The sequence below is a fragment of the Brachyhypopomus gauderio genome, chromosome 20, assembly GCF_052324685.1.
Source record: "Brachyhypopomus gauderio isolate BG-103 chromosome 20, BGAUD_0.2, whole genome shotgun sequence".
Lineage (NCBI taxonomy): Eukaryota > Metazoa > Chordata > Actinopteri > Gymnotiformes > Hypopomidae > Brachyhypopomus > Brachyhypopomus gauderio.
In genome coordinates this window covers 3,950,658-4,022,746 of record NC_135230.1, presented here as the reverse complement: position 1 = coordinate 4,022,746, position 72,089 = coordinate 3,950,658, and the positions used below count along the sequence as shown (strand labels likewise).

Here is a 72,089-nt window from a genome sequence, read left to right as displayed (position 1 = left end):
ACACTCTGAGCAGTAATACAGCTTCACTCCTGTGTGAATGCGCTGGTGTTGGTGGAGATTACCTTGTTCAGTAAAACACTTCCCACACTCTGAACACTGATAGGGCTTCTCTCCTGTGTGAATGCGCTGGTGTCGGAGGAAACTGCCTTTTTGAATGAAACTCTTCCCACACTCTGAGCAGAGATATGGCTTTTCTCCTGTGTGAATGTGCTGATGTTGTTTGAAATGACTCTTTCCATGAAAACACTTCCCACACTCTGAGCACTGATACGGCTTCTCTCCTGTGTGAATGCGCTGGTGAATTCGGAAATAACACTGTTGACTGAAACTCTTCCCACACTCTGAGCAGTGAAATCTCTCCTTTTCAATTTTAATTTCTCCTGATTTCCGCATTCTGACAAAATCCTCATGGTGGCAATTCCTGATGTGCTTGTGGAGGTAAACTTGAGTTGTGTAGGAAAATGGACACACAGGGCAGGAGAAGAGCTGCGAATGGACGCCATTCATTTCTAGAGAGAAAAAGACATCAGTGTGAAAGGTATTATAATTATGACAAATTTTAGGAGTGGAATGATCAATATTTATACTATTTTATGTCAAATAAAATTTAAGCGCAATAATGAAACAAAAACTCAAAACTGCCTGTAAATGTCTTAACCTCAGCAAATTTTCAGTCATGTTTATCCTGATAACACAATGACCTACACAGTTTCTGTAGTTCAAAGGCCCCAAACTCACATTGTGAGCTTGATTTCTGAATTTAAAATGTTACATCAAATGTGCTAAAGTAGGGCAAACTCTGACCTGATATCATACATTTAAGATTAAATGAGTAAAATAAAATCACAACCTTCTGTAGAACACTGTTTGTTCCAGAGGAAGTCAAATGAGAAGTTGATATCTTCAGCGTTCTTGTCTCCGTACCACACCAGGAGCTCCTGTCCTGATTCAATGGGTCGACAGCAACGGTAGAAAATCTCCCCATAATACTGGAAGGCTGCCAGATTCTGCTCATCATCATTACGAGCACAATTCACATATCTGAGAGAAAACACAAACACCATGATGAGAGGGAAGCATAAGATTGCAGGAGGATTTATAACCAACTCAGTTATTTATAACAGACAATCAACAGCCAATGAACTGCAGACTTCAGTACTGCATCCAGTACCTCATCCAATTAGAGTGCGTCTCTCTCTTCACACCTATGTACTCATCACACTGGTTGCTCTTGTATATCTGCAAAAACAAAATTAAATTCATGTTGCTCACAAAACATTTGTAAAAGCAAAATAAATCATTGGCAACTGATGCACTCACATTAAAGGATCTCAAAACACACACTTTATTCAGCGTTGTACTACATAAGATCAGACTTTATTCAGAGTGAATTTTATACTAGCTGGTTCATGGTTCCATGTGTGACATGGTAATGGATATTTTTCAAATAAACGTTTTTGAGTGTGTACTGACCGCAATAGTCTGACCCTTATTAAACACTCCCAATCCAGCATCAGGAATACTGGACTTCTGAACCTCCAGACCAGAGGGAAGTGTCTCTCTGGCTGGATCTGTGACCCCCACAGGAACAGTTGTACCTGGGAAGATGACAGGTAAACCCGTTAACCTCACATGTATCATTGAAAAAAGATCTCTGCTCCTGAGAGTCTGGAATAGCAGGAGACAAGAAAGAAAAGAACTGATAACCAAAAGAGACCTCATTTACAACTATAACAGGTAGACTGCTAAAGCTTTAACATTATGGCACTACAATACACAATAACAGTACAGTTAAACTGAAAATGTGATGTTCCAACATTAATTGGAAAATCATACATGTCAAGAGGACAAAGGTCTATTGAATTTGGACAGGACATCATACAGGAGAATGAGATGGAAATGTCTGCTCTTTTGCACCACTCCTTTAGTGAGGAAGAGTTACACCCTCAAACACTTTTTGATATTTGATGCATCAGATTTAAAATGCACAAACTGAAGCAGATATTTTATTTTCATAGTCCAATCAGAGAGCAGCGAACGACCAATTGGGACTTAATATGATTGGACAAATGGTGTGAACATTTCATTTCATAGATCAAATAAGAAAGAAAATGGACATGTGATGATTATTCCTCGAGTCTTGCAATGTGTTTACCGTGCTTGTTCATATCACGATGAATGTACAACTTATCGCTCAGAACTAGTGGAAGATTGATCAGTCCACTGAACTTCACTATGTATAACTGGATGCGCGTGTGTGTGTGTGTGAGAGAGAGAGAGAAGACGGTTCCATAAGATACCTCTTGCAATATACACTCATCAGTGAGAGTACAACAGAGCCCAAGATTGGATTTACACTATACACACAAAGATTCAATACTCACACCCGCCACATTTATATGCTAACCTGACGTATGGGATCTGGGCTTCTTCTGGACAGTTCCATTCTGGTGGTCCATAGGGGTGCTGAGGTGCACAGAGACTGATGTCCCTCCCTCATCTGCAGTGGTACAGGCCTCTGTCTTCACATCCTTATAGACGTAATTATCAAGGAACAAAACTCATGAAACAAACTCAGAGGGAGTTGAATTATGCTGTTTGCACGCTGTAAAACCCAATAAGCTCTGAAAACTTGTAAAATAAATCAATAAAACAAATACATTTCATGACCACCTTCTTAATCTACACATAATGTTCATTTTATTGTTTGTTTACCATGTAAGAGCTCTTTGTAGTTCTATGATTAAACACTGTAGCCATTTGTTTCTCTACATACTTCATCCTCATTTCACCTCATTTCTTCAATAGTCAGGACACCCTAAGGACCACCACAGACAGGTAATATTTGGGTGGCGGATCATTCTCATCACTTCAGCGACATTAACATGGTGGTGATGTATTAGTGTACGTGCTGCTGGTGTGAGTGGATCAGATAGCAGTGCAGCTGTGTCACAGATGGACTGAGAGAAGTTCACCACCCAAAAACATGCAGTCCAGAGTGACCAACACATACTGTACAGCAACAGACGAGCCATCATCTCTGACTATAACTACAAGGTGACCAACATGTCCACCAGCTGCTCTGTGCTGGTCCTGTTGAGATACTGAATGGCTGAAAGGAGGACAGTGTGTAATTGTGCAACTACAAAGTGCCCCTACGTGGTAAACAAAACTGACATAATGCACAGTGAATGTTGAAAACGTGTGTTAATAGTTTTCAATTAATTAAGTGACTGAAAATTACAATCATACATACATGGAAGAGGATTAACTCTTGAATAATGACTATGCTGCAAATAATATTGAATAGACAATTTTGCCCTGGCATCTAAAGACACAGAACATAACTTGCATTTCCACTCCATTTAATGATCTAGTGATACGTAATACATAATTGGCATCATTCTGACCTAAAAAGCCCAAACTATTGTTCATTACAATAGAGTTGATAAAGAAGGCTATACTTCCAGACAGCAATGATTTGTCGCTACAAATGTGTACAAAAACTGACAAAGACTGTTCCTTTACCTCAGTTAACTGTTGTGGAAACTGTTGGCAGAAGTCAACATGAACCTGCAGAAGATAAAAAATAAATTTGTTCTGTCCTCGTCAGGCGCCCATTCACTTGACTAGACAGACAGCTAACGATGGAAAGAATTTCTGAGGCAGAAGCGAGTTTTGAACGTTTACTTCAATCTTCAGATACATAGAATTCTTCCTTCACTCTCGTAAAACTAAACAAACAGAAATGTACATAGAAGTGTGTTCGCTGCATCTTCTTACATACATTTTCAGTAGCATACGAATTACATACAGAAACGAACATACTAGTTAGCTCTACATGACTTGCCGAAAATCGTCAGGCATTCTATCTATACACAAACAATATAGACTCATAAAGGCATGAATTGGTCATTTTACATAAAACTATAAACAATATCCACTTACAAGCAAAGCCTTCTCAAGGGCAAGAACGGCTTATAAGGATGAGCACCTCTTCACTTTGTGATGGTTTAAATTAACTGAAAAAACGAACTTCTTCTCGAGCTAGAAATGACATCACAGAAAGTTCCATCAGTCGAAGGTAGGCTTAATAATGGATTTTTTACTAGAAGACACCAGGGTGGCGTCAGAACCCCAAACATTTCAATGTCATGACACTCCCCGTCTGGTATTGTGGGATACCACTACAATTGCACACTATATATTACATGAACACACAATTAAGGTCTCTAAACACGGTCCTGTGACTCTAGATCGTTGTGAGACATGAGAAGCACTGTTTCAGATACAGGTCTTTGGTAGGTCTTAGTTGCTCCATTCTTGAATATCTTGACCTCGACTTTTCTGACCTTAACATCTTTGTCTGGAAAGGTGTCGTTGATGAGTCCCATTGGCCATTCGTTACGATTTACTTGCTGGTCTTTCAGCAGCACTAAATCTGCAACTTGGAGGTTCGGACGGTCGGTCTGCCACTTTCCCCGGCTTTGAAGCGTCCCTAGATACTCCCGTCTCCATCTGTTCCAAAACACATCCGCAAGGTGCTGCACCTGCCTCCATTGCTGCCTGTGCAGATCTTTTCCGTCTGCACCACCTGGAAAAGGAGGAGGAACGCAGACCTTTTGGGTGAGGAGCATCGCTGGTGTAAGCAGGAAAGGTGAGTCTGGGTCTGTCGTGATAGGGGAAAGTGGTCTGGCATTGATAATCGTTATCTCTGCCATAAGAGTGGAAAGCACCTCATGTGTCAATTGAACATGGCTGGACTGAAGAAGCATTGCATCTAGGATGCGTCTAGATATCCCTATCATTCTCTCCCAGCTGCCTCCCATGTGAGAGGAATGAGGCGGGTTAAAGACCCACGTGCAACCTTCTTCTCCGAGGTACCTTCTGATGTTGGACATGTTCGGGTCTGTCTGCAGAAACCCCAGCTCCCGACAAGCGCCAACAAAATTGGTACCACAGTCTGATCGTATCTGTTTGGCAGGTCCGCGCAAGCTGGTGAACCTCCGGAAGGCATTAATAAAACTGGAGGAGTCCATCGACTCAATCAGCTCAATGTGGATGGCGCGTGTACTAAGACACGTGAAAAGGACAGCCCACCGCTTGCTGTTTGCATACCCCCCCCCCTGGTGCGCCGTGTGACAACTGACCAAGGACCGAACACATCTAGACCCACAAAGGTGAAGGGAGGTTCCATGCTCAAGCGATCGGGTGGTAGGTCTGCCATCAGCTGAGTGTTTGTTCTGCCTCTAAGTTTTCTGCAGATGATGCAGTTGTGCAGGACATGCTTAATCAATATTCTTGCTCCAATGATCCAATATCCAGCAGAACGCACTGCTCCCTCTGTGAAGACTCTGCCCTGGTGCATCACTTGCTGGTGATAGTGCCCTACAAATAGTTTTGCAACGTGACCCCCTGGAAGAACAAGAGGTTGTTTCTCCTTATATTCTAGATCGCCATGTCTGAGCCGTCCTCCTATTCTCAGCATTCCTTCTTCATCACAGTAGGGACTAAGTTTGTACTGAGGACTGTGTGTGGGGATGTCTTTTCCGCCGGCTATGCAGGTAAGTTCTTCCTTGAAGGCTTCCTCTTGCACACTTTTGATGATTGCCTTTTCTGCCTTTGCTAGCTCTTCAACGCTGCGTGGCTGCTTGCAGTAATGCCATGAACGGCATGTCTCATCTTGGGCTTTGTTCTTGATGGATCTGATGTTGTGGACTAGCAAGCTCATGGCCCTGATTAGCTTCTTCCATGAAGAAAACCGTTCAAACCTCTGACATCCAAGCTGAGGTCGATTGGTGAGCAGGTGAGTAACTCTTGCTCGTACCTCCACATCCACATCAGGGTCAATGAGTTCATAGGCTTCCGTGTCTGCGTCTCTGTTGGCATGTGACAAGAAGGCAGGCCCCTTTAGCCAAGCGCTGTCACTCAACATGGCTGCAGACACAGACCGGGTGTCTATGTCGGCTGGGTTACAGTTGGTGGGGACATAGTGCCACTGCTTGGGTGCTGACGATCTTCTGATACGTTGCACCGTTGCCAACATATACATAGAACCTCCTAGTCTGGTTACTAATGTATCCAAGGACTACACGACTGTCTGTGTAGAATTCAACCGCATTCAGTTCAATGTCCAATTCACTGGTGATAACTTCTGCAATTTCCACAGCTAGAACAGCAGCACCCAGTTCTAATCTGGGGACGGTGTGCGCAGACTGTGGAGCTAGTTTTGCTTTGCCCAGTACAAACCCGACGTGAGGATTCTCTTCTACATCAATAACTTTGAGGTAGGCAACAGCTGCAATAGCGTTCACTGAAGCATCAGAGAAAACATGTAGCTCTTTCCTTGTAGCCATTGAAACTGAGGTAGCAGCATAAGGTCTTCGAATCTGTAACTGCTGAAGATCACTGAGAGAATCTCTCCATGCACTCCATCCAGCCTCCCTGTCTGCAGGAAGAGGAGAGTCTTGCTTGAGAGTTCTCTGAGCAGCTTCTTTCCCTGAATTGTGACTGGTGCAGCAAACCCCAGTGGATCGAATAGACCGTTGATGGTGGCTAGGACACCTCTCCGTGTGTAGGGTTTGGCTGTGTTGGTCATTTGGAAGGTGAAAGTGTCTTCGGTTAAGTTCCACCTTAGGCCTAGGCTTCGTTGAATAGGTCTATCAAGACTATCGACACAGTCTATCAAGACTCTCTCAAATGGCTCACCCACTGCAGGAATGGGACACAACGGAGCCGGGGGAGTAACCTGGTTTGGTTTACCAACCATCTGGCATGCATCACATGTACGGCAATAATTCGCCACATCACTAGAAACCGACGGCCAAAAGAAATGCTGCAAAACACGCTGTGTGGTTTTTCGAATGCCTAAGTGGCCTGCCAAAGGATGATCATGGGCCAAAGATAAAATGTGTGAACGATACTGACGTGGAACCACCATCTGTGTAACCGACTCATGCCCTTCTTTAGGGGAAACCCAACTTCGTAATAATACCCCATCCCGAATGAAGTACGCGTTCTGGTACTCCGGCGAAAAGCTCCCGTTGTCAACACGCTCAAAACATTTTATTAGCGTTTGGTCTGTGTTCTGTGCTTTAATTAAATCTGCCCGCGACAAAAGGTCAGACATCGAAGTCTCAGTATCCGAATACGTAGGCTGGGCATGTGATGCCGTCACACCAGCAGGTGTAGTAACTGGGTGCTCCACAGGAGAGGCAGAATCAAGGGCATCAACAGGTTTATTTAACTCAGATAACTTGGACATAAAAGTGTCCCGTAAGGGAACCTCACCAAGTTTGGCAGCCTGTGCCCGAGTCAGTACACAAGCGGGAAAATACTCAGGTGTGTCCAAAGCAACGTCAGTAATAGGCTGTTCGACAACCTCCGGAACCAACACTACACCACCCGCTATGTCATTGCCTAATATAAACGAAACTCCGCTTACCGGTAGTTCCGAGCAAACCGCGACCTTAACTGTCCCCGTAAATGTTGCTGCCTCTAAAAACATTGTATGAAGGGGAAACCGCAAAACTCCAAGCTCAACTCCCTTAATGAGGACATCGGTGCCACAGTACGACTCCTCAGAAAATGGCAGTACAGACTTCAAAATTAACGAAACTGAAGCACCCGTATCTCTCAACCCCTTTACAGGTCGTTTCTGCTCACTCATCTCCAACAAAGACACACATCCCTCAAAAATAAACGGTTGAAACACGGGGTCCACGTCAGGAACCGAGGAAACAACCGAAGGAACTCTACTCACAGCGTTCACTTTCTTGATCGCGCCTGGATTTCGCAACGCCTTACGCTTCAACACTGGACAAGCGGCGATTACATGTCCTGGTGCATGACAGTAAAAACACTGCCTAGTGTCTCTAGCCGCTTCCGACGGTGACGAAGACGTAACTGTAACACTCTTAACACCTCGATTTGGAGGCGTACACCTGCTGCGAGATGAAGGAGAAAACACAGTTTTATGTGTTAGGACAAACTCATCAGCGGACGTGGCCGCCACTGCCACACTACAGGCTTTCTGTTCATTTAAGTAAATCACCACATTCTCAGGAAGACAATTTTTAAACTCCTCGATCAGGATTAACTCCTTTAATTGCTCAAACGTTGTGACGTTACTGGCGGTACACCATTTTTCGAACAATAAAGACTTCTCCCTCGCAAAGTCAGTGTATGTCTGGTTGGGGTTCTTTACTAAGCCTCTGAAATTCTGTCGGTATGCCTCAGGCACCAACTCATAGGCCCTCAGCACAGCTGCTTTTACCATGTCATAATCTATGCTTTGTGTTAGTGACAGAGAGGAACATGCCTCCTGAGCCTTCCCTGTCAGTTTACACTGAAGCATAAGAGACCACAGTTCCTTGGGCCACTGAAGTGTTGTTGCAATTCGCTCAAAGATGGAAAAATAAGCATCAACCTCCTGCTCCCTAAATGCAGGAACCAAACTGATCTGTCGACTAACATCAAAAGACGCAGGGGCGGAGACAGAACGAGGTAAGGGTACCGGTATATCTCTTCGCGCTCTCGGGGAGCACATATGAGGCTCTGGGGAACTTCCCGGAATAGGACTGCCTGCAGCCGACGGAGCAGTCTTACGTGGTAACGGAACAGGTCGCCCAGCATCCATAGCCAGCCGTTTCAATGCAATTTCCTTATCCGCCTCAATCTGCAAAGCACGAACACGTAATAACTCAACCTCGCGCTCCTGTCGCTTTATCTCCAACTCTAGTTCTTTTAACTTTATCGCAAGCATAGGATCAGTCACAGAAACACCCAACACAGAATCCACATGTACACTACCTACCCGTTCACCGGCGTCATCCGCTACGGACTCACCCGGCAGCGGAAGTAAACTCGGAACGCCACCGCGATCAGGCAAAATGCCGTCGCGCACAAGACTATGCTCCAAAGCCTGCTTAATGTCCCTCTTTGAAGCATCCCGCGGTACGGTCACATTAAAAAACTCAGCTATGAGAAGGAGATCCGCCTTCCGGCACTTATCAAATTGCTCCAGGGTAGGAAACAATGAAAACTCCGTCAAGTCAAAATGCGCCATAACTAGCACACCAAACACACTACCCCACCGCCACAAGAAAGAACACCAACCAGACGAACCAAACACAAAAGAAAACCGGGGAAAAACACCAAAACGGAGGACGAGCCCCCAATTGTTACCGCCCGGTCTAGGTCAGACGGTAGCAGCGAATGAATGATGGAGTGATCGAGGAGTGAAACAATAAAGGGGAACCGACAACACGTTAACCGATTCAATAATGTGTATTTGGACAACATGAAAATGCAAGATGGAACAAGCATTGGCTTAGCACCACTGACTTCAGGTAGGCCACGCTGAAAACGGGAAAAGAAAGCTAAACAACAAAACAAACAGCGGCCTACCCTACCTGGTGCTAAGCGACATCTTTTAAACTACACAACAACAACAACCAAGAAAATAAAAGAGAACACTTACATAACAAACACAACTAAGCAAAAACAGAGACACAGTCCACCACACACACACAAGAACAAGGGGCAGTCTAACAGGTCTCGATTACGGTTAGCAGATGTGTATATATACATATATCCAAAGTCATCCCCAAAACAGGGAGATCAAACGAGGAGAGCCTGCCACTCTCTCCTGCCGTCTTCACTTCCAGGAAGCCTTTTATAGGAAGCTGTGGATTGACCTGTCAGGCACCACCCAGAGCCATGTGACCCCATCATCCCGGGTGCACCTGAAAGAAATTACAACACAACACACATTCCACAGCACACCACGCTCCCTCGGGAGAACAGCACAATCATACAGTAATATCTCATCACGCTCCCGCAAGAGATTAGTACAATGTGTACAGTAATAACTCATCTCGCTCCCGCAAGAGAATAGTACATATCAGGACCTAACAGATAGTACATATCAGGACCTAACAATAGGTGTTGCATCATCATCTAGGTTGAGTTCTCTGAGCTCTTTTGCACGATCATCGGCAGGAAATGCTTCCATGACTTCCTTGCTGTTGGATGCTACTTTGTGGAGACGGATGTTGGATATGGCAAGCATTTTCTGTGTCCGTTTCAATAGATCAATCGCCTCACCGGCTGTGGGTCATGAAAGAAGCCCATCATCTACATAGAACTCTCTCTCCGTGAAGCAGCGCGTATCTGAGCCAAATTCCTCTTCGCCGTGAGATGCAGCGCGTCGAAGCCCATATATGGCAACTGAAAGAGAAGGGCTGTTGCCAAATATATGAACTTTCATGCGATACTCACAGAGGTCATTGGCAGGATCATTGTGCTTGTGCCAGAAGAACCGCAGGAAATCTCGGTGGTCCTCCCTGACAACAAAACTGTGAAACATCTGTTCTATGTCCACGGTCACAGCAACAGCCGGGTCCAGACAGCAGGACGTCATTGAGTGAAACGCCATGGCTCTTCGCACTTGAATCAAAAACCACCCTGATTTGGCCAGGTTTCTGCGGGTGGTAAACTCCAAAGAGAGGTAAATACCAGCACTCTTTCCCAGCTGGGAGAGGAGGAGCCTGCTCAGCATGGTCACGGTCGAAGGTGTTCTGCATGAAGGCGACAAAGTGTTTCTTCATTTCAGGTTTTTTCTCCAGAGTGCGTTGGACAGAAGCTAGCCTTGTGAGTGCCTGGTCACGACTATGAGGTAGGCGTTCGCGAGGTGTTCTGAATGGAAGTGGAGCAACCCAGCTGTTTGTATTGTCCATGAACATCTCTTTATCCATAAGCTCTAGGAACAGTCTGTCTTCCACAGAGAGCCCTATCTTGTCATCATCTTTGGTTGTCTCAAAAATTGTGCTTCCTAGTGAACACCCTAAAGATCTGTGAATGTCTGGAGTGGCTGTCTGCTCGAACAGGGACCCAAACTTCTCCTTGACGCGAAGCCTGTTAGGACAGGGTCTAAAGAAGGAAGGTCGTTTGTTCTCAAGAATGTTGGTGCGGTAAGTTTGAATAGCTGCAGGCCTGTGAGTGCCACATGTCATGACAAAATTAATTAATTATTAATTGTTTCAGTGATTCCAGTTGGTAACGTCCCATAAAATGAATGCCATCTCTACTTATTAAAAACAACACTCAAAAATATAGACGCAAGCAGTGATTGTGAGTTCATGCAGGAATAGGCCCTACAGGCCTAAGCAGCCCAAGAAGTTGTTTTGAGCAAATGATTGACCTTTGATATGAATGCATGAACTGTTCTTTTTAATGTCAAGCTTACTTATGAGGCACTAAAAGCCCAAAAGACCAAAAGAAATTGTATTGGCAAAATGATTCAGATCATTGAACTAGATCACATGCTGAGATAAACTTTGTGTGTATGTTTGGGTTTGTGTAGTGCTTTATGTAAGCAATACTTTTCAGTCATTTCCAGTCTTTGGTAAGTAGATTGAGCCCAAGTACCATTATACTGATATTACATGAATAAAATAAGAGGTCTTAGAGAATTAAATGGTTAATTTCTGGTCAGGCAGTCTATGTTTTGATATAAGATGCAATTACAAAGTTATTTAGCTCATTGTTCTGAATCAAACAAGATCCATTACTTGTCAATTCTTCATAACAGGATTGAAGTGCGTGTTTTGATGATTTTAGAGGTTTTTGTGTACTGTAGCGCCCCTGCCAGGTCGATTTGGACCAAACTTGGCATACCTCACAAAATCCTCAATCTCTAAAAGAGTTTCAGATTAAGATTTGATCACTTACATGGTTTATACGTTATAGTAATACAGGTCATATATGGCATGACAAACTATATATATCACAATACATATGACAAACTATATAACAGACTACTAAAACTTCTGCATGGAGGTTACTGTTGCTACAAAAACTGTATATTGCTCTTCGAACAACAAGCCGTGGATTATTAGCGATGTCAAGAAGCTCCTCAACCAAAAGAAGAGGGTGTTCAGAGACAGAGCTAGTACATAGTTCAGGCATATACAGGGGGAACTCAAGGTTAGACATGCTGAGTCCAAGAAGTCCTACAGGAACAAAGTAGAGCAGAAGCTATAGGAAAACTACATGAAATAGGTCTGGGAATTAAAGGAGCTACATAAGAGCACACTTTATTCAGTGTGAATATTGTACTGTATAAGAACTAGAGGTGGGCATATATTAATTTTTTTATCTAGATTAATCTCACTGAAATCTTGAAATTAATCTAGATTAATCTATATTAAAATGGCTCATATGCGTGCTACCCAAGTAATGACAAAGTCAGTTTTTGAGATAGGGTTTCTTAATACAGAGGGTGCATTAGACCAGGGGCTCATCTCCTGTTTCCAAAATGCATCAATGACTGCTTGAGGAAGCTGTTCTACTTTGATACTTGAAGAAAAAAAAACATGCTCAATAAAATGTAGGCTACTCGTGTTCAACGGTTTATTCAGTTAAACATGAATTTGTAAGCCTACATACTGTACATTAAATAACATGTTTATTCAGCTAAACATGATATTTGAAATGTAAGCCAACATTTAGTACATTTAACCTCACGGACGTCATTTTCAAAAGTCAGTTTTGGTCCTCTGTAGTTTTAACGGTTAAAAAGAAATATTTAAATAGCGACGAATCTAGCGCTAGGACCATGCAGAAAACGACCGCTCCAAGCTCCGCTCCGGTAACACTTTGCTTCATGGAAAATTCATTTTTAGGAACGTAAACTTGGCGACTTCGTGGCTGCATCCATGTAAAAACATGTACGATTTGTAATTCACAGGTTTAAAAACTCGTTCTCGCCCATACTGTGCAATTTAGTTAGGAATACAGCCGAGCTAAACTATCAAGTTGAAAGTCATCCTAGTTTGTTTACCCATTTTGACCCAGTTCCCAACCCAAATTTAAGAATAGATTAACGGCGATAATTTTTATATCGCCCGAGAAGAGTATCAAATTAACGACCGCCGTTAACGGCCCACCACTAATAAGAACACACTTTATTCAGTGTGAATATTGTACTGTATAAGAACATACACTTTATTCAGTGTGAATATTGTACTGTATAAGAACACACTTTATTCAGTGTGAATATTATACTACTACAGTATGACAAAGTCAACTGCCTGTCTCTTGTCATGACAACAGTACTAAAATGTGTTGGTTACAACATAACAAGCTTGCAGCATTTACATGAAACTCAGCAGATATTAAGCATTTAAAAAGGAGCTCTGATGACATAGCTGTTTCTATGTTATATGCTAACTGACATTTCAAATACATCGCTGATTAATTAATTATTACTAATAATAATTAGTATTAATTATTAACTACATAATTAATACATAATATTATGAAAGAGACTCACCATGCTGGAGAATCCACTGTTCATGGCCTCATCTTTGTCCATCAGTTCTCTCTGGTAGGGCCCAAAGTGTGTACCGACCGCAATAGTCTGACCCTTGTTAAACACTCCCAATCTGGCATCAGGAATACTGGACTTCCGAACCTCCAGACCAGAGGGAAGTGTCTCTCTGGCTGGATCTGTGACCCCCACAGGAACAGGTGTACCTGGGAAGATGACAGGTGAACCGTGAACCTCACATGTATCGTTGAAATAAGATCGCTGCTTCTGAGAGTCTGGAATAGCAGGAGACAAGAAAGGAAAGAACTGATACCCAGAGAGACCTCATTTAAAGATATAACAGGTAGACTGCTAAAGCTTTAACATTAGGGCACTACAATACACAATAACAGTACAGTTAAACTGAAAATGTGATGTGCTAACAATAATTGGAAAATCGTACATGACTGTCAAGAGAAGAAAAGTCTGTTGAATTTGGACAAAAAAATTGCATGTCAAACAGTTTTCAGTACAGGACATCATACAGGAGAATGAGATGTAAATGTCTGCTTTGGTGCACCACTCCTTTAGTGAGGAAGAGTTACACCCTCAAACACTTTTTGATATTTGATGCACCAAATTTAAAATGCACAAACTGAAGCAGATATTTTATTTTCATAGTCAAACTGAACTTATGATACTATCCATCCATCCATTATCTGAACCGCTTAATCACGCTAGTCGGGGTCACGGGGGGGCTGGAGCCAATCCCAGCATCTCCGGGCGAAGGCAGGGTACACCATGGGCAGGTCGCCAGTCCACCGCATGGCCAACACACACACACGCACTCACACCTATGGGCAATTAAGAGTGATTAATCAACCTAACACGCATGTCTTTGGACTGTGGGAGGAAACCGGAGTACCCGGAGCAAACCCACGCAGGCACAGGGAGAACATGCAAACTCCACACAGAGCAGCCCAGACCGAGAATCGAACCCAGACCGCCTTGCTGTGAGGCGACAGTGCTAACCACCACATAGGGCTGAACGATTAATTGCATTTGCGATAATTTCGCGATTTTTTTTTTTTTTTTTTTTTTGTCTAATCGCACAGGCTGCGATTTAAACTGGTCACGTGACTTGGGAGCGAGCCGAGCCGAGGACGAACGGAGCAAACCCGAGCAGGAGGCAGGGAGGTGGAGAAGTGAAGTTAACACAGCGCACTTTAACTTGTTGCACAACGGCTTCAGGCTCGACAGAAGCTGACACAACTGAAAGTCTAATACCAAAGAGGGGCAGCACATAAGTTGTGTGAAATTACTTTGGCTTTTAAAAAGATGCTGCTCAACGTCAGGTACCCTGCAAAACATGCCTTGCTACTGTCGCTACTACGCGAGGAAACACTACAAACCTTCAGCATTAAAAAAACACCACAAAGCCTCGTATGATATTTGTAAGGCTAAAATGCCAACGACCAGTGCTGCATCTTCAAATACGCCAAAGTGTTTCTCTGCGCTTATACAGCTTTAGTATGCGGTGAGCAGCGAAATACCGTAAAATCACGCATATAGGCGCAATAAGATTTAAAGCGCGGATGAATTGCGAAAGCGCGGATAGCTTGACCGCGGTCCAGCAGACAGGGTTCACTGACCGAACCGTTTGAAAGTGTAACTCCTTATGGATGTAATTCGAAGCGGCACGCTGAAATAACTCGGGCAGTAACGGAGTTCATAGTGAAAGACATGATGCCCGTTAATATAGTGAACAAGCCCGGCTTCATGGCTTTGTTAAACACACTGGATATGCGCTACCAAATGCCCTCACGCACATATTTTAGCCAAGTTGCTATACCTGCAGGGCTGCCAACTCTCACGCATTGAGCGTCTTAGACTAAAAAATTAGTAGTTCGCTCTGGCGCCAACCACAGGCGATCGATCGATCACGATATAATAATAATACTTAAATTTAGTCCATTTTACACCCAGTGGCGGACTTAGCAATTTGGAGGCTCAAGGCGAATTTAGCTAGGGGGCCCATCAACATTAATATGCGAGAAATAAGTTCAGGTTCACACTACAAGATTTTAGGCTGGTTTTTCAGTCGCCGACTGTTTTTGTAGATCGCCGACAGAAACTGTGGTCAGACGCAAATCGGGGATCATTCGGCACTCGCTCAGTCGTGTAGTGTGAACTGCTGAAAGACGCTCGCCGAGCCGTCGCCGAATGGTTGCCAACTCATCGCAGACGACCGGCAGATATCTAGCATGTTTCATATCTAGCCCAGTCGGCGACTGTGAGTCAACAGCAGCGTCTAGCTTCATACAACTTTACTACAAGACTGTGTTTAAGTTATTGTGACAGCACTGGAGAAATAATGCGATTGACTATATCTATGTTCACTGCAACGGAGAGATGAAATAATTCTGGCAATTTGGGACTATGGAGTGGTTAAACGGTAAAAAAAAAATAATAATAATAACGAAAACGTGGAGCACATGTACGTTGTTTTTATTTTCTTCGTGGTGTTGCTGGTTCTCGCGAGTGTTTCATTTTCGTGTTCTCGTGTTTTTGGACGGCAGCCAGATGAGTCGGCGATTCCCCAGTTGTTTAATTCGTGAGCCCACGTCACCGATCAGTCATGTAGTGTGAAAGCCACAACAACTGAAAGACTTGCGATTACAGCACAACCAGTCGTGTAGTGCGAACGGCACAAAAACCTGATGACTGAAAAGTCGTGTAGTGTGAACCTGGCTTTAGCTAGACAAGGGGGCCCTACAGTGGGAGGGGCCCAAGGCAATTGCCTAGCAACGCCTCTATGCAAAGACCGCCTCTGTTTACACCCCCCCGCAACCCTGTATCTGAGCTGTATAAAAAATGCCGAAACAGAGTTTCCTGAAGTGGAACAATGGGAAAAAATCGCGATTTTAAATCGCAATCGCAATTTATAGATAAAAAATTGCAATTAGATTATTTTCCAAAATCGTTCAGCCCTACCACCACACCACCGTGCCGCCCCACTTATGATACTACTGTACAAGAAATGAAGAAAAACAAAAGAATGCAAGATGGCCACGTACCCTTCAGTGATGATAATGATTCTAAAAAGGCCTATGAAAAGTAGACCAATCAGAGGGCAGCGAACGGCAAATCAGGACTTAATATAATTGGACAAATGGAGTGAACATTTCATTTCATAGATCAAATAAGAAAGAAAATGGACATGTGATGTTTTCTTATTCCTCGAGTTTTGCAATGTGTTTATCGTGCTTGTTCATATCACCATGAATGTACAACTTATCGCTCAGAACTAGTGGAAGATTGATCAGTCCACTGAACTTCAGCAGGTATAACTGGATGTGTTTGTGTGTGTGTGTGTGTGTGTGTGTGTGTGTGTGTGTGTGTGTGTGTGTGTGTGTGAGAGAGAGAGAGAGAAGACTGTTCCATAAGATACCTCTTGCAATATAAACTCATCAGTGAGAGTACAACAGAGCCCAAGATTGGATTAACACTATACACACAAAGATTCAATACTCACACCCGCCACATTTATATGCTAACCTGACGTATGGGATCTGGGCTTCTTCTGGACAGTTCCATTCTGGTGGTCCATAGGGGTGCTGAGGTGCACAGAGATTGATGTCCCTTCCTCATCTGCAGTGGTACAGGCCTCTGTCTTCACATCCTTACAGACGTAATGATCAAGGAACAAAACTCATGAAACAAACTCAGAGGGAGTTGAATTATGCTGTTTGCACGCTGTAAAACCCAATAAACTCTGCAAACTTGTAAAATAAATAAATAAAATACATTAAATAACATTTCATGACCACCTTCTTAATCTACACTTACTGTTCATTTAATTGTTTGTTTACCATGTAAGAGCTCTTTGTAGTTCTATGATTAAACACTGTAGCCATTTGTTTCTCTACATACTTCATCCTCATTTCACCTAATTTCTTCAATAGTCAGGACACCCTAAGGACCACCACAGACAGGTATTATTTGGGTGGCGGATCATTCTCATCACTTCAGCGACATTACCATGGTGGTGATGTATTAGTGTACGTGGTGCAGGTGTGAGTGGATCAAAATTGCAGCTGTGTTACAGATGGACAGAGAGAAGTTCACCACCCAAAAACATGCAGTCCAGAGTGACCAACACATACTGTACAGCAACAGATGAGCCATCATCTCTGACTATAACTACAAGGTGACCAACATGTCCACCAGCTGCTCTGTGCTGGTCCTGTTGAGGTACTGAATGGCTGAAAGGAGGACAGTGTGTAATTGTGCAACTACAAAGTGCCCCTACATGGTAAACAAAGCTAACATAATGCACAGTGAATGTTGAAAACATGTGTTAATATTTTTCAATTAATTAAGTGACTGAAAATTACAATCATACATACATGGAAGAGGATTAACTCTTGAATAATCACTATGCTGCAAATAATATTGAATAAACAATTTTGCCCTGGCATCTAAAGACACAGAACATAACTTGCATTTCCACTCCATTTAATGATCTAGTGATACGTAATACGTAATTGGCATCATTCTGACCTAAAAAGCCCAAACTATTGTTCATTACAATAGAGTTGATAAAGAAGGCTATACTTCCAGACAGCAGTGATTTGTTGCTACAAATGTGTACAAATACTGACAAAGACTGTTCCTTTACCTCAGTTAACTGTTGTGGAAACTGTTGGCAGAAGTCAACATGAACCTGCAGAAGATTAAAAAAATAAATAAAGTAATAATTGTTTCAGTGATTCCAGTTGGTAACGTCCCATAAAATGAATGCCATCTCTACTTATTAAAAACAACACTCAAAAATTTAGACACAAGCGGTGATTGCGAGTTCACGCAGGAATAGGCCTTACAGGCCTAAGCAGACCAAGATAACCAATAAGTTGTTTTGAGCAAATGGTTGACCTTTGATATGAATGCATGAACTGTTCTTTTTTTTATGTCAAGCCTACTTATGAGGCACTAAAGGCCCAAAAGAAATTGTATTGGCAAAATGATTCAGATCATTGAACTAGATCACTTGCTGAGATTGGGTATGTGTAGTATTTTATGTAAGCAATACTTTCCAGTCAGTTCCAGTCTTTGGTCAGTAGACATAAATAAAATAAGACATCTTAGAGAATTAAATGGTTAATTGCTGGTCAGGTAGTGTACCTTTTGTCATAAGATGCAATTACAAAGTTATTTAGCTCACTGTTCTGAATCATACAAGATCCATTACTTGTTTGAATTGTGCATAACAGGACTGCAGCATGAGTATAGTGTATAGTGTAGCGCCCCTCGTCATACCTCACAAGAACCTCAATCTCTAAAAGCATTTCAGATTAGGAGTTGATCACTTAGGCTACATGGTTTATGAGTTATAGTAATATGGGTCATATATGGCCACAATGATGTAATGGAAAAATGAACCAACCTGAAAACTTAAAAATTCACATGCCATGTTTACTATCTAATATCCAAACGCCTTCTATAAAGAGTAATATCTGGACTCCAAGGCGTACAAACAGGCATATAGGATAGCAGAATGGAGGTTGGGTGATATTTTATACTGATAAACCCATCAACACACACTGACTCCTTTATCTACTAACTCACCTCTTCACAAGAGCTCATTTTCACAAGTAAGCCACCTTCTTTATCCAAGGTTATTTGGAACTGAAAATTATTATAGATAAATCAAATATACAAATAATTTCAAAATACTTCATGCAGAACCAACACATACATTCTATTTCAAGCTCATATTTCATTAACATAGTACTTCATACAATGAACAAACATAGCGGCATGCAAACATCTGGACTCCACTGGTCACAATTCCTGTTATTTTCCATGGTTAAGTGATCATAAGAGGAGCGGATCTCTAAAACGCATCAAATTAAGATGAAACACTTTGCACAGCATTTCAACAAGTTTACTGTATTATTGTTCTGTATAATTTCAAAATGAAATATTTTCAAGTTAGGACAGGCCAAGAGATTTAACAGAAATAATTTTACCAAGAGGTTAAATAGCTTGTTAACACTATGAAATGTTTTGAATTTCATATGAAATGCTGTGAAATGATTTGAATTTCATAGCTTTATAATCACTTTGACTCCACACACCCTTTCCCAAAAATGAGTAGTCCTTTAGACAGCTGCACAGAGCTTTTAACTTTAAAATAACTGATGGCCACAATGTCACTGAAATTTACTGAAATGTCAGTAAATATGGAACAACAAAGGAAATGTTGAGGTCTGGATGACCAATAAATGTTCAAAGAGATCTGCTCATAGGATCTATAGAAAGACCAATCATGTACTTTTTACTGAAAATATCCATCAATAAAGTGGCTGTAGTAGACTCTGGAGTAGCTGTGCATTGTTCTACCCTACAGTGTACACATCTCAAATAAATGTTTACAAGCTGTGGTGACAAATGTGAGGTTCAGTGCTGACCATGCAGGATGCCTGAACACAGTAATAAAATATTAAACGTCATCTTTAACTTTATGCATTTTGGATATCTGGTCATCTTACTCACATAAATAATCACAGGAATAGACGTATTAACTATGGAAGCCCAAACATTTTCATGTTGCTGTATGAAATACATTACTGTATATATAAACGATGTATGATAACCATGTTAAATGATTTCATGGTTTCATAATCATAACGTATAACTGTATAACCAATACATGTTGTCAATCAGCAGTTCAGTTAGAGTAACTAGTGACATTTATTCAGTATCTCGCTAGTTCGTTCACCATTAACGTATACCGTACAAATAAGGCAGAATCCTAAAGGAAACGTTTAACATCTAAGGTAAAAGAAAAGATAGTTTAGTTATGTAGTCAACTGTTAGTGAATGAACTCGACAGTCCAGTATCTGCTGAATCAAATTAGAAACTCAACTTCCATTATTGTTCTGAGGAAACTGCAGCTACTGACACAACAGCTGTGACTCGGCTAACCGCGCTAGGAGAGCCAGCTCGCTAACTTCAGATTAATGTTCTTGGTGCTTTAAGCAGAACCCATCTCCAACAAAACACGACTAGTTCCTGATACTCCGCTCATGTCTGTTTGAACATCCTTTCAGGACAGTGTTGTGTAAAGACGGCTAGCCAGGTAGATGAGCTGAATTATCTAACTAGCTACCTACCAGGTCCGCTAAATCTTGGTCAGGAAAACTGAGGTGACTGGTGCTGGCGGCGAGATTTAAGGTGCGTTTATATTCGCAGTTCGGTTCCCTCCGGACCAAAGCAGCACATTAAACACCGTGGCGTTTTAGTCCGGGTTGGTTTAGCGTTCACACTCGCGTATGAACCCAACAGTGAACCAAATGTTCAACTCTGACTGATCAGCGTTGATGCTGCTTCCCAACACCAACACAGATAAAACAGCTCTAGATCCGTTGGGCTAAATGCGCATGCGGGAGATTCGGGATGTTGCTCCAGATCTCGCGAGAGGAACAAATAAACCCGGGGGGTATTCCACGAAGCGGGTTTAACAAACTCTAAACTCAAACCGGAACTCAAAGTTGACTAATCTCGCCGTATCATAGTCAGAGTTTTCGGTTCCACAAAAGCTGATCACAGTTAGTTTAGTTGATTCTGAGTAGATTAAACCCAGCTGAAGCGCGTTCACGTTACCTGTTAAAATGCATTCTCACTGGTGTGTCGAAAAACTGATTCACCATGGACGCTAATGATGAAAAAGAGATCAATTTATTTTACACCGCTTGAGCAAGAAATATTAATGTCTGCATATGCAGAAAATGAATATGTATGTAAATGACCAGGATCATCACAGAGTTTAAATCCACCGGATTAATTTAATTTGGGTTTTGTGTGTTGATGTATTTATATTCTGTGGATGTTTGTGTGTGTGTTTTGTATTTGTTTAATTAAATTTGTCCTGCTGAGGATGCCGTGGAATGCACAAGGCGGAGCACCTATAAAGGTAGTGTCACAGGTGGGCGTAGCTGTTTGTAACAAGCCTAGATGCTAGTGATGGGCAAATGAAGGCTCTAGAACACATATGCCCGCGGGCCAGATCCGGCCCGCGAATTGATTATCTATGGCCCCCTGGATGATATTTAATTACTATTAGAACCGGCCCGCAGGCCACAGCCGCCCGCTGGTGTTTTGCACGCACAAATACTACATTCCCCACAATGCAACGGTAGCCCGCGAAGTCACTGCAGCGCACACAAGCGGCAAAGTATGGAGGACCGAGGGGGTGTTCCAAGAAGCGGGTTAAGCGAGAAAACCCGGGTAAAGCCTGGTTCACACTACACGACTTTTCAGTCGTCAGGTTTTTGTGCCGTCCGCACTACACGACTGGTCGTGCTGTAATTGCGAGTCTTTCAGTTGTGGCGTTCACACTACATGACTACAATTCCACTACATGGAATTATGTTAGAATGCTGTTTGTTGACTACAGCTCAGCATTTAACACAATTATCCCCTCCAAACTCACAGCGAAGTTGGAGGATCTAGGACTTCACCCATCTCTATGCCACTGGATCTCCAACTTCCTCACAGACAGACCACAAACAGTACGGGTGGGAAAACATGTCTCACCCTCACTCACCCTCAACACTGGAGCCCCCCAGGGCTGTGTTCTGAGCCCCCTGCTGTACACATTGTACACACATGACTGTGTGGCCACTACCAGCTCCAACACCATCATCAAATTTGCTGACGACACCGTCGTGATGGGTTTGATCACCGGGGACGATGAAACAACCTACCTGGAGGAAATTAAACACCTGGAGGACTGGTGCCAGGGAAATAACCTCCTCCTCAACGTCAGCAAAACAAAGGAGCTGATAGTGGACTACAGGAAGAAGCAGGTGAGGACCTACCATCCTGTGGCCATCAACGGGACCATGGTGGAAAGAGTGGACAGTTTTAAGTACCTTGGAGTTCATATCTCGCAGGACTTGTCATGGACATGTCATGCCAACATCGTGGCAAAGAAGGCTCGTCAACGTCTCTTCCATCTGAGACGCTTAAGGGACTTCAGACTGCCCTCCAAGGTACTGAAAAACTTCTACACCTGCACCATAGAAAGCATCCTAACTGGGAACATCACAGCCTGGCTTGGTAACAGCACCCAGCAGGACAGACGAACTCTACAGAGGGTGGTACGTTCAGCTGAACGCATCATCCGAGCGGAGCTGCCTGACCTGCAGAACATTTACAACAACCGATGCTGGACCAAGGCCAGGAAGATTGTGATGGACCCAAGCCACCCCAACAATGGACTCTTCTCTCTGTTGCCGTCAGGAAGACGCTATCGCGCTCTGAGGACAAACACAGAGAGAATGAGGAGGAGCTTTTTCCCGCAGGCCATCCGTGCCCTGAACTCCAGACATTGACATTAATACAAACCTGCACTAATGAACAATTTAATTGAATGCACACACTTGCACATTCCTTAATTTGCGCATTTTTAAAAATTGCACATATATTTATATTTACACTGGAACGTTGCATATTTTTGCACTATTACATTTTGCACTATTACACACTATTACACTATTTATATTTTTCAATTTTAAAGTATTCTATCCTGTTGACAATGCCGCCCCCCCATTATTATTATTATTATTTTTTTTTTTACTTTCTTCTTCTCCCTAAAATGTGAACGGACAGTCTGCAAAGCATTTCACTGCTGAGCTGTACACAGTACGACCATGCATGTGACCAATAAACTTGATTTGATTTGATGACTAATCGGCGACGCGGGCTCACGAATTACACGACTGGAGAATCGCCGACTCATCTGGCTGCCGTCCAAAAACACGAGAACACGAAAACGAAACTCTCCCGGAACCAGCAACACCACGAAGAAGATAAAAACAATGTACATGTACTCCACATTTTCGTTATTGTTATTTTTTTTTTACCGTTTATACACTCCAGTTGCCAGAATTATTTCATCTCTCCGTTGCAGTGAACATATAATCAATCGCACTATTTCTCCAGTGCTGTCACAATAACTTAAACACAGTGTTGTAGTAAAGTTGTAAGAAAGGTGAGGATTTTGTGTGTTTGCTGGGTTACTGTTTTGAAAGCATTCTTGAAAGTTTTACATTCTTCAGAGATATCTTCAGCGGTGCCGCGGTTCTCTCTCCGCGTTCCCATTGGCTGTAGCTAGACGCTGCTGCCGACTCGCAGTCGCCGACTGCTAGATATTAAACATGCTAGATATCTGCCAGTCGTCTGCGACCAGTCGGCGACGGCTCGGCGAGCGTCTTTCAGCAGTTCACACTACACGACTGACTGTGCGTTCACACCGAGAGCGACACGGCGACCGGAAGTCATTCATTTTCAATGAGAGTGAGCGACACCCAGCGACGCGACGCGATCAAGTTCAGCTCGGCTCAACTTTATGCAAATGAGCAGTGACGCGCGGCGGCGACTACCAATCAGAAAGTATGTTTGCACCCTCCTCCGAAACCGCACCTCTGACTTTGGTTCCTACTGATTATTTGTTCCGATTGCAAAATGGAGGAGAGATTAATAGTGGCTGTCTCTGGATGTCCCGCACTTTACGATGTGTCCCTGTTTATTTACAGTACAAAATGTTTATTTTTGGAGGGAATACTGTTCATTTGTTAAAAAACATCTGCAATAAATTAGCGTATACCCGATTATTGGTTATGATATGTAGTGTGAACCAGGCTTAGGTTAACTCAGAGTTCACGGAAACTCGAGGTTTTCCGTTCCAGAAACCGAGCTTGGAGAGAACCGGAGTCAGTTACTATAGCAACTTATGCTCTGAAGCTAACCTGCTCGCTGGCAGGTTAACTTGGACCTGACCCAGAGTTACAAACACGTCATCATGACGTGTCCTTTCCTCGAAGATGGTGTGGATATTGAAACTCAGTTTATTCGCTGAGTTCTTCGTCGGGAACGCCTTATAAAACCCCGAATAGACATAGGCCTACTATCATTTTCGGATTATTTTTTTAATGAACGTTATCGTTTTCAGCACAATCCATTACTTACATCAATAACTTTATTATTATAATAACATTTCAAATATTACACATCGCGGATCAGCCCTAAATTCTCTTCCAGATTGTTATACATCGGTCTTCATTTTTTGCTAGTGGAAGTTTTCTTTATAGTGTAGGAGATGCGGAATCTGTCAGCAAAGCTACTGTATGTCGGTCTGTCCGAAAACTATGTCCGGCATTAAAATGACTAGTGCCCGGTTTTGTGGTGTTTCCTGGGCTTAAGCCAGTTATGGACATCAAAGAGGAATTCCACAGCATCATTGGTTTGTCTTTAATTCACACGGACAATAAAGAAATTAAGCAAAGGAGAGGCAATATATAATGAACTTCATTCCATTTACATTTTAAGGATTTCCTAGAGTGATTGGCTGTATTGATGGAACCTACATATGCTACCTATTCCAGCACCATTAGAACATGAAAATTCATCCATAGCATTAATGTACAGGTACTAACCTTTATAATCCTTAATGAATACTTATCTTTAATGGTAACAAAAATAACGTAGCTATTGTAACTGACCGTTCTTCCCATCAAGATCATATGTGATGCTTCCCACCTCGTCACAAATTTTGAAGCCAGATGGCCAGGATCCGTGATTCCACACTGTACAACAAATCTGAACAGAGTAGGCCTGCGGTAGTTTTGCTAGTTGTTCACATGCAGTGTAATAGTTAAATCATTGCAAACCCTGTGATTATAGGACATGACGGCCTCCTTCATGGAGACAGAGGGTATCCCTGCCTGTCCTATAGGCCTACCTTATGACTCCCTATTCAGATCCTGCACCTGGACCACAGTCCCGCTACAATCAGGCCCACAGCAAAACCAGGGCAAGAATTTAAATGACCCTAGGAATCCTCGAGGCCAGGTTCCAGTGCCTGAAGGGGCTCAGAGTAACCCCTGATAGGGCGTGCCACATAATAATGGCATATGTGGTATTACACAACATTGCAACCATCCAGGAAGAGCGACAGCCTACCATCTCTGACATGCCCACAGACGAGGAACCTTACATGCATGTGGGTGACAACAGAGATGGTGGAGTTGTCAGAGACTCCATCTGCAATCACTGCTTTCCACATTAAATCATGCACCACCACCCACCCCACCATCCACCCTGTAACCTTTTAATATACATTACAGTCAAATTCACTGTTATGTTTCATTATTTCATTTTTCCTGTAAATAAATATATTTTAGAATATATTTTAAGAATAAGATAGTTATGTACAGCCATACCACTTTGTACAATATTCTTATACTTCATTTTTATCTGATGCCATGTGTGTTTCACACCACTCAGATTAGACCTGGAATTAGTAAGTGTTCAATAAAAAAATATTTAAAAACTCAATACAGTATTATAAAGGTGGAGAAAATAATAATATAATCGCACCCTTCTGCTAAATATAAAAATATCATTTTCACTCGCGCATTAACTCTGTTGGCAATTTTTTGACATGCTGACTGCCTTTCTCTAGCAGATACCGCAGTATTACATTTACGTTTAATAATATCTAAATATTCTGCATACGCAGTCATTAATACTTCAAGCTACAGTGGTGTGAAATACGATGTTCGGCTGATTTTCGCGTTTAAGTCCATGATAAATCCTATTTATCTGCGTTCCATTAAGAATGCCTTTCATAGTTACGCGTGAACGCGCTTCTGTCTGGGTCAACCTACTCAGAGTTGAGCGACCCTGATTACTTTAACTCCGATCCGCCGTTTTGGAACCAGAAACTCTGAGTATGTCAGATCGGGGTAAGACAACTCCGAGTTCAGGGTTAAGTTTAGAGTTTGTTAACCCCGCTTCTTGGAATACCCCCGAGTCTGCCAAATCGAAAAGTAAATAAATAAATAAGTCAGGAAATGAATAAATGAATTCGAATTAGCAAAGAATAATGAATATCAATATAAAAATGTATAAATACACCTCGAAATTAAAATATCAATGAATAAATCCTTACATAATATTTATTTATTTTGTCATTTATATTAATTTCTGTATTTATTTATTTCTGTATTTCCTTGTCCATTTTTATTTCTGTATTTATTTATTTCTGTATTTCCTTGTCCGTTTTTATTTCTGTAGGCTATTCATTTATTTCTGTATTTCCTTGTCCGTTTTTATTTCTGTATTTATTTATTTCTGTATTTCTTTGTCCTTGTATGCTAATTAGGGGGCGTGTCTTTCGCGATCAGGCTTTAGTAATAAGCCTTTTTCACACAAGGAGGAGGGGTCAAGTTCCGGGCGAGGTGATGTGTAAACCTATTTCCGGTTAGCAGCACCGCTACGAGAATGGATGCGTTTTATTACTCTGCATCTTTGGCTGACCTTCCGCGCTTTAGGCAGGACGATGTTGCCAGAACCGTCGAGGAGCTATCGAGGACCAAACGAGCGAAACTCGATAAAGGATACAAGTTTTTTTTCGAGCAGTTTATTTTTGATTATGAAGGTAAATGGATCCAGTTCTGTAGTTTAGTTTAGCCAAGTTAACTAGCTAGCATGCCTAGCTAGCGTCTTAGCTCCGTGCTCACTCAACATTCTATCATTTATGCCTTCATCAAACTGTTTATCTTATTTTTAAATAAAGCATGTGTTTTATTGTACTATTATAAGTGCCTGCATTATTGTCTTGTGATTTTGTGTGTTCAGTGTCCAATGTTGTAGATAAGGAGATCCGTGTAAGGGCTCGGTGCTGCCGGTCCTTAAAAAAAGCGAGGAACCACACAAGCTAGAGGTCAAAGCTCACGGTTTTTTATTTGTTTCAAGCATTTTCAAGCACTTTAATCTAAATTCCAGCACTTTTCAAACCTGAAACAAAGCAACATTAAAATTGGTCAGGTAATTGTTTCTTCCCCTGTTGAGGGGTGTTTCTTTATACTACCACATATCGTTTCGGACAAGCGGTTTGTGCAGACGCGCACGCTACGGTCACTCGCGAAAGTATAAACCTAGCTTAACACAACGAATCTGACCTGAAGGCACGCATATTTGTACAAAACATTCCAAGAGGTTGGTGATTATTCCCATTTCTAGTATTATAGCATACAAAATTGTGTCCGATTATGGTATCCTAGCATAGTGTGTGTGTGCTCTAGACCCAAAGCCCAGACAGACTTGTACATAGGATGTGCACGGAAAGCCTCTAGGCGGGATTTCACTCTGCTGTACACAAACTGCCTCGCTGGCCGAGTCCAGCTGAAACGACGCGGTATAGCACCTTTCTTCAGCCACGTTTTGCCCTTTGCCGTAACGTAGATGTCTTGCGGCTCAAAATGTGCGCTACACACGTGCGTGCTGTTCCTAATAACCTGGAAATTCGGCCCCTCACTCCTTCTAATGGCCATCAACCACTTCTTTCTGAGTTCCTCGTCAGCTGGGAACGAGTGGAAACTCAAATAAGGCTGTTTTTGTTTGGAATTAGAGCACAGCGGTACGCTGCAAAAACACTTGCTAGTCACTTGCGCCATGGCAGAAGTACGAACGCTCCAAACGGAAATGATTTTACACAGAACTGTCTAGACCGGAAACGTCGACCCCGGAAGCGAGAGAAAGGCCTATCAAGACCAGAAGAAGGAGAGTTGATTCAAGTCAAAATGGCGGGACGAAGGTCGATCTCTGATCTGCTCAGAGAAGCAGCTACTCGCCTGGATGAAATGGAGCAGTGTAGGCTAATGATATTTTAATTGCTTTGCGCCCTATATCGCCGTTTTCCGCTTGTTTCTGTGCTGGAGCAGCAAGCGCGCGGTTCAGTTTCAGCTCAAGCAGCAATGACAGACGCCTTCAAGCACTGGACATTTAAGGAGCATTTGTTTTGTTTTCGTGTTGTCAATAAATGTGAACCATGTGCCACCATCGGCAACTATTTGTGATTATGTGTAAATTTGTGTAAATTTCGGAGTTTGGAGGTTTATTTCCGATCAGAAGAGTTGCCACCTAGGTCTGACAAAAAACAAGAACACCGTCACACGCGAACGTAAATTGTTGACGGGGGGTGGCGAACGTAAAATGGACACAGCGAGAAAAAAAGACGGATTTAAAGTGTGCAGAAACAGTCTAAATAGTCGTTTGAACTAACTTAGTGAAAACTGGGACATTAAATGATTTTTTTGCCTGGACCGAAAATTAAAAAGAAGGAAAACCGAGACAGCGACGTGAAAACCAGGACAGTCTCGGGAAAACCGGGACAGGTGGCAACCCTAGAAGGCAACCAGTATTGAGGTTGTAAGCGAGCTAACAACAAGGTATGCTGACCGTCACACTGTGGTTTCCACAGTTAGCTACCTGCTAGGCTAGCGACTACCATTCACTTGAATGTTTTGTCCTTTAGCATGCTAGCTTGATTTACAGGCTAACCAAATTAGCTGTTTAAAGTCCTTAACAGGTATTCGTTGAAATCATACATGACTATTATAGACAATGACAGACGGTATCAAATGAATATTTATGACTGTTTGGTGTTGGAAAAACGTTTGTCGATGTCTATGACACGACCTAACCTACCCAATTGGTATCATTGGACCTATCTTAGACCTATAGTTCGACAAGCAATACATTTAAATTAAATTTGTATGAAGTAATGAAATGCAGTTTGGTATCTAATCAAGTGCAACACGTGCAGATTGTATAGAATGCAGTATTTAGAGATACAATGCAGTTAGTTACAGCTAGTGTAAGTAAAGATGGTTAATACAGGGCTCTCAAGTCTCACGCATTGAGCGTGTGACACACGCATTTGACCGTCTTCACACGCCACACTTCCGATTTCACACGGCGAGAAAAAAAAAAACTAGTTTATTTACCTCCGATCCATATCTATGTCGCCCTCCACTGGGGATCGATCGCGATATACAAACCCCCACCCCGCTCAACAATTAACGTCCAACCCCCCGTCAACTACTCTCACACTCTGACATGAAACCAAAACTTGAGAGCCCAGTTAATATATATGTGCAGAGTAGATAAATTACCTAGGGAAATGCATGTGTGTGTAATGTATGGCAATGCACAGGGCAAAGAAAAATATATGATATAAATAAATGTGATAAATACAGATGGAATCATACAGAGATAACATACAGATTATCCTATACCACTGTAGATAGGGCTATACAGATGTGGATTGAAGAGGAACACTGTACAGATGTTGTGTGGATGGTAAGATATGGATAGAGGGGAAGGAAAGTATGGTCTTTGGGAAGAGTTCAATAAGGTGACCGCTGTGGGAAAGAAGTGGTTTCTGAACCTGCTTGTGTTAGTCTGCAAACTGAAAATGGTAGAGCCTGGGGGAGGAGCAGAAAAGAGTACGGCCTGATGACAATAGTCTGAGAATCTTACATGCCTGGTGCAGGTGTAACTGGCCTTCCCTATATCGGCTCTTGCTCTCTGCGTTGTGTTCTTGTAGTAGTAACAAAGTGACGCAAGTCAGTTGCTCTTGACGTACCGAGGTTTATTGTAAACTGTAGTGAAATAATAATAAAAAAAGAAACATCACAGTCAGGCTCCTCATTCACAAAGAACATGCACCTCTCTCTGCCGTATCCAATGCAGACTACTTTTTGACAAAAGTAATGAAGCAAAGTTACACAAACCTCACATCAAATTCATATCAATCAATCAATTAATCATACACAAACAAAATAACAAATTATACATATATAAACATCAAACATTTTTCCCACCTCAATCATTACATTACTTAAAATCAGTAACCCATAAACGAAAGGAAACATTTACCAACGTGGTATTAGAAATAAAGCGTATACACATATCTGTAGTGAAATAATAATAAAAAAAGAAACATCACAGTCAGGCTCCTCATTCACAAAGAACATGCACCTGACATGAAAAGAAGGCAAGTTTAACCATAAGTCCGCGAAAATGAAATGGCGGAACTAGCCTCTTAGCGCTATAACTAGTCTGTGTTCAAGCCCTCAAAACATACACATACAGGTAAAAATGACACAAAAACTACACAGAACTTCCAACATAACAATTACTTTAACGTACCTAACTACTGTGAGCAATTAAATCGATGTTGTGAACCCGAAAATGCAAACTATAAATCACACCACACGGAGTACGTACCTCTCTCTGCCGTATCCAATGCAGACTGACGAGAGGCGTAAAAATAACGGTCACCAACGTCACCAGAATTCGTGACACTGCCCATCGCAACACTCCCAATATTTGGTGAAATTAATATGCTGCATAGTAAAATAAATTCCATAAACAAAAAAAAAAATCGCTAAAATTTTCCTTCTATTTTATACCCGTTACATTCACCCCTCCTTAATTTCACCAAAACAGCCCTACACATGGGTGTCACGTCGGCAAATAGGATGCTCTACAACACTATGCAAGTGCATCCCATGGAACCAGCCAATATTGAGATCTAATCACATAGTTCAGACAGAAGCTATCCGTAAGAAACGGATCAGAGGGAAAAGAAGGTTGATCAAGCCTCCAACCCCTCAGGAACATGAAGGCGCAGCCTACACCTTAACGACCTGGTCCCCCTATACTTAAAGATGACAACACCACAACAAAGTATACACACACATACACACACACACACACAGCATATACAGCGGGACTCATCCAAAGATTACTAAATTACTGACAAAGCTTTTCGAGGTGATGCCATACCCCATGTAATGGGTCTCTGAACCATGTTCTCCAGAAGCCTGTTGACCGACTTAACTACTCTGCCTGCCCTGGTGACCACCCTGTTTCGAACCATAACCCTGTCAGAGTCACGTTTGGGCGAGGTCGGCTGCGAGTCATCACATCGACGACCAGGGGTATGAGATGCATCAGGAACAATGTCAGGATCAGCCTGTGTCTCCTCAGAGCCAACTGAAGCAGGGGTTCGAACAACTGTCAATTCGGGTAACATGAGAGCAGCGTGTGCATCATCCATACCGTCCCCTTTTCCACAGCAGGTGTCACTGTTGTCTGTGGAAAGTGACGTGACCTCCCCTGCTACAGTGTCTCCGACGGCACGGTCTGTGTCGGACAAGACCCACAATGATGTCCGTGACTGGGAAGACTCCTCCCCCAGACAGCTAAGTCCATCAGGTTTGCCACAAGCATCCAAGTCACCAGCAGATGAGCTGTTCAACGGTTGATCCTCCAGTGCACCTTGGACAGGAAGGAAGCTTACATCTAGCAACAGGTTCCTGTGCACGACCTTCAAATGACCCAATGTATCACAGATTCTGTAGATATGAGTCTTGGGGCATCTCTCAACAACAGTATACACCATGGGTTCCCACCTATCAGCCAATTTCTTCTTGCCTCGTTCTCCTTTGTTGGCAAGTAGAACCCGGGCACCGACCTCTAGAGAGAGACGCCTTTTACTTTCCTATCATACTGATGGGCCTGATGTTTTTGCTCACTGGCAGCGTGCTTCTGAGCAATACTAGCAGCTTCAGATAGATATGACAGCAGAGTTTTGGAGTAACTGCCGAAGTCTGCCACAATGGAATCATGCAGGACAGATTTGAACATCACATCTACTGGAAGTCTCGGTATGCGCCCAAACATCAGATGGAAAGGTGCGAAACCCGTAGTCTCATGAACAGTTGCATTATACGCAAACGTTAAGGTCTGGATCTGCTGCGGCCATTCTTGCTTTGCTCTAAGGGGAAGGGCACGTAACATATTGCCGAGGGTGCGATTGAACCGCTCTGTACCACCGTTGCCCATGGGGTGGTAGGCGGTAGTATGGGACTTGGCAACCCCAGACAATAGCAGCAGTTCAGCAACCAATTCACTTTCAAAGCCGGGACCTTGGTCTGAGTGAATACGCTCAGGGAAACCATAAACGCAGAAAACACAATCCCACAGCTTCCTGGCAATCTGCTTAGCAGTCTGATTCCTGCATGGGAAAGCATACGCCATCTTAGTGAAATGGTCGGTTGCCACAAGTACATCAACGGAGTTCTTGTTCTTATCTTCTGCTGACCAAAAGTCGATGCAAACGAGCTCCATAGCGGCTGATGTCTTTATGCTCTCTAAAGCGGCCCGTGCAGCTGGCTCTGGCGTCTTGGCTAGAATGCATTTCCCACAGCAACGAACATACTCCTTCACATCCCTTTCCATGTAGGGCCAGAAAAAACGTTGCCTCGCTAGATGGAGAGTCCTGGCCTGACCCTGATGTCCAGCCAAGTCGTGCACTCCTTCCAAGGCAACATCCCTTAGGCTCACCGGCAACACCAACTGAAGCCTCTTTATCTTGCTCACACGGTCTCTCGTCACCCGGTACAGGATACCATTCTGAACTTTAAGTCTATCCCAATGCTTCAGCATGGCCAACGACCTGACGTCCATACCGTGTCTCTCCCGTCTGGAAGGGCGCCGTCTACGAACCACCAAAGGCAAGACTTTGCAAATGGCAGGATCCTTAAGCTGGTGGTCCTCTAGCTCACGCAAGGTAAGTGAAGGCAGAGTACCCAAACCCACAGGTTGCAGCTGTTGAACATGATGGCATAGGAGGGTAGCTCTGTTCTCAGCATCCTCCACCCAGTCATTGTGACAAAGCAGAGCAGCCTTGACCTCTGAAGGGCTAAAGGAAGCTCCTGGTTCCCGAGCATGCTCCTGCTCCTGGATCACCTGAACGAGTTGAGTTCCTCGCCTAAAAACGTCCTGCACCCCGTCAACTCCTGAGCTCTCAGCTTCCTGTACCAAGTCGCTGTAGGGCTCCTGGATGAGACGCTTGCTGACACAAGTAGCGAAAGGATCACGGCTGAGCGCATCTGCCACAATGTTTTTTGGGCCTGGAATGTATTTCAAATCGAAGGAGTAGGACGACAGCTTGGCCACCCACCTTTGCTCGTAAGCATCAAGTTTGGGCTTGGTCAATATATGGGTAAGAGGATTGTTATCCGTCCACACCGTGAAATCGTTCCCTTTCAGCCAGTGACTAAATTTCTCAGTGATGCTCCACTTCAGAGCTAAGAACTCAAGACGATGAGCAGGGTATCTCTGCTGCGATCTACTGAGAGCTTTGCTAGCAAAAGCGATAGGACGAGCCTTGTCTTCTCCTGCAGGCAGCTGAGATAGCACCGCCCCCAACCCATCTAGAGATGCGTCCACAGACAGGATGAAGGGCACTGAAAAATCAGGATGGGCCAACACAGCACAGTTGAGAAGCTCCGTCTTGAGCCTGAGAAAAGCCTCCTCACATGCCGGACTCCAGTCCTCCACAGTCAATTTCCTGAACGTGCCAGCGCTCCTCCCGACCCGAGCAGTCCTCCCCTTCCTCCTCTGACCTGCCGTTAGAGCAAATAGAGGTTTGGCAATGGCCGAGCATGCTGGAATGAAGCTCTGATAGAAAAAGACCATGCCCAAGAAGGATTTGATTTTCCTCACAGATGGGGTGCAACCATCCTCCTCCATAAGAGCCTCTCTCGACATGTTGGAGATCACGTCTACCTTAGCAGGGTCAACTGCAATGCCATGTCGGTCAATTACATGACCCAGAAACTTGACCGATTCCTGCAATAAGTGACACTTCTTAGGGCTCAGTTTGAGATTGTTGTCCCTCAGCTTCTGGAAGACCATCTGGAGTCTGTTTAGAGCATCCTTTTCTGTCGGAGCAAAGACAAGAAGGTCATCCAAATAACAGAGCAGACTGGTGAAATTGAGACTGCCAAAGATGCTCAGCATCATGCGCATGAATGACGCTGGGCTGTTGCAGAGTCCCTGTGGCATTCTGTTGTATTCATACAGGCCAGCAGGTGTTGTGAAGGCCGTGTACTTTTTGTCTTCTTCGCACATTGGTATGTTGTAAAACCCGGAAGTCAGGTCCATTGTGCTGAAAAATGCATTGCCTCCGAGGGCTGCAAGACAATCCGCTTGATGGGGTAGCGGATGGGCATCTTTCAGGGTGCGTGCATTCAGCCACCTAAAGTCCGTACAGACCCTGAGTCCACCGTCCTTCTTCCAAACCATCACAAGAGGGGATGCATACTCACTGGAAGATTTGCGGATTATCCCCTTCTCCTCCATATCTGTGAGCACCTGCCGGAGATGTTGGTAATGAGCAGGAGGCACTCTCCTGTATGGCATGCGAAAAGGACGGTCATCTGTCAGACGGATGCGGTGCACAAACCCTCTGGCTTCACCACAGTCAAGTGCATGTCTCGAAAAAATGTCCTCGTATTCCTCAATAAGTTCAACAAGCTCCCTCTTAGACTGGAAGCTGGTGTGGCGAAAGTCAATATCAAGATCACTTAATCCCAAGCTGGAAAGTCTGTCCTTCAGGTCAGCGTCAGTGGCCACTGATCTACTGGTACTGGCCGACGTCCTGTCCCCCAACTCACAGGAGCTCTGCTGCAGGTCGAGGTCTTCCACTGCGAGACAGGGTGACACATCAGCGATCCTGGAGTTTCGTCTCAGAATGACCGGCATCAATGATAGGTTAGTAACTTTCATAGGCACCCACCGGTCTCCCCACATCGGTGTTATGATACGCCCTACAAGAATATCCCTTGGTGTGGACTTTGAGGTGGAGGGTTCCACAATAACTGTACTGCCAGGAGACACTGGTACGTTGCTAGGTAGTTTGCCCCATACAAGGTGCTCACACTTGGGAAGTAATGTGACTGCACGAGGTAGCCTCACGGTTCCAATCCTGTCAGGGATGTCGTCACCCCTCCATCTAATGGTGCATGACATCATATCCAAGAAATGCTCATGGTCGTGCCTTGAATGTCTGTACCCTGCAGACATAAGCTTCCAGTAGTCATCGTTACCTTTCATGACGCGCATAAGGTGCTTAAGTACATTAGAGCCAATGATGAGATCATCTCGTTGGCCAGGGACCACTATGACAGGGACTAAACATTTCACTCCATAAACCGTCAGTGTCAAGTCATATATGCCTGTGGGGCGAGTCCGTTTTCCTCCACAGCCAACCAGCACAATCTGCTCAGCTGGCTGGAGATCACCCGTAATAACACCAGCCTCTCTGAGCGAGTGCACAGCCCCCTCATTTAGAGTGCAAGCCATGGAACCTGAATCAAGCATGCCCCTCAACTCAAGGGTGTCATTCACTCCAACTTGAGTGTAAAACAATTCACTAAATGCTGGCACCTCCGCCGATCCATGAACCACGACTTGGTATCCTTCTGGTGTGACTGAACAAGTGTTGACATAATGAAGCTCAAGGTCTGATCCATCCCTGTTGAGGGTGTCATCTCCACCTCCCACACTGCCCCTCATCAAGTGTGGGTGTTCTAGTTTCCCAAAGGCAGATTCTGGTTGATGGCCACCTGATCCATTCCCCTCTGCCCACGTCTGTTGCATTCTCGCTTCCAATGACCAGGAGCAAAGCATGACAGGCAAAGATTCTCCTTCCTGCAGTGCATGAGAGTTGAGTGTCACCACATACCAGACAGGACCCCCTCCGAGAAGGCCCTGGAACAACCTGTCTTGACTGAGCTGGCACAGGGGATGCAAACTGCACATCCTGATGAACCACCATACGATCCAAAAGACCAATCAGAGTACGCATGCTGTTCACATCCATGGCTGGAGCAGGGGTTGAGGCGGATGGGCAGTCACTGTGCTGAGCAGATGAAACGGAAGCTGGCTGCACAGGTTTGGAGGTGAGAACTGGCACTGGAAAGGAGGGCAGTGGGAAATGGGAAGGTTGCTGGTCATAAGCAGCTGCTGAGGCTGGGATGAATTGGGCTGCCGTGGGTGAGAGACGCGGGACATTAACTGAATCCGATGTCATGCTAAATGTGACTGCAGGCGGAGCCAGTGGAATGACGTCAGAAACTGCACAGTGCCGTGAGATGGGAGCAGCATGTATCGTGTGAGAGGGAATGTGTTCCTGAGACATGACAGACTGGGCATGGCTGACTGTGGCCCTGTATGGTGCAAGAACCTGTTTGAGAACGCATCTTGAGCTCACGCTGGAAACTGTCGATGCGGTCTTGTACTTCAGTGGTCGTCCACTCCTCAGCTGCCTTGAAACTGAGTCTGTTCGAGAGGATGGGGTCCGGGCAATATTTAATGAACATCATTGACACTTCACGTCCTGGATCCCCAACACACCGTCCCTGCCTCCGTAAACACTCATCTGCAATGTCAATGGCATTATTGAGTCTAATCCAATATTCCATCACTCCCTCATGATGCAATGGCTTGGTATTATAGAAATCAGCCATCGGCATAGAGGAGTAAGTCAGCTCACTAAAGTGCTGTTTCAGAAGATCAAAGATCATGTCAGGAGTCTTGCTCAGTGATGGGTTGTGGCGCATTGTGACTTTCACTACATCTCTTGCTCTCCCCGTTAGCCTAACCAATATCTCCTGGGATTGCTGGTGTGTAGGAATGTTTCTTTTCACAAAATATATCTCCACCATTTCTACCCACTCACGAACCGAGCATTTATCACCACTGTCACCTCTGAAAATTGGGGGCTCTTTAACATCTGACTGCATTACAAGTTTCACACCAGACAGGTTCAACTCATTGGGTCCCTGTTCTGAGCTAGAAATCCCTAGGGGTGCAGAGTTGTTATGCCCTCTGTCACTCTGCAGCTGAGTAGCAATGGACCTCCCTATCTGGTCAGCCAGTTCTGAGATGAGAGTACTCAACTCAACATGAGACGTTGTCTGTGGGCTCTGCAACTCATTTGCAGGAGCCTGAATACGGGTCGAACAAAACCCAGGCGTGTTCAACCTTCCCACTTTAGGTGTGTGGAGTCCATCCCTGAGAAACCACCCTCTCCCAAGACCCACAGTGAAAGAACCCTCTGGGCTAGCATCTGATTCCATATTGACTAATAAAAATGACAAATTAACAAGAAAGGAGAATAAGCGGTGGAGAAAACAAAATCACAAATCATTCAAAAGAGTTGTGTAAGAAACTCTTCTTCCAAATAAGGAAGGTCCACTAAAATGTCTCTTACACTAAATGACCAACTTGCAACACAGGTGAAAAGGCTGGTAACCCCATGTGATCGAGATGGCGTCGATGCTTGATGGATCACGAAGGTCACGGCACCAATGTAACTGGCCTTCCCTATATTGGCTCTTGCTCTCTGCGTTGTGTTCTTGTAGTAGTAACAAAGTGACGCAAGTCAGTTGCTCTTGGCGTACCGAGGTTTATTGTAAACTGTAGTGAAATAATAATAAAAAAAGAAACATCACAGTCAGGCTCCTCATTCACAAAGAACATGCACCTCTCTCTGCCGTATCCAATGCAGACTACTTTTTGACAAAAGTAATGAAGCAAAGTTACACAAACCTCACATCAAATTCATATCAATCAATCAATTAATCATACACAAACAAAATAACAAATTATACATATATAAACATCAAACATTTTTCCCACCTCAATCATTACATTACTTAAAATCAGTAACCCATAAACGAAAGGAAACATTTACCAACGTGGTATTAGAAATAAAGCGTATACACATATCTGTAGTGAAATAATAATAAAAAAAGAAACATCACAGTCAGGCTCCTCATTCACAAAGAACATGCACCTGACATGAAAAGAAGGCAAGTTTAACCATAAGTCCGCGAAAATGAAATGGCGGAACTAGCCTCTTAGCGCTATAACTAGTCTGTGTTCAAGCCCTCAAAACGTACACATACAGGTAGAAATGACACAAAAACTACACAGAACTTCCAACATAACAATTACTTTAACGTACCTAACTACTGTGAGCAATTAAATCGATGTTGTGAACCCGAAAATGCAAACTATAAATCACACCACACGGAGTACGTACCTCTCTCTGCCGTATCCAATGCAGACTGACGAGAGGCGTAAAAATAACGGTCACCAACGTCACCCAACGGTCACCAGAATTCGTGACACTGCCCATCGCAACACTCCCAATATTTGGTGAAATTAATATGCTGCATAGTAAAATAAATTCCATAAACAAAAAAAAAAATCGCTAAAATTTTCCTTCTATTTTATACCCGTTACACAGGCATCTCTTCTTGTGGACCTCCTGTGATTGCCTGTCAGCAATTCCCTCTCAGCTTAGTACTCTTTTAAGTTTCACACTGTCAGTTCTCAAAAATTAAATGTTGATCATGGGTCAATACTCATTTAAACCGTAAAGTAATCAAAAAGTAATCCAAAAGTAATTAGTTACATTACTTTTCAAAAGTAATCAGAAAAGTTACACTACAATTACATTTTAAACAAGGTAACTTGTAACTGTAACTACTTTTTCAAAGTAACTTACCCAACACTGGAGTCAGACCCTTCACCTGGTGATGTAGAGATATAGATTTTTCAGTCTACTGCCTGACATTTCATGTCTGTCTGTACAGCAATCTCATCTGGTATTTCACCGTCAAGGAGTACAGTACATGCTGATGGTAAGCATACTTTATCTCTCAGAAAATTTTAAAATGTTAATGCACAGCGTCATTTATTTTTTATCTCAAGTGATTCCGAAAATTGTATATATATATTTTCTCGTTTTTTGGAAGTATATATTTGACCTGACACTGTTTTTCTGTTAAGCTTGGATTACAGAACCAGATCCAGCTAGGGTTGCAGCGGTAACCGGTTTCACGGTATACCACGGTATTAAAATGCACGGTTACCATACCGTGTGCGTTTGCTTATTACCGGTAAAAAGCAAGCCAGCGGAGAAACTGACCCGCGCATGCGCAACTCCGCTCCGGTTCAGCTACTCAGCACACAGCGGTGAGAATGGCAGAAAGTGCATCAGACTTAAATTTTTTAACAAAAAAAAAAGCTAAACTAAAATCAGCGGCGAAAATGACGTAATCGCGGTGGCTCCGCCCGTGCGCGAGGGTCTCACGCGCTGTCGATTCGCGAGGTCGTGCACCTCTCGAATTTTGTAACTTTGCGCGTGGCGCGCCTCAGCGCAATGAACAAAGTCATGTTTGCAGGGTTCATACATCTTTATAAGGTGGAATTAAAGCACTTGTACGTCACTTTCCCAGCACCTTAAACTTAATTAAGTTAAATATTTATACATTTACTCGAAATAATTCGCTTTTTCATCACATTATTTAATGGTTGTTTACGCCCAATCTCAACGTCTTCACGTTCTCTCATGTTTAGTCCTGGAATTACAAGAGGCTCGTATTTGTTAACGTAATACAAAAGAACTGTGCCGAGTCGCGCGCTACGGTCACTAGTGAAAGAATAAACCTAGCTTTTTATGGTCCTTGCTTTCACTGGATGTGAAAGACGCCATTAATTTACATGCGTTCATTTTCAAATTCTAACGTGCCTGTTTTTCATATGTTAAAACCAGACTCGGTGTGAAAGCCTTAAAATAGAAATCTCCATTGTGAGGGTCATGTCAGAAATAAATCCTCTCTTTCTGCAGTATCTGGTTATATTCCAACTTGGCAGTACAACGGACGTTTACAACAGTTGTTGATCAGACACTGACCCAGGCTCAGTTTATCAGATATTAAATTATTTAAACTTAAATAATTGTACTGAAATCCAAATCCAAAATAGGTTTCTCAAATTTTGCAGTATTTATATAAACATGTGTACAGCTTTTTTTTTTTTAAAGGAGACATTTTGTATACAATTGTTCCAGGTTTCTACAATAAATAGTTAATTGAACAAAAAAAACTTGTAATTTCTTTAAGGGTCAGTGTATCTTTTAATAATATACAAACTAACTGTGATACCGTGATAACCGTGATACCGCGGTATTGTCTGAGACGGTTATCATACCATGAAAATCTCATACCGTTGCAACCCTAGATCCAGCCAAGGCAGTTCAGCTGTTCACCCAGTCAACACTTGAGGCTCATAAAGACACAGACAACCTGAACTTCACCCTGAGCTTGAGGGATTCCTTGGTGGAAAGGAACAGGGCTATTATTACTTTCTACAAAAGGTAGATCATTGGTAAATCATAATTTAGCCTTATTTATAATATTACATGGACTGATTTATTTTGTCACACTGGGTCTTTAGTTATCCTCAAGTTGTTGGCTTGGTTATTTTTTCTTTAGCATTGCAATTGTCCATGATGGCAATCTACATTTATAAGAAAAAGGACGAGATTAATAATAGACAATAGTGAACATTAAAAAACAATAGTAATAATAATAGACATTACAAGGTTCATATTTGTAAAATCTCAGAGACTCAAATTATATAGTTATTGTCAAATATTCACAAATACCAATACAAAGCAATGTTGAAGGAGTAGCATCAAATCAGTTTGTATCATCTTCAGAGGAACTAATCACATGCCTTGTTTGCTGACCTTTACAATGTAATGCTTACTCAAAGGAGGCAATTCATTAGATGCATACTAGGTACATTCTCTGTATTCTCAAAATTTACACTTTGATTTGCATGATTCTTGAAGTTCTCAGCAATGGTAAGCTAAGTTAGGGACTAAGTTAGCTCTGGATTGCCTAACTGTCAGTGTTTCAATTTGAAAGGTGATGCAGCAATTGGTGAGGGAGTCAACAGGTATGTGCTGTCTACAGTAATGGAAAATCTTCAGAATGGTTTTCTTCTTGAGGAAGAGACAGGTATATCTATTGATTTTTGGTAGACTTGAAGCCTTGCAAAACACATTTTGTCCCTTTAAAATGAACACTCATCAATGAATAAAAAAATAATAAAAAATTTATTTGCGTTTCTTCTTAGGAGTAAAGACTTTGCTCTTTGAAGGCGAGCAAGACCATCTTGTTCCTTCCACATCTCGGGCACTTTTGGAAAGTGATTTTTTCGTGATAGCTGGGCGCATAATTGGACACTCTTTTTTAAATGATGGCCCATGTCTTGCTGGCTTGAGCCCTGCCATAGTGCATGTACTCTTTGGAGGGGAGCACGAGACAGCAACGATTAGCGTATCTGACTGCGTGGACCAGGATGTTCGGGATGTCATCCGCCTGGTTTGGGAATTTTTTTTTTTTTATATTAGTTTATTTACCAAAGCCATTTTTAAATATGTATACTTTCTTCAAAAGATATATTATTTGTAAAGTCTGTTTTGAGTTTTCATTGAACTTTCTGATGTCTTTAATTAGTTGGAAGGAACCCAAGAACTTTCTGAGGACCAGAAATCTATGGTTCTCTCCGTGAGCCTGCCCTGGGACTTGCCTGGCTTAGGGAGAAAATTCTTCTCTATGCCGTAAGATTTTCTTTAATTCTCATATCTCACTCTGCCTCTAGATTTGATAGAAAATTAAATTTGGGTATATATTAGTTTGCATAAAATAAAATATGCAACAATGAATGTTAACATATTTAATGATGTTCTTGATACAGTGAAAGGACATTAAATGAAAAATAAAATATTGTCTATAACTATAACTATTGTCTATAGATGTGTGTTTATGCTGTAAATATGTGACATGATGCAGCTCCTAACACTCCTGCTGGAAAAGAAATCTAAACATTAATAACTTCCCTTACCAAAAAGAAGTTTATTCAAGTGTACTATGAGTATACTTATTTTGTACTAAAACTGAGGAAGTATACTTGAAGTTTACTTTTTATAAACTATATTTTAGATACTTAAGAAAAGTATACTGAAGTATACTTGGCTTATACTGAAAAGTATAAACAGAAGTCTAAAACTAAGTACATTCATAGTTAGTCTTAGAATAGTATACTGAAGTATACTTGGCTTATCCTGAAAAGTATAAACAGAAGTCTAAAACTAAGTACATTCATAGTTAGTCTTAGAATAGTATACTGAAGTATACTTGGCTTATACTGAAAAGTATAAACAGAAGTCTAAAACTAAGTACATTCATAGTCTTAGAATAGTATAGTGAAGTATACTTGGCTTATACTGAAAAGTATAAACAGAAGTCTAAAACTAAGTACATTCATAGTTAGTCTTAGAATAGTATAGTGAAGTATACTTGGCTTATACTGACAAGTATACAGAATAGTTTAAGTATATGTGGCCTTTACTTGTACTTAAACCTTTGATCAATATATACTTAAGAAAAGTATAATTAAGTATTCTTGCCTTATACAGAAGTATACTTGACTTGTAGTTTGGGGTGGAATAGCTTAGAGTAAATAGTACATGGGCGGAAGTGAATCAGATCTTTATGTACACAGAGTTATTAAACAGTACAGAAACAGATAAACAATTGGCTAATTCTATTGACAGTAGTTTTCCAAGGTTTGAGAGGATTTTAACAAGCTTGATTCATATTATAATACATAACATTATACACATGCACACACATATATAAAACATATTTTTGTAAGCTCATCACAAAACATTAAGCCAAACAGCAGTAAGTATCTTAAAGTAATACAGTGGCTACAACACTCAATTTTTGATTAAACTCATGACTGCTCTTTTAGTCCCGTTCATGGCGATTTGGCAAAGGTGTAACGTACAATTTGTCAACTGTTTCAACAACAACACATTTCATTGCTATCATGTCTGGCCATATAGCACTGACATTTCCAGTCTTCCTCACCTCATGTGTAAAAGTACACTGTACATTTATTTGTGAATCTTTACACAATGGCCTGCTAGATGTAGCAAGTACCTCAACTAATACACAGCAATGTTTGGTACATGCACAATTTGCAGGGCTTTGATGTGCACAGTGTTGTTTAAAAACAACTAAGTCATTAATTAAACACAATGTACCATCTTTCAAGTATACAACACTGTTATACCTTTTCTTTAGCCTCTCATATTTTTGACTGTGATACAAAACTCCATCAACCAAAAAACGGCTGAAAGACCAGAAGCAATTACTTAGATTTCCACATAACTTGGTGATGGCAAGCCTATACGAAGCTGTGATGTTTTCTTGCAATGGGGGATGTCCAAAACCCTTGACACTTTCATTTAATATTTCACATTTTTCAGTTTTTCGCTTATTAAAGTGAAGTTCTTCCACAAATGACCGAACCTTTGCATTTGTGATAGTATGCTTGGTCTTTTCTGGCAATTCTCTCCACAGCAGAAATTTTCTAGCTATTTGTGAAGGGATATACTGTGTTCCATGACAATACTTAAGTAGAGTGCCCATATTGGATTCAAACACGAATGTTGACGTAGCCCATAATGGCCCCCAGTTTTTTACACTTTGAGTAACATGTGTGAGTAAGTGTATGTTGAAAGTCATGTGATGTTTCCCGTACAATCTTTGAAATTCAATGACAAATTTTTTAAGAGCCAGTTCTGACATCAAGATGCTTCTAGTTTTGATCTTATCCTGAAGCAATGTATATATACCAAACACCAAAAGGAACAAATGATTCCAAAATCTGGCAGGGAGTATACCTTTCAAGACAGGCAGAGCATAGAAAAGAAGAAATGCTCGCCATTCTGAAGCTTTCCAGAACTTCCGTTCACTCATTGACCTTGGTGTCCTGGTTATCTCAACAGGAGGTTTTATTTTTATAAGTCGCAAATTAACCTCTTCGATCTGTTTGCCAATGTACCAGGCAGCTTCACTGTTTGCTGTATCAAACCACAGTGTGGACAGTTGCCGAGTGACTCCAAGACACACATTGTGTTGATATTCAGGAATAAAACCATTTATCATTTGGAAGTGGCAAAGCTTCATTAACGGAGATGGCCCTTTGACGCCAAACACTGGCTCATTATCTGAAGCTGACATCGCATGACTAAAATGATCTCTCTCATTTCGAAGCGGGGGTTCAGGTCGATCATATGGATAGGATTTACCACCTTTATGATAACAAAAATCACATCCATAAAAACCATTGAACTGCTTTGTGTTACGAAGCAATGGACGAGCCATCGAATCAGAGCTACAAACCAGCACAAACACTCTAGAAACATGAGAGTTCCCCTGTATGTCTTGCCACTCGATACCTGCAGTCTCTAATAAAGAGGCTTCTTTAACAAAGGGTGTTAGTAATGTTAACATGGACGGTTTACTTGGTCCAAACCATAACGCTGACATCAAAATGTGCTTTTTTCTCACTTCTGGTTTCAGTTCAATTACCTGACACTGAATAGGCCAAATGCTGCATTTAGAACTTTTGAACACTGGTGCGCCATCAAAATTCCAAATTAGTGACAAGTCATCTTTTCCAAGAACTCCACTGTCATGTAACTTTTGATACTCTTTGCCAGACTGTATGTCAGAGAGAACCCCAGAGGTTCTAGTTTTTTCATTAAGACTGACCATGTGTTCTTGCAGAAGTTGCTGAATTTGTGCATACAGGGGCAACACAAGAAAATAGAAGCCATTCTTTAGATTTGCACTGGCGTCAAATACCGTGTTGCAAGAGTCACACTGAAAGGGACACTCTGCTCTAATGCCAAGGTATTTTGAACAGCTTTCACAGTAAAAGTGAACTTCAAAATTGGATGAACTTCCAAATTCTTTGTGGAAAAGGTAATGTGAAGATGGGATAAGACCTGGAAACATTATGTTAAACATTTCCAATAAGTGAGTAAACGCTTCACCGGTTAAATTATGCCGCAACAAATAGGACATCAGCATCAATATACTTTCTCCTTTAGAAAGAGGTGCCCCAGGATACAAGGGCTTGTCACCAGCATCAGCTCTATCTTCGTTGCCCTAAAGAGAAAGAAAGGGAGACAAAAGATGTAAAAATGTGAGCAGCTACAGAACAAAGCAGGAATATTAGTCCAGCATGTTTTCTTCTATTTTATCAAATGTAATTTTCTAGAAATGCTTACCTTAGGCTATCACAAAATTAATGATAATTTCATCATATTATAAAAAGCTACAAACCCAATAGAAAGAGTAGCGACCTGTATGTGTACCTGTATGCTCAACTTTAGTAGAGTCTTCGTTTATATAATTACTCAGGCATACTATGAGTCCTAAAATATCCTTCGTAGTTTATTTGTGAAAAGTGGATCATGCAAATATAAATAATAAGTCACGTTTACTTTTTATTGTGTAATTACAATTATTTTGCTATCACCTCTGCTGAATGGTGGCATAAGGCTGCTATTTTGGCATAATCCATATTGCTGTCTTTTATTGTCCATTATGTTCATATGCTAAAAGTGTTACTTTGAGACTGTGCAATGAAAGTGAATAAACAGAAACACTGCAGTGATAAAACAATTAATTGATATTTCACAATTATGTAGACTCAAATTGCGACCAAACCCAAAACACTACCAAAATTCAATTCTGTTCGATTCTGATCTACACAAGCAATTATCTACAAGCCCACACAGTGCAGGAGTGATGCCACATTGCTGTATAGATATGGAACAATTTAACTCATGACTCTGTAACACCTTAAGCAAGTTTTATTTTGTCTCTATTTTGAAATAGTCTGATATTCAGAATGCCTTGCACTACTACCTGCCTCAACTCCACCTCACACAACTTAAAAATAAAGCATCATGTCAGGACAAAAACTCCAAAAAACAGCTGCTACAGTCAGTCATAGCTATTTTATATTGTCTACATTACACTCATTTTACAAAATGATCTTCTTTACGTGAGTTATTAAACTTAATTACTAGCACTTTGTCATTCAACCATTTACTACATACCACTGAAAATTCTGAGGTGCTTCCTCCACCAATATTGTCCTCCATCAAATCTTCACTGTCCCCATCATTTCCAGCTTCACTCCTGGTAGCATGAAGCATGCTTCCTTCAGAATCTGACAGGTCTTCCCCATACTACAGGTTAAAGAATATCAATATAAATGTCTAAAAGGTATAAAACTGTGTGATGTATAATTATTTATGTACCTCTTGAATGTCAGCACCAAACAGGCTACTTGTGGAGGAGTTTTCATTGTCCACTTCACCATCATCATCTTCACTGCTGGATGCATTGCTCATGTCATCTTCAATGTTGTTCTAAAGATTAACAAGGGAAAAAGAATAAACAACTGAATTAATGGCAAAATATCATTGAATTTATGAAGGCCCTCTGCTGCCTTCATAAATGGAGTTTGTCATTTGGCCATAATAAAGTGGAATCTTTCTGTAAGGGGGATAAATGCTCTCACCAACTATCACAGCAATCCACTAACTACAAGTAATATCTTGTGTGGAGTTAGCCCAGCATATTTTAAGATTTGTTGTTGGAGCAATGAGTTGGATGAAAAGAAATAACAATGCCAGTAGACAAAACTTGTGTATGTACCTCTTGAATGTCAGTACCCATAAGGCTAGTTGTGGAGGAGTTTTCATTGTCCACTTCACTGCTGGATACAGTACTCATATCATCTTCTGGGTTTACTCCGTCATACTCAATGTCTAAAGGCTAACAAGGGAAAAACATTAAAAGTAAACATAAAAAAACACCAGACCTTTATTGTACCACAAATAATCGATACTAGAACTGGGCCGTGTTTGTTAATCACTAATGGGTGACAGATACTGTTTATGAGAAGGACAAACAGAAGTAAGGTAAAAGTTTATTTGACAACTCAAAGACATATAAAGTGGAAGTCATGAAAACAAATCATGTAGTACAGTATGAATAACATTATTACTGCTGTAAAAAGAGATGCTCTCCATGGGCAATATGGACAAAATTAACTATCACAGTATGTCTGACTGAACACCTTAGTATCGATATTATAATAACACTGTAGGGAATAATAGTGTTAATACCTCTTGAATGTTAATACCTCTCTTCTCAAAGTGCTCATTTCCAATTTTTTCATCTTCACTGTTGGAAGTGTTACTACTGTCACCTCCAGTATTTCTTGGACCATTTTTATTGTAGTTCTACTTGTAGACAAGGAAAGATAGAATGTTTAAAAGTTAGGGGAAAAAAGATAGTAATTTCTTTCTCCAAGGTTAATATTATTGATTAAATCATAAACTTATGCATGTCATAAATAACACATTTTAATTCATTACGTCTGTCTAAAGGCATGTGTGTAGTATTTTAATGTCTTATAATAAACGTTACTTACTTTTGCATTCCATCTGAACTTGGTTCGCCTTGGGATTCTTTCTGTGTCGTTCTCCAAGTATCGTTTGTAAGGTCCTGAACGTTTCGCCATTTTGTCGCTTGTTGCACAGAAGCTAGAGAACACGCAGAGATATGTGTTCGGAGAATCTCCTGCTTCCCGCAATTCTTTTCGTCGCAGTCACGCATATCTCGCGAGAGCAGGCCATTTGATCTGTTCGCGCGCTGATTAGACCGTTGAGCATCTTCTGCCGTTAGCATATACGAACAATATAAAACAGACGACCGCAGTATAACAGTATTGTGTCACAATGGCATTTGCCATATATTACTTTAAGGACAAGACCGTGGAAGTTGGGAAAACTGATTGGATGAGTACTGAAGACCAGCAATGTACATCTTCAGAAATGATCACACAGTGCCCCAGACTCGATGATGAAGATGGATGGATAAATGTAAAGTGGAACAAAGGCAGAAAAAAGAAAGATGGTTCAGCCTTTTTTCCTGCAAAGGTGTTAATGCTCAGTGGTAAGTAACTTTCTAAGTTCTGTATTTGAATTGGGCTACGTCGACAGAGACTTTTACAGAGACTTTTGGCGCCGTAAGGTTTGAAAACTCCGGTGTTCCGGTCAACAGTGAGAAACAGATTTTAAAAACGCTCGTCCTCAAAGTTAAACATTATCAGACGTTACATATCCAACATTGTACGTTGCTTTTGGCCAGTTGACGTTTTATTATTTGTAAGGACAGCAAATTCATATTTACTAACCAGTTTTCTATGTGGAGGTCGCTAATGTAGTGTAGTCACATAGTGCTGGGTGTGGTATGCTAGCTTAAGAGTTTCACCCTGAGCAAAGCTCTCTTTAAAAACCTTCACAGTAAAAATAAGAATAAAACTGGAAAGTTATGTTCTAAGTGCTACTGAAGTAGAGATTTCTGACTCAGTGTATGAGAAAAGACAAAGTAGATAAAGTGTAGTAAAATAAACACTTAAATGTGTGCTTTCAACGTTTTCTTTCACATAGTCTGAAAGAGTCCATGTTATTGAAGCAAAAATAATCCTAAATCTCAAAATTGACCAGTGCACGAAACAAACGTTGCTACAATATTGTCAAAAGGTGGTGCTTTTTTATATTGTCCGAACAAGGTTGTCACAATGTCTTATGGTATTATGACTACTTACTGGCAACTTAGAGTTCCATGCAGATATGGTACGTATGAAGAATTCTATAAGGTTATGATAGCGTAGTGACAGCATTACCACTACGTTGTTACAACATTGTGACAACTTTCTGAGAAATGACATTTCAACATTGTGGGCACTAAAGCAATAGATTGTTACAATGTTGTCACATCATAACTGTGTTTGCAGGGAAGTGTAGTGTGTTAGGTTGCCACCAATGAGTATGTTAGGGAGAGTGCAGAGATCACACATAGCTTGATGACCCATTTGGCATTTTATTTTGCTCAGTGTACACAAAACTTTTTCACACAGACAACTACAGTGACCTTTGCCATAAGAGAGAGGAATTCATAAAGGGTGTGGACATCTGGAACCAGTCACTCAAGAGGAAGACCAAGCCAAACAGCAGGTGGATGAGGGATGTGGAAGAGGCAGACGAAATACCAGTAAAACAGGTAATTACATTCATACAGTTAAGGAACAGTAGAATTAAATGCCATCTAGGGGTGGGCGATATAATATCGTTCACAAAAATACCAGTACATTTCTTTATTCGATAGGATTTCGCTATATCGCGACATTATGACGCAAGGACGCAGGTTGTGCGTGCAGCGCGCAAAATAAACATGGCCAACAGCGGAGAGAGCAGCAGTGCTCACACTGTGAATGATTTAGTTCCTAAACGAGGAGCTACATCAGTAGTGAACTGATGAACTGTAGTGAACATGAACTGAAAACCTAAAACACTACGAACCTGAAAATGGAACAGAGACTTTAACCATACACAAACACGAAGCTAATCAAAACCACGAATCACAGATAAGGCGTGAATACCGTGCACATCCAACTAGGAAATAAAGAAACGACAATGATCCCCGAAGGTATAGTCTGGACATAGGCAATATACACACACACACTTGTAAAACTAAGACGAGCTAACACGGAACAGCTGAAACAGAGTGGCGTGACAAGAACAAGGAAAACATAAAAACAATGAGACTAGAAGGGGGCGGAGCCAGACATGACAACTACAAGCTAGAAATCACTATACGTTCTTATATGTGCTATGCCTACCCCGCTCTGCTGCAATTCATCACGGGTAACGTCGTGCGGAAGCCAGTATGTTATTAACTAGCCAGTATGTTAACTATTCTCATGCGGACACTACGTTGCCCACAATGCATTGCGCACACAACGTCAAAACCATTTCTGTCTGGTGATGCATGATTTAACCCATCCGTGCAGTGAAACACACACATACACACCAGTGAACGAACACTAGGGGGGCTGTGAGTACACACGTGCCCAAAGCGGTGGGCAGCCTTAGCCCTGGCACCCAGGGAGCAGTAGGGGTTAAGTGCCTTGCTCAAGGGCACTTCAGTCATGGCCTAGCTGGGAATCAAACCCACAAACCCAGGGAGCAGGGTTCCTTACCACTACACCATGACTGCCCTTTAGGGGAGTTTAGGTCATTTATTTAAATTTAAATCAATTTAACCAAGATACCACAATGAACAGTGACCTGTCACATCACCCACAAATCAACTGTTCACTATACAATACTCACTCCTACCGACCACACGAGGGTGAAGCAGCTCATACACCAGTTTTCCTGTTCCACCTTAAATAGTGCAGCAGAAGCCAAAATTTTGGCTAACTGCCACAATATTTAAGGTGGAAAGGAACAACAGGAATAAAAAGCTGACTTCACCCTCATGCGATAAAAGTGAGTATTGAACAGTGAACTGTTGATCTGTGGGTGAACACTGGTGATAGATTTAAAACCGTAACGTTAATGACGAAAGGGGCGGAGTTGAGTTTGTGTTGCTGGTTAATCCACAGGACAGTAAAAGAAAACCAAACCACAGACGTTGTGGAGCTCCTCGGATTCGAGGTCCACCAACCGCCAACACACAAGTTGTAGCTCAACACTTCTGTATGTTGTGGTTTGTTTTCTTGGAGGTCCTTATATCTGCTGCTCAATAGCAGCTCATTTTTCAGTTCAGTTCAAATCTCTCTTCATCACACCAACATCACGTCTAACATCTACTGTGATGTTCTGATTGTATCTTTCTCTCCTGATATCCTCTAAACTAGTGCAGCACAGACTCCTCACCTCCATCTCCTCCACTGTGTTCTTCACTTACTGCCTCTGTCTGGATTTAAATGTTGTTGGATAGACATAAGGGAAAAGATGGCATTAAGGCTGGGCGATATGGAGCAAAAATAATATCTCGATATTTTTTAGCTGAATGGCGATATACGATATATATCTCGATATTTTTTCTTCCCAAAAGGTAATAACAAAGAGGCAGTAATAAGTCAAATCTACGTCCCAAATGAGTTGCGCGAAGAAGAGAGGCAGGACAGGGCGGAAGTTGTTAAAAGAGAAACTCGAGTAAATTCACTATTCACAGTGTTGTGCGTGAACGAGTTCAAAAGAACGCGTTCATTGAATCATTCTTTTTTTCGTGAATGTTGAACTGAACGCAACACATTTTTTAATAACTTGAACGTGAATTAGTGCACATTGTGTCATGAACGGTAGACATCACTGTAAATGAACGTTGGAATTTGTTTCCATTGAAAACTGAGTGACATCTGTTTTCTCTTTTGAAACGCAACGAGAGAAAGTTCCTCCCTCCTGTATTCTCGCTGGTGCCGCTTAAATGCGGAGGACAATTTTCAATGTGATGAAAAGTCACATTGACAAAAAATAAGCACATTTTACATTTTTTTTTTGAACCATAGATGTGGAAAATCACTTCCGTCCCTCAGTCTGCAGTTCGCACCATAGCGATGTGGTGGGGTGACATCAATGACTGACAATCCATACTGTTTATTTATGTGTGAAAAACCAAAACTGAAAAGCAAATTATCTTTCCACACATTTTTGTGACTACACTTAATCTCTTCGCCACAAAATGGAATTGTTTTTTAAGAAATAAATCCTGAATTTTTGTCAGACATGAATGTAGCCCACTTAGAAAAGCAGTCCACATTGCCTCAATGTTTAAAATTTGCACTAATTCATATTACTTCAAATTGTTTCACTTTTTTCCATTAAGAGTGGGACAGAACTGTTCATCATTAAATTGTAATCACTGTCAAACATCTTAAAAATTTGACTGTTTTTCAATAAAGAAATCAAGTGATTATCTGCCTATACCATAACTCCAGCAATCATGTCAGTGGTATGGAAATATTTCACAATTTCAGACAAAGACACATTTTGCATCATCAAAACCTTTTAAACCTTCACTGATGAGTGTCATTGCTGGCATGGCTGTTTGAGTACTTGGTGGTTTCCTTATTTTTATTTTTTGTTTTGCCCAAACATTTTCACTTAGGTACTTCCCTAAGCTGATGTTTAGTAAAAATGTTATTGTTTTTGTAAATCCTGTACTGATCATTTAACAATATCTTTGTCTCACTATCAGGGCCAATTTGGGTAAATGGTATGTGATTGTCTTTCGCTGAGTGTCTGAAAGCCTGGTGAATAGGAACATACACTGCATATTATTTTTTGGGAGACCAAAGTGACTAAAGATAGTTACGTAAAGACAAAGTTCCCTGATTGCAAACTGATTATTTTGGTAAACTGTAGAAATCAGACCTATCTGTAGTATAGCTGATTCTAATAATACACCCATGCTATTGAAAAACTTTAAATGTTTTTTTTTTACAGCAAAAGAGCAAAAAGGCACCCAGCACTTCAAAAGAGGCATCAGATCAAATAATTGAAAAACTGAAGAAGGAGTTGATGGCAAAGCAAGCATATTTAGAGGTAAATTATTTACACAGTTTGGAGTTTAAGTTATGTGTTTAAAGGAGCAGTGTGTGACCCATAGCAAAACCCCACTTACCCACCCCTCCCTTTCCAATCACCTGTCCTGATTTCATTTCACTTTTACATGTTTTCGCTTGTTTTGGTGGCAAGCATTCACCCTTTCTTGATTTTTCTTGTACTAAATAAAAAGTATAATCCTTCTTTTATGTTGTAACCTCCATCACCTGTCTTCTAACAATGTATCCTACTGAGCATGCTCATATCATAGTACACCGTAGTAACTCAGTGTTTTACACATTTAATTGTGTTTTTAATGTTAATTTAGGTTAGACTTAGTTTAATAATCACTGCTACCTCACTGATAAACTGGCTTACACCAGCAAACATCCTAATTATTCTTTTAATGCTGGTACTTTCTTTTAATTTCCTGATAAGAAAATAAGCTTCCTAATAAGCTTCTTTAAGGTGGAAGAGGAAAATTCAGAGATTTGGGGATAAGGAGATTTAAGCTATCAAGATATGCCACCAGCAATTTTATGTGAACTCGTACCTATAAATATGCACTACAGTCTGAAATTCTGAGAAGGATTCTGTATTTGCCACATCTTCCAGCCGGTGCTATAGCGCGACAAATTCCAGCTTCCACTTCAACATAAAAGCACGAAAGGCACTCTTTACAGCCAGTGTGTGGTTTGTCCGTTCTGGGCTACTGTAGAAACATAGTGGTGCTACACTGTTGGAAAATGAGCCGCTCCTAATATTGGTTCCGAACCCATTTAAAGCCAGAGAGCTGAATGTCTGTAGAACAGATCTTATGCATACAATACAACATTGCATCCCATCACTATATATATATATATATATAAAGGCTCATTCTAAACACAACACTCCCTAATGACTTTATAATTATATGCTAATGAAAATGATGATGATTTTCTTTTGGTGTAGTTATCTACCGAAAAAGAGGACTCATCAGATGAGGACTTAACGCCTAGGAACTGGAGTAAGGCGCAGCAGAAAATAAAGGAGCTTAAAAGGGAGAACAAGAGGCTGAAAGAAGGCAACGCTAAAGAGATACTAGATGCCTTGAGAGGTGATATTTTTTATTTGAAATAATTAAATTAAATCAGTACCCCATTTGTATGCAACATCACAATGTAGCAAAATAAATCAACATAAATGAATGTCGCAACCCTTACCAGATCACACTGAAACGATGTGGACTCATAAACTGCAGTACAGAAACATGAAAAATATATAAGCCTCGCTGGAAGGCAGAGCGTAAGAATGGCAGTTTCGGTTGGTCCTTCTGTCCATCAACACTTAACTTCAATACATTAACTTCAGGGTTCATAGAGGTCCCCCTAAGTTTCACGAGAATCTAAAAAATCCATCTGTTCTCACTCGCCTTATCTTTTGAATGTTTATTTCTTCTTTTAAAGTGACTGTCCTGATGTTTGGAAATTGCCTCAACATGCAGTCATGAGACTTGAACTTTCACCTTTATAATGATTTATATGTTCATTCTCTTAACAGAGCTTCCTGTGGTAGTTGCAAATTTAAAAGACATAACTGAAAAACTTGCAGTTCAACCCTCAACTCCTGCATCCATCTGCTCAACACCCACAACATCTGTAAACTCAGCAGTTTCTGGATGTGTTTCTACCCAAGCAGTGTCTGATGATATGGTATGTACCCAGAGTGTAGTGTCTTCATCAGGTTGTCCCCTGCATGGCACAGTAGCATTTTGCACCCCCTATTGCTTTGTGGTGGTGCAGTGGGGGTCCTGACCACTGAAGAACCATGAGGGGTGAAAGGGTCTAACAGTATACAGAGAAACAGATGAACTACAGTCTGTAATTGGAGAACTACAAAGTACTCCTATATGGTCACTACTGCTGATAAAATGGACAATGAGATACAAGGAGGTGTATCTAATAAAGTGGCAGCTGGGTTTACATACTGCATAGATTTCTCAGAGAATATGTTGTTATTTTATCATTACTTTGGTGTGTAACAACTATGTATGACCAATTGCAAACTAACTGATCACTCAATTGTTCTGCAGGTCTTTCTTTTGCCAGGCTCTGATGTCAAAGTCCCTAGACGACAGCTTAACTCTCTGCGTACTACGAATCCGTCAGTCTACATCGGTGACCTTGCTGTGCTTGTCTATGGCAGGGAAACACTGTCTCATTCTAGTTTGACAGGGAGACAATCAGGGGCACACAAGGACATGGAATCAAAGCCACAACTTGATAACACAAAACTTGATGCTATAATAGGTAACTGCATTTAAATAAAATTACATTTTATTCTAAAATAAATTTCTACACATTATGTTTGTATAGTTTTTAACAAAATGACTGGAATGTTTCATTTTGGAAGTGACCATGATTTAGTTACTGTCACCTCGCACATGGAACAAAAATGGAAAGTTCCAAACAATGATTCAATGTTGAGTTAAATCTCTCTGTATGTAACTGTAATCTGGGATCATCAGTTTATATTTGTGAATGTGGCAAAAAACATTGCTGCAAACAAAAGAACCTAAAAATGAACTTTAATTTATGTGAAGGAAGACCTTTAAAGGACATTTTCAATTATTTGTAGGTAAACGTAGTAATTTTGCCAATTGCATTAGTCCTCATACTTGCCTGATAAAACTGAATTTCACATTGTAGAGACATACTGCTTTGACTGTTTTATTATGTTAACTCTGGATGTTGATCATGGTGTGATAGAAAGTAATGAGGTTTTTTTGTTTTGTTTCTGTGTGTCCCAGGCCATGCCCTGTCAAAGTTTCCTGACATCAGCGTCCAAGATGTGAGACGCATTATAAGAAAAAAATGCAACAACGAAAGCTATACAAGTCAAGTCACTGCAAAGAAGACCATGTGAAAATTTTTTTGGTTGGATTTGTGGTTCCTCTGCCTCTGTGGTTCCTTCTGTCTTGTCCTAAACTGGTGTTAATTTGAATTATGTTCTTAATTTGGCATCCATTGTTATTTGTTATATTTATTTGTTACATTTTGATATATAAAGAAATATGTTCTTAATCATGAGTATGTCTTGTTTATTTTTATGTATGTAATCCACTGGTAAGTCTACTTAAAGTACAGTTAAAGGTATATTTAAAGTGTAAAAAATTGAAACTAAATTGAAATTATTGTATACTTAAAACATATAAGTAGTAAACTATAATTATTATGTTAAGTTCAAAAGTAAGCTTATTTGTATACTGTTAGTTTACTAGTTATATACTTATATCCCACTTTTAAGTGTATGAAAGTACACTTTTAAGAATACTCTTAGTAAACTAGCAGTATACAAATAAGCTTACTTTTAGTATATTAACAGTACAAAATAAAACCTAAATGTAAACTAGTTGTGTACTCAAAGTTTACTATTCTTACACTTAAAGTATACTTAACAGTGTACTTTCATAAACTAAAAACTAGACTAGAAGTATATAACTAGTAAACTAACAGTATACCTGTAAGTTTACTTTTAGTATAGTTGTAGTACAAAATAAAACCTAAATGTAAACTAGTTGTGTACTCAAAGTTTACTATTCTTACACTTAAAGTATACTTAACAGTGTACTTTCATAAACTAAAAACTAGACTAGAAGTATATAACTAGTAAACTAACAGTATACCTGTAAGTTTACTTTTAGTATAGTTGTAGTACAAAATAAAACCTAAATGTAAACTAGTTGTGTACTCAAAGTTTACTATTCTTACACTTAAAGTATACTTAACAGTGTACTTTCATAAACTAAAAACTAGACTAGAAGTATATAACTAGTAAACTAACAGTATACCTGTAAGTTTACTTTTAGTATAGTTGTAGTACAAAATAAAACCTAAATGTAAACTAGTTGTGTACTCAAAGTTTACTATTCTTACACTTAAAGTATACTTAAAAGTATACTTTTATAAACTAAAAAGTGGGCCAATTTAGTCCCAAGAAGTATTGAATTAGTAAACTTACCAGTATACTATTAGTACATTGATATTAGTATACTTACTACATAAGTATATTTCCCAAGTATACTTTAAGTTTACTTAAAAAATAAACTTTAAGTATACTTTTTTTTGGTAAGGGTTACTCAAAGCTTATTTTCTTTCTGTAGATACAAAACAAATAATGATGTCATTTTACACTTATAGTACTTTTTTCAAACAACCCTGAAGAAATGACTATTATGTTTTGTTTAATGTATGCATATTACTTAAGTTTCAGAAACATGTCTCACATTTTGTAATACATGTACAGGTTCTTGGAAGGACTACCAAGCAAGTAAAGCAAATTCAGAGAGGCCTTAAAGACACTGGTGTTTTAGAGCTTTTTAGTTCTAGACCAGACACTGTGCCAATCTTATTCCCAAGGGCCACTGAGACAGAGATAACACCTCAAGTAAGTCAAGCAATTAACAGCAGAGTTGCCGATCTGTGATAAAGTTCTTCCTTTAAAAAGCAGCAAAGATACTGCCTCTATGTCTAAGAATGCTTATTCTTAGATGATTCTGGACAAGATTATCTGGCCACAAGGTGATGATGTTGACAAAGACATCCTTACACTGGAGGATCAGTGCAGGGTTCTAGGCTTTCTCCGGAAGTTTATAGAAACTGGTATTTTGCCATATTTGATGTTATAACTTATTTTTAAAGATTTATATATATGATATGCTAGAACATGACAATAGTTGCTGATACTTTTTTGTGGGGGTTTTTTCAGGGTCCTCTGAGGTTTTGAAGAGTTTGCTGTCATTCTGGACTGGCTGGGATGTCCTTCCCCCATCACTGGATGTGGAAATTGTTGATTGTGACCTTCCCCAATCCTCAACATGCTTTTTAACTCTAAAGATTTCAAAAAATACTGCAAATTATGAAGATTTCCACCGAGACCTGATGGCAAGCATCTCATCCGCTTACTCTGGATTTGGTCAGATTTAAAGCTTTATTTGCATTTTTTGTTTAGTAAAATAGGTGGGATGTCATACATGCATTACTGTTAACTGTTAGGACAATTAGGACAACGTTCAAATAAAACATTTTAATTTACAAAAAAGCATGTTTTTAAACTTTTTTATAGTAGCAACATAAACATCCAAAATGTCAAGGCCTGGAGTTGCAGTAGGTGTCAACAACGTTATCAAAGCAGAAAAACAACCAATATGTGTTTACCCTGACAGAAGAAAACGCCACCATAGTAAGGAAGTGTTGTTACACTGAATTGGTTTAGAGAACTAGGGGCTGGAGTCCAGCGCAGATTGTAGATTTCTCCGAGAATTACTGCGGAGTTGAAAGGGGAGATTTAGCAGAGGAATTTGGCCAACTATGCCAGAATCCAGGAGTTTTAAATCATACCCAGTTTTATGCCACCATCACACATAATGAGACTACCTTACTAAAGATTTTTTAAAATGTAGCTTTGGACCAAATTTTTTTACTTAGAATTTTAACACAAACATTTAGCCAGCATGTGTGCTTTTTGTGAAAAGAACGAATACATATACATTTTTCAAATAAAGTGGCTACTGAGTGTAAGATATTTCCTGCTGGTATAGTTAAATAAATATCAATGAATAGTTATTAATGGCAAAGGCAATGACCTCAACATTTATGATCCTTCAACAGGGTAGGCTACTATACTAGGTACTATAACAGATGACCTCAACATTTATGATCCTTCAACAGGGTAGGCTACTATACTACGTACTATAACAGATGACCTCAACATTTATGATCCTTCAACAGGGTAGGCTACTATACTAGGTACTATAACAGATGACCTCAACATGTATGATCCTTCAACAGGGTAGGCTACTATACTAGGTACTATAACAGATGACCTCAACATGTATGATCCTTCAACAGGGTAGGCTACTATACTAGGTACTATAACAGATGACCTCAACATGTATGATCCTTCAACAGGGTAGGCTACTATACTAGGTACTATAACAGATGACCTCAACATGTATGATCCTTCAACAGGGTAGGCTACTATACTAGGTACTATAACAGATGACCTCAACATTTATGATCCTTCAACAGGGTAAGCTACTATACTAGGTATAGTATACCCTCCCCGGGTATAGTATACTATACCCGGGGAGGGTCTTGATACATCTAGCCTAGTTTCAAACATACTTGGGGAGGGTCTTGATACGTCTAGCCTTGTTTCAAACATACCTGGGGAGGGTCTTGATACGTCTAGCCTTGTTTCAAACATACCGGGGAGGGTCTTGATACGTCTAGCCTTGTTTCAAACATACCTGGGGAGGGTCTTGATACGTCTAGCCTTGTTTCAAACATACCCAGGGAGGGTCTTGATACGTCTAGCCTTGTTTCAAACATACCTGGGGAGGGTCTTGATACCCCTCAAGTTGGTTCTGCATCCACAGTTGAAGTGGTGACTGATTCTCTTCTGTGCGCAATCTATGGTGGTTCCAGCCATCCTTGAAGAACTGCAAATGCCTCTGAATATGTGGAAGAAAGGTCCAGTGCAGTGCATAGATGTGGATCTCTTCATCTGGGTTGAGTAAGCCCTCCCTCTCCAGGTTGCAGAAAATGGTGTAGAAAAGATCTAAAACTCCCCCAAAGACATCTCTCCACAATCTTTCTATCCTAGGTAGAGTGACAAAGAAAATGAAAAATGTAGTTGATTAAATCAAAGAAAAGGCTTTTAAGTTGTACACTACACCAAAGTCAATTTGAAAATCTATTGTATGTGAACACAAAACTTTTACAAAATGTATTACCTCTGATTGTGTGTGCTTCTTCCAGTGATGTGGGAATTCCTATTTAGGCCTCTAGTAGACACCATGAAATTTGCAACCTGAACATTTTCTCCTCCTTTGTCAGACCTGACAGGTGATGGTACTCCATAGGTATTGACTGCTTCAAAGAAGCTCCCCATGACTGTTGAGGCCCGGTTGTTGGTGGCAACATTAAGATACACAATTAGACGACTAAAGCCGTCAATGCCACCATGTACTACTATTCGCCATCTGTAATTTAAGAAATTGAAAATCATAACATATTCAGAAATAAAACTACTTACTAGTAGGCATTACCTTTTTTTTGCAATCTAAAAAACCATACTATGAAACACATACAAACCGGAAAAAGTTGGGACACTAAACAAATTTTAATGATGTGGAGGTGCCAACATCTAATATTTTATTTAGAATAGAACAAAAATCACAGATCAAAGGTTTAAACTGAGAGAATTTATCATTTCAAGGGGAAAATATGTTGTTTCAAAATTTCATGGCATCAACAAATCCCAAAAAAGTTGGGACAAAGCCATTATTACCACTGTATGGCATCCTCCCTTGTTCTTACAACACTCAACAGACATCTGGGGACAGAGGAGACTAGTTTCTCAAGTTTAGAAATAGGAATGCTCTCCCATTCATGTCTAATACAGGCCTCTAACTGTTCAATCGTCTTGGGCCTTCTTTGTCGTACCTTCCGCAAATGTTCTCTACAAGTGAATAGATCTGGACTGCAGGCTGGCCATTTCAGTACCCGTTTCCCTCTCCTACGTAGCCATGATGTGATTGCTGCAGAATGTGGTCTGGCATTATCTTGTTGAAAAATGCAGGGTCTTCCCTGAAAGAGACGACGTCTAGATGGGAGCAGATGTTGTTCTAGAACCTGAACATAGTTCTCTGCATTAATGGTGCCTTTCCAGACATGCAAGCTGCCCATGCCACAAGCACTCATGCAACCCCATACCATCAGTGATGCAGGCTTCAGAACGGAGCCTTGATAACAACTTGGGTTATCCTTGTCCTCTCTGGTCTGGATGACATGGCATACTAGTTTTCCATAAAGAACTTCAAATCGTGACTTAATGTAGTTATTATACAGTGTACATTTGCAATATCTACAGACCATTTACCAATTAATTATAACCTTTGTATAAACTTTTATGGTAAAACTTAGTTTACATGCTACTGTGAAACAGAACCACCGCGTTCCGCCATGTTTGAAAACGCTGGGAAGCTGGTGGGGTGGGCGTGGCTTGGTCCCAGAGGCGGTCTCAGAGCTCTGTGTCAGTCCGGAATCAGTGACCAATAGAGATTGCAGAGGAACGCCTTCATCTAAGACCCTCCCACACGTGAAATGTGTTCCAAAAGTCAGAAGCAAAAAACGAAGCAGAAGCAAAGAGAGATTCCAGAAGCAAAAGACCTTACTGGAAAATCCAAAAAAACAAAAACAATGGAACCAAAAACTTGTCAAAATGCAAACGAAAATAAGTTTCAAATAACCAATTATATTAAAAAAATATACTTTTGATATATTTTTTTCTGTTTTGCATTCATAACATATACTTTCTGCTCTTGGATTTACTTTTGCTTTTGTGGAACTATTGAAACAAAAATCACACCATACAAAAGAGGCGTGGCCAAGAGCGAAAGGCGTGCTGTGAACGTTCAGCGTCATCAGTTGAACCGTCACACAGCGCGGCAATTTGGTTACTGGTATCATGGCAGACGGTCGCCCAGCTGGACCACAGGTATATGCGTGCAGACATAGACATCAGGTGCTAAAGCACCACCAACTCTGCCCTTTATCAACGAAAGTGCCTTTTTAAAACTTCGTTTAAAAAATATATATTATTATTATTAACATTTTACTGAGGTCGGTTTGAAATTATCTTTTGAAAACCTGAGCGAATAAAAACAATGCCCTGAAATGAGCCACCACCTCACACACCTCTCTCTCTTCCTTTAACACCAGATGCGCTGCAGCAGCAGTTCAGTTCAGCGAGGTGAAGGAAGCTGAACTGACGCTGAACGTTCACAGCACGCCTTTCGCTCTTGGCCACGCCTCTTTCCCCGCCCCCACACAGAGGGTAAAACCGGAGCAAAGAAAAGAGAGAAGCGCAAAAAAAAATTATGAACGTAAAATGCGAGACGCAAAGAAAAGCAGTGACGTGCAAACAAAAGAAAGAAACGCAAAAGGGAGAAAGTATTGCAAAAAAAAGCAGCAACATAAAATGTGAAACGCAAAGAAAAGAAAAAAAACGCAAAAGAGGAAAAGTATTGCAGAAACAAATTAGGAACGTAAAATGCAAAATGTTAATCTTATATTTGCGATATTATTTGTTTTTCGTCACCATTAAAGACCCTAATTTGACTCCATATAAACCAGGCTTAAACCAGGCTTCAGAGCCCTATAGAGAGAGAGTCGCGTCAACTCCGTTCACTCCAATGGACCAGTTTTTTTTACAGCAATGGCGGATCGTGGAGCCTGTCAATAGTTCCCGGAAGTTAGCAGCAAATACGAGCAGCGCAGTCAACTGGAGCAGTGGACCATCTGTGATACATTTTTACAGGTTAGTACGCTTAAAAAATCTGATTGTGTATTATAAGGACATCAGAATCAAATTAGCATGTGCATTAAAATGTGAATTAAAGCATTTTAGTGAATTATCCACCTCTTAATAAGCAGATTTAGGGAACTAAATCTATGCTAAGACAACGCGAATACGGTTAGCGAGATTTCACATTAACGACCGACAGCCTATTAATAGTAAATTCCTCTCTTAATGCCATTTCACCTAAACGCGATGTTTTTGCGGGGTAGCTAGTATTGGTTAAATATAACATTTGAGTGTGATTGTAGAGTGTGTTGGGTCGAGGAGGTAAAATGAGGATATCCATTTTGGAGTACCAGCTAACGTTTTATTTCCTTTTATTTATTTATCATTTTATTTATTTTATTTTCCTTTTTATTTCGTTTTATTTATTTTTATTTTATTTTATTAACGTATTTCCTCAGTTTTTGAAACTGCTGGATATAAAAGACGTATACTATTTAGTGTGATAAAGTTTTAAATATTCTATCACTTAAAGAAATAATATAATTATTAGGAGTTCATACTTATTATACCTGTGTCAACACTATAGCTGTGATCAGCAGCTATGGGCCCTGTCTTTACAGGTCCAGTGGTGCATCGTAGTGCAGGGGGCTTCCTCTTTCTGAGTGCGGGGCGATGCACAAAAATGGTGGGAACAGCATCTGCTCTCAGCCTAGTCTTGCCCTGTTTGGTTCTGATGAACTGGTCTGCCTCAAAATGTGCCTGCAGAGTGATGTGAGTTTACTCCTCACACATGACAACTCAGTTTTGTCTACCCATATACATATCCCATAGTGGGTGAATACACAGTATTAGAGAACACTTACTGGATACGTATACACTCATTACACGTATAAAAAACAACCAAGGATGTGCAACAAGTTCAAATTCATATCACATCAATACTCATAATAATCATTTTCTCCTGTCTTTTTCTCCTCTCTCTCTTTAGGCCAAAGAACCATAGGGGATTCAATGGAGCCTGCAACTAGATAGCACCCTCACCCTGCACCTGAGTCTGTCTGCAGTCTTTGATTTTTTTTGTTCACTATTCTGTATTTTAATAAATCAGGCATTAAGCTTTCCAATAGTGTGTTTATTGTGAAAAGTGCAAATGCAGTGTTTGATGATTACCTCATATATTTGCTGTTGTAATCTTTAGTGAGGGTAAGATTGCTCCTGCTTAGTTGAGACAACCATTTTTTTCTCCTCTCAGTATCAGTGGGGAAACCATACATTTTTGCTCGATTGGAGCATCCCCATGCAACACAGCAAACCATGGTGGACACTACACAAACAACACGGAGGAAAGGACACAGAAAAACTGCTTGACATGATATTCATATTTGAGATTATTAGAGATTTTATTTAATGAATTAATTGCTGTAAATAAGTGTGTATTAAAAAGACAAGATATATATATAATTTATCAATGTATTTTAATATGTCATATACTGTCTGGATGTAAATGTAATGTGTTTTAATGTACCCTTTTAAAGCATATTTCTGCACAATGAAGTCAAAGAAAATTTACATTAGTCATTTAGATTACTTAGGTCACCATGGGATTACAGAAATTACCATGATTTAAAGATATGTTAATGTTAGAAAATTAATCTAATCTGAATTTCTCACCCCTTCCTGTCCCTCTAAATATATAAATGAACGTAATATATAACAATTATAAAACAATCAAAGCATTAAACAGCAATGTGCTCTAAAATTAGCCTAAAGTTGGTCGTTATATGTTCACAATAATCCTCAAATCGCAGTTCTGTCTGTGTGTTTATGCGCTCAAATTGAACTTCCTGGAACTATCTGAAGCCTCCGTGAATCACGTGACCATCAACCGTTTTGAACTTCCGTTGTCGCGACTCTCTCTCTATACGGCTCTAGCTATTGTAACAGACCGTTCTCCCCATCAAGATCATATGTGATGCTTCCCACCTCATCACAAATGTTGAAGCCAGATGGCCAGGATCCGTGCATGATTCCACACTGTACAACACATTTGAACAGGGTAGGCCAGTGGTAATTTTGCTAGTAGTTCACATGCAGTGTAATAGTTAAATCATTGCAAACTCTCGTGCGATTATAGGACACTATGACGGCCTCCTTCATGGAGACAGAGGGTATCCCTGCTTGCCCTATACCTCATGACTCCACATTCAGATCCTGCACCTGGATCACAGTCCCAATACAATCAGGCTCACAGCAAAACCAGGGCAAGAATTGAAATGACCCTAGGAATCATTGAGGCCAGGTTCCAGTGCTTGAAGGGGTTCAGAGTTACCCCTGATAGGGTGTGCCACATAATAATGGCATGTGTGGTATTACACAACATTGCAACCATCCAGGAAAAGCAACAGCCTACCATCTCTGACATGCCCACAGATGAGGAACTTTACATGCATGTGGGTAACAACAGAGATGGTAGAGTTGTCAGAGACTCCATCTGCAATCGGGTGATTCTCACGAAAAACAGATTTAAAACGGTTCACACTTGAAAAATTTCAAAAGGCATTTGAATACAAAATTTCTTTTTGTTATGCAAGATTAGGGTCTGAACTTCTTAGAAACACGTTTTTCTTTCTGTATCACAGTTTGTTACATATATTATTAAAAGATACACTGACCCTTAAAGAAATTACAACAAAAGTTTTTTTTTGTTCAGTGAACTATTTATTGTAGAAACCTAGAACTATTGTATACAAAATGTCTCCTTTAAAAAAATAAGCTGTACACCTTTTTATATAAATACTGCAAACTTAGAGAAACCTAAATCATGGATTTCAGTAGGCCTACAATTATTTAAGTTTAAATTATTTAATATCTGATAAACTGAGCCTGGGTCAGTGTCTGCTGATCAACAACTGGTAGCCAGTTGGAACAGAAAGGTGATCGAGATCGAAGAAACTTGCAATGAATTTCCTACATTGTCAGTTTGTGGAATTCATCACAAAGGAAGCAAGAATAGCTTGCAATCCAGTGACTTCTCTTCATGCCTTGAAGTCTAATGATGGTGAAAAGGTAAAGACAACAAAGACACGAAATGACGGCGCGAAGGTGCTTTTAAGCAATTCTGAAGAAAGCGCAGAACTCAAAGGATGCGTCTTCTGTGAAAAACAACATCATGGCATTCAGAAATGTTGGAAATTCAATAAAAACCCGGTTCAAGAACGTCTCAAGTTTATCCAAACAAAAAAATTATGTTTTGGATGTTTACAACCAGGACATCGTTCAAAGGACTGCAAAAGAAGAAGCCTTTGTGAAACATGTAAAGGAAAACATCCAACATGTTTACATGAAGATCGTGAAAGGGCAAACAGAAAGGAAAGGGGCAGTGATGAACACAGGGAAAATGTAAAACACTCTGAAAATAATAAGTCAAAGGAAAGAACAGAGCGCAAACTCACCACTGAACCCTCAAATGAAGCTACATCCAACAGAGTGGTGCAAGGCATGGACAGCATGTACTCCTCTACAGTTGTTCCAGTGTGGTTATCCACATCAAATAATCCAGAGAATGAAATTCTTGTATATGCGCTTCTTGATAACCAAAGCGATACCACATTCATCATGCAAGATAAGGCAGAAGTTCTGGAAATGAAAAGAGAACCTGTGCAGTTAAAACTCTCCACACTTTCATCCAGAAATACAATTATTCCAAGCCAGAGGTTAGTTGGACTGCAAGTGAGAGGCTTCTATTCATCAATAAAGATCTCTCTCCCCGTAACCTACTCAAGAGAGTTTATTCCCGCTAATCTAAGTCATATTCCGACACCAAAACTGCAAGAGCCTGGCCACACTTGGAGCATCTTGCGGAGGAGATTGCTCCATTGATCGAGTGTGATGTAGGACTGCTCATAGGTTACAACTGCCCACAGGCGTTGTTACCCCGACAAGTTGTACCAGGTAAAGACAATGAGCCATTTGCTCAAAAAACAGATCTTGGATGGAGCATAGTTGGTTGTGTTAGCCCATGTGTCGATTATGGTGATGCCATTGGGAGCAGCCACAAGATCATCACGAAGTTCGTGAAACCTCAACTCCAAACATCTAAGAACCGAAGTGAAATACATATACCGAACTCAGGTCAGAGAGTTAATTTCTCCACCAGATGTGTTGAGACTGCTGGAGTCTGACTTCAGTGAGAGAACAGTTGAAGACGCAAAGTTGTCTCAGGAAGATTTGCGTTTCATAACCATAATGGAAGAAGGAATCAAAATTAAAGCGAATGGCCACTGTGAAATGCCACTCCCCTTCAAAACGGATCGACCAAATCTCCCAGATAATAAGGTGTGTGCAGTTCACAGACTCAGATGCTTGAAACGGAGATTTGAAAGAGATAAGCAATACCAAAAGGACTACACAACCTTTATGAATGAAATCATAACAAATGGGGATGCAGAAAAGGTCCCAGAAGAAGAAATCAACAGCAGTCCTGCATGGTACATTCCACATCACGGAGTGTACCACCTACACAAGCCAGGAAAAATACGGGTCGTGTTCGACTGCTCGGCAAGGTTTGATGGTGTGTCATTAAACGACCATCTGCTCACGGGACCAGAATTAACAAACAGCCTGATAGGTGTTCTCTGCTGTTTTCGTAAGGGACAAGTCGCCATAATGTGCGATATCGAGCGCATGTTCCATCAATTTCACGTCAAACCAGAGGACCAAGTCTACTTGAGATTTCTCTGGTGGGATGATGGAAATTTCCAGGCTCAACCATCAGTCTATCGCATGCAAGTACATCTATTTAGAGCTGCGTCGTCGCCTGGTTGTGCAAACTTTGGGTTGAAGCATGTCGCTGCCCAAGGGCAAGGTCATTACAGTGAAACAACTATTCAGTTCATCGAACGAAATTTTTACGTCGATGATGGACTGACAAGTGTTGTAACCAAAGATGAAGCTATAAGGTTGGTGAAAGAAGCAAGGGAACTCTGCAGTGCTGGCAAACTGAGAATTCACAAGTTTGTTTCCAACAACCATGATGTCCTTGCAACCATTCCGGAGGAGGAACGTGCAGATTCAGTAAGAAATTGCGACATGGCGCTTGGAGGGTCGCAAATTGAGAGAGCTTTGGGAATTAAATGGTGTGTTGCTTCAGACCAGTTTCAGTTCAGAGTGATTGTGGATGAACGCCCTCTCTCTAGAAGAGGAGTTTTATCAACTGTGGCATCCATCTATGACCCTCTTGGATTTGTGGCACCATTTATTCTGGTCGGGAAGCAAATACTCCAAGAGATGTGTCGAGACAAGTTTGGATGGGACGAGCCATTGTCAGAAGATCTCAAACCACGGTGGGAGTCTTGGCTATTGGATCTTAAGAATCTGACTGACATTAAGATTCAAAGATGTTATCTCCCAAAGGGGTTTGAGAAAGTTGAAAGATATGAATTGCATCATTTCTCAGATGTAAGTGTTAAAGGGTACGGTGAATGTTCTTACTTGAGAGCAATCAGTGTATCAAACCAAGTCTGCTGTGCCCTAGTTACTGGCAAGGCCAGGGTGACTCCTACAAAGGTCACCACAATACCCAGGCTTGAGCTGTCAGCAGCTGTTATTGCTGTTAGAACTAGTGACCTGCTTAAAAGGGAGCTGGAAGTTCAAGCCCAAGAATTCTTCTGGACGGACTCTAAGGTTGTTCTTGGATACATTAACAATGATGCTAGACGGTTTCACATATTTGTGGCCAATCGTATTCAACGTATACAAGAAGGTTCCGATCCAGATCAGTGGAGATACGTGTCCTCCGAGGACAACCCTGCTGATCACGCATCACGGGGTCTGACAGCAAGGGGGCTAATTACTTCCAACTGGCTCACTGGTCCAGATTTTCTCTGGCTTATGATGTTAAGGCAGGAGATTTGGGAGCTGAAGATCCAGAACTTCGCAAGACCTTCGTTCATAAGACACTGACGACAGAAGATTCACTGCTTAATAATTTCTTAAGGTTCTCAAGCTGGACAAGACTAGTTAAGGCCATTGCACGACTCATGCGATGCGTCAAGGAGGTCAAGGGTCTGGTGTCTAGAACCAACGAAGTCACCAGTCTTGAAGAAAGAAAGGAGGCGGAGCTTTTCATCATATCTACCGTCCAAAGGGAAGTGTTTTCTGAAGAAATCAAGGATCTAAATTCCAAGAAAGAGCTGACGAAGGACAGCACAAATGGGCTGCATAAACTGAATCCTTTCCTGGATGAAATGGGTGTGCTCAGAGTAGGAGGTCGGCTGGAGCGCTCTGATTTACATGCACACATTAAACATCCAGGTATCTTGCCAAGCAAAGCCCACATATCACGATTACTGATTGGACACTTCCATCAAAAGGTTCAGCACCAGGGACGTGGGATGACCTTGAATGAGTTGCGGTCAAACTGCATTTGGATAGTAGGCTGCAGTCATGCAGTGTCCTCCTACATTCACAAATGTGTCAAATGTAGAAAGTTCCGAAGATATTGCTGAAGCTCAAAGAATGGCAGATTTACCACGTGAAAGAGTTGAACCAGTGCCTCCCTTTGCCTATTGTGGAATGGACTGCTTCGGTCCATTTTACGTTAAAGAAGGAAGAAAGGAACTTAAACGCTATGGTCTACTCTTCACTTGCCTGTGCTCTCGTGCTGTGCATATAGAGCTACTTGATGACATGACAACTGACGCCTTTATTAATGCTCTGCGAACATTGATTGCCATTCGTGGAAATGTTCGGCAGCTTCGATCAGACCAGGGAACCAACTTTGCTGGAGCAAGACGAGAGTTCCTGGAATCTGTAAAGAAAATGGACCAAGAAGGCCTAAAACAAGTAGGTTGTGAATTTGATATGAACCCAGCATCTGCTAGCCATATGGGTGGAGCCTGGGAAAGACAGATCAGGACGATAAGGAGTGTGCTAATGTCAATCCTAGATCATTCGTCCAAAGGACTTGACACTTCATCCTTGCATACATACCTTTACGAAGTTATGGCGATCATAAATAGTAGACCCTTAACAACTCACCTGCTCAATGATCCTGCTTCTCCACAACCTCTTACACCGAATCACATCCTGACCATGAAGTCTTCAGTGGTTTTGCCACCACCTGGTGAGTTTGTGAAAGAAGACATGTATCTTCGCAAAAGGTGGCGCAAGGTACAATACCTGGCCAATGAATTTTGGACCAGATGGAAAAGGGAATACTTGCTGAATCTTCAGCAGAGAAACAAATGGTACAAGACACAGAGAAATGCCAAGATCAATGATATTGTAATTCTGATAGACAATAGTCTACCCAGAAATGAGTGGAAGCTTGCTAAAGTCACTAAAGTGTACCCTGGTGAAGATGGAGTCATTAGGAAACTTGAGCTGTTAATGATGTGATGCAGCACTGGATGACCAAGGAAAAAGAGTTAACAAGCCAGTATACCTTGAGAGGCCTATTCACAAGACGGTTACTCTACTTGAAGCTGAATAGTGCAGAACAATAGTTTGTTAGATCTAAGACATCATTCACATTTATTTATTTATTCTTCCTTTTCTTTTGCATTCAGGTTTAGTTAGAAATCACTAGTGATTTGGTGGGAGTGTGGCTGCCGTCGGTGGCGGTCACGCAGTTTGTTGTTCTAGTGGTTGAAGTGACAGTGAATGAGTTTAAGTGAGGTGAAGTGGTTTGTTTGTTGAATCTGATTGTGATATGTATTGTTTGGGATGGAGCGATATTTTTGGTCGCGCGCCGCTCTCTACACGACAGCGTCGATTTAAACGGTAACGGAAATAACCGTCCGCTAGGTGGACGGGCAGAGGCGATTCTTACCCCGTACGCTAGAGATCTGGAGAAGCGCGCAGCGAAGTTTAACTTGGTTAAAGAAGACATTCCGAGATGTGGTTTTGTTAACCCTTTCAAGTTAATGCGGCCAATGAGATCTCACGGCATCTTTGGTTACACTTCTGTCCGATTAAATGCCAGTAAATCAGGAACGCCTTGTGTCCGTTTTTCAACTTGGAGGGAGTTACACTGACAGAAGCCATTATTTTAAATTCAAGGTGAGTCACCTACATTTGATTAAAATATGGTTAGCTAGTAAATACCTTATCTTAGTAAATTCATCTTCTGAGTTGCGGCTAATGTATGAGGTGATTTTAATAAACCCTCAGCTAACCCCTCTGGATAATCATAAAACCCGATCAGCAAAATCAAACAGGTGTACCAAAAGCGGATGCCCATCTGTGGCTGGACATTAATTCTATGGTCATGGCTAAATTATGACTATGCTACGCTACCAAATGATAAAGTTATATGAATCAACGCATTAAGACTTCAATAGTAACGTTAACTGATGTTGATGGTCTCAGCCACAGATAACAGCCGACGATAGTGTTCGCTATAAGTAGCTATAAGTAGGGGGGGGGGGGGTATGGCGGGGTTGGATGGCGGCGAATGTAAGTAAGTGAGCAGCGGGAGGGTGACTCTTTGCAGAGAACAGGCCAATCAGAACCCCTCTCTCTCTCCTTCCCACTCGCGATTGCAGGGAAAAAAAAGTGTCGCCTGTGTATGCGTTTGTGTGGGTCACTCATTCTGAATGATTATATGTGACTCTCGGGTATCAGGGAGCCACTACCGAAATGCGGGAGACTCCCGCAGCTTCCGGGAGACTTGGGATGTCTGCTATAGCTACCTAGCTAGGTTAGCATTTGTTAGATTTGAGTAGCTGATGTTCTTCAGGCAAAACATTCAAATTACTTCGTTTATCGAACGCTTTATTATAACCAGAGGTCACAAAATTAAATGTTAACAAACGTGTATCTTTGTCTATTTTAGGCTTCACCCCAAGAAACGGGTGAAAAGGAGGCTTTAAACGGCGTTCAAATGCGCACATCAGACACTTTTTTCGCATTTCAAATTAAAAATAATAACTTGTTTACAGCCTATCACTTCTTGTGTGTTCATTTTTATTCCATATACAATACCTCGATTTACTAAATCAATAAAATCGAAGTTGTTTTAGAAGTAACATAAGAAGTAGACCTAAACAATTTAACACATAAGAGACGTTTAAAGGACGTTCCTTAAATGTCCGCTCATTGTCCTCTGGATGTTTCCAGGTGGTCCTACAAACATCCTTTGTAACGTCCACTGAACGTCCCCTGTAACATTTTGGGGACCCTACAAAAAAACGTCCAGAGGACATTCGCAGTGACGTCCTCGGGACGTTTTTTTGTTAGCTGGGTGGAAGGAACATTTACCTGATGCATTTTAATGTTGCTTTGTGTTTCAGGTTTGAAATGTGCTGGATTTTTATGCTAAAGTACTAAAATGCTTGAAATTGTAACTACAATTACAGTTTCGTTTCACAACAAATAGCTGTCTGAATGACCAGGGGGGTATTCCAAGAAGCGGGGTTAACAAACTCTAAACTTAACCCTGAACTCGGAGTTGTCTTACCCGGGTTTTCTCGCTTAACCCGCTTCTTGGAACACCCCCCAGTTGTCTTGTATTACATTAACAAAAGCAAACACGTTAAGATTGGGCATTTTGACAATAAACAACCATTAAATAATGTGATATTATTTAATTATTATTATTATTATTATTATTATTATTAGTAGTAGTAGTAGTAGTAGTAATAATAAAAAAATAATAATATTAAAGTAGTAAAGTAGTAAAAAATAATTTTTATTTATTTATTAATTCGTCCAAAAACGTCGTCAAAAACAGGCAGGTATTAACCAGGAAGACAATATCAGGCAATGAAACAGTTTGAAATGTTTTGAGGCAGAAACAAAACTTTGCAATGACAAATCAACAAGTTTAAATAGAGCAGGAGAAAGTATTGGACATCAGGCAGAGCAACTGTGAGTCTTGTGTGATCAATCGAGGGATTCTGGCAGTGTCGTCAGTGATGCAGGCGGAGGGCGTGAAATGTAAAGGTATGTATGTCCTTTTAATTTTTTCTTCTTACATAATATGCACGGTATTATATCGTATCATATATTAATATCAAGGCATTTTTTTCTGTTCCACCAGACCCGGCGACCCTGGCTGCTTGGCGTGGCGTATGTTGGTGTGGCGTATGCTGGGAGAGTTTGGCATTTTAACTCACTTGGCATCTTTTAAAGTTAAGTTATGGTCAGTAAAGTCAAAGTTTAGTCAATACCTGAGGAGCATATTATTAATTACACATAGAGTTACTAAAACAGGCGACCCCAGTAACGCTAGCTGGTTAGCTTTCCTGGATAGGTGTTGTGAGGCTGCCTGACTAGCTAGCATGAGCTAGAAACGAGTGGATAAAAATTCAATATTTTTACAAATTTAGATGTTCGTTCATTAAAAATTGTTGGCACTGTATACAGAATGTACAGTATTTATGGTGTTTGCTTTTCCTCTTTAGACACAAAATCACACAACAGGAGGCTGGACACGATGGCTAAACACCTCACGTATGCACCGGAGAGGTTGTGTGGTGGTTCTCCGAGAAGAAATTTACAGAGAATTAAAA

General features: G+C 41.1%; 3 protein-coding genes across 10 annotated transcripts in view; 1 reads left to right on the top strand and 2 right to left on the bottom strand.

Moving 5' to 3' along the window:
* Positions 1-21,484, bottom strand: part of LOC143484155 (uncharacterized) — a 23,794-nt gene extending 2,310 nt beyond the window's left edge. Inside the window, exons 1-11 of one of the 7 annotated variants that reach the window (XM_076982735.1) lie at positions 20,492-21,439; positions 18,941-19,000; positions 17,994-18,038; positions 16,871-16,994; positions 13,337-13,539; positions 3,529-3,573; positions 2,408-2,531; positions 1,474-1,598; positions 1,172-1,239; positions 851-1,041; positions 1-509 (exon numbers count right to left, since the gene is read on the bottom strand). The exon at positions 1-509 is cut by the window's left edge and continues 2,310 nt beyond it. In XM_076982735.1, the coding sequence (XP_076838850.1) occupies positions 1-509; positions 851-1,041; positions 1,172-1,239; positions 1,474-1,598; positions 2,408-2,531; positions 3,529-3,573; positions 13,337-13,539; positions 16,871-16,994; positions 17,994-18,038; positions 18,941-18,958 (1,452 nt within the window). In that variant the 5' untranslated portion in view covers positions 18,959-19,000; positions 20,492-21,439. Of the gene's footprint in view, positions 510-850; positions 1,042-1,171; positions 1,240-1,473; positions 1,599-2,407; positions 2,532-3,528; positions 8,678-13,336; positions 13,540-16,870; positions 16,995-17,993; positions 18,039-18,940; positions 19,001-20,491 lie in introns of those variants that run through there. The other 6 variants (XM_076982736.1, XM_076982739.1, XM_076982737.1 and 3 more) reach the window with 6 other exon arrangements.
* A 20,939-nt stretch (positions 21,485-42,423) lies between these two features.
* LOC143484152 (uncharacterized) lies at positions 42,424-47,392 on the bottom strand. 2 transcript variants are annotated; one of them, XM_076982732.1, is made up of 6 exons: positions 47,259-47,392; positions 46,951-47,067; positions 46,478-46,597; positions 46,078-46,188; positions 45,874-46,005; positions 42,424-44,914 (listed from the first exon to the last, which is right to left on the bottom strand). In XM_076982732.1, the coding sequence occupies exons 1-6, from the start codon at positions 47,346-47,348 to the stop codon at positions 42,701-42,703; spliced, it is 2,784 nt and encodes a 927-aa protein (XP_076838847.1). In that variant the 5' UTR covers positions 47,349-47,392; the 3' UTR covers positions 42,424-42,700. The 2 variants fall into 2 exon arrangements, with proteins under 2 accessions (XP_076838847.1, XP_076838848.1); XM_076982733.1 differs by lacking the exon at positions 42,424-44,914 and having other exon boundaries at positions 45,793-46,005.
* A 173-nt stretch (positions 47,393-47,565) lies between these two features.
* LOC143484203 (BEN domain-containing protein 6-like) lies at positions 47,566-55,286 on the top strand. Its single transcript, XM_076982832.1, has 7 exons — positions 47,566-47,782; positions 48,750-48,892; positions 52,126-52,224; positions 53,176-53,320; positions 53,764-53,915; positions 54,296-54,512; positions 55,013-55,286. The coding sequence occupies exons 1-7, from the start codon at positions 47,566-47,568 to the stop codon at positions 55,126-55,128; spliced, it is 1,089 nt and encodes a 362-aa protein (XP_076838947.1). The 3' UTR covers positions 55,129-55,286.
* The last annotated feature ends 16,803 nt before the right edge of the window (positions 55,287-72,089 follow it).

Coding starts and splice junctions, on each gene's coding strand:
- LOC143484203 (XM_076982832.1), top strand. CDS start 47,566: ATGGCATTTGCCATATATTACTTTAAGGACAAGACCGTGGAAGTTGGG. Junction 48,893..52,125: donor ACGAAATACCAGTAAAACAG/GTAATTACATTC, acceptor TTTTTTTTACAG/CAAAAGAGCAAAAAGGCACC. Junction 54,513..55,012: donor AAAACTTGATGCTATAATAG/GTAACTGCATTT, acceptor TGTGTGTCCCAG/GCCATGCCCTGTCAAAGTTT.
- LOC143484152 (XM_076982732.1), bottom strand. CDS start 47,348: ATGGCGAAACGTTCAGGACCTTACAAACGATACTTGGAGAACGACACA. Junction 46,189..46,477: donor TGGGTACTGACATTCAAGAG/GTACATACACAA, acceptor GTTAATCTTTAG/AACAACATTGAAGATGACAT. Junction 44,915..45,873: donor GCACCTCAGAATTTTCAGTG/GTATGTAGTAAA, acceptor CTTTCTCTTTAG/GGCAACGAAGATAGAGCTGA.